Genomic DNA, 60,948 nt, shown 5'->3' with positions numbered 1-60,948 from the left:
AGGTTTCATCAGTTAAGGTTTAAAGCAACAAAATGTGCACTGTGTGTTGTGCACATTGTGAGAAGCAGGATACTTGTGCCTTTCATGCAACATTTGTATATGGTAGAAAATATGCATAAGTGTGGAAAAAACTCTCCCAAACCCTTAGACTTTAGATATAAAACACAATCAAACAGTGATTGTCCAGCACAGTTGGAATGTTTTTTTTTTGCCGATCAATAAGCTTTATCAGTTAAATGTATAAAACATACAAAAATCAGATTCCCAATCCTGTATTTCATGCTTCAATTCACAAAACACTACAACCAGCATGAGGTTTTGTGAACTCAACATTTAATCTGATAGACCACCAGGGGGCAGCAACTATCCACCGGCAATTCCATTTCACATCACAGTTCATTTTTTCTGATACATTGCACTTTGCTCCTTTAACAGATCGTTCATGCATCTGACCTCCGATAACAAGCTTCTCTAGTCAAGGCACACATACATAAAGATTAACCTGGCTCCCACTCAGTAACCTGCATAATATATATATATATATATAACTCAAACACAGAACTTTAATTCACAAGCACTCTCTAATCCCCTCTTTGCTGTTGTATCGGCACAGTTGGTGGAGGCTGCAGACGTCGAGTAGCTCTTTGAAGCTGAACTGTGTATGGCACTGTGTCAGACACACGAAAAAGGCTGAAGGTGACTGCTGTGGCGGCAGTGGAGCTGTGAGATGTCGTCCATGTTAACCCCCCGTGCTCAGCTTCTTCTGTGTTTTGTAGAGGGCAGAAATACAGTTAAAATACATCATTCATTTACAGACATGGAAAAAAAAATATACGTTTAAACGTTAAGTCATACTTTCTTGGCGTCGTCCACACACTGCATGTAGGCTGAGGCGATTCCTGAGCAGGACAGAGTCTTTCCTGTGTTGTCCTTGTAGCATCTTAATATCTGACTCTGCAAGTCTCCGCACACGGGCTGGATGTCGAAACGACTGAGGGAGAAAGTAACAACACTGCCGTTGATCATCAATGCCAGGCTTGTTTTTGCACGCCATTGATTTGACACGCAGACTTACGCAAACCGGTTGTGAGTCTCTTCTTTACCCTTCTGGAAGCTCTCAGCAGTCACTTTGTAAAACTCTGTACACTGTCATGAACAGTAATAAAGACACCATGTGTTAAAATCCCAACTGCAGCATTATTAGCTGTACTTTTTCCTAGTCTACACATAGATTTTTCTGTCTCTCTGTGTACACAGCTCTGTGCATTGATCCTCTGATGGTGAGCTCACATGCTGCCTGTTCAATCATGCTTTGGATAGAACTGTTTCCATATAGGACTGTAGGGTGTGTTCACAATTTAGTTGTCTTGGTCAAAATTGAGGTAGAAAGGAACAATTTAGTCCTGTTTACACCAGCTTTTCAACATCAAACCAAACGATACAACACAGATTAGGTCACAACCTGACAGGAGAGCTTCTCAGATGTGCATTATGCACCCAAACATCCCCAAAACAAAGCTGCTTTTTGGGGTTAATCGAATGCTAACAACTCAAACGTGCATATCTGTAGCATCTGCATCATGTAGCTCTCAGCGTAAGTTCAGTCATGAAGACTATTCCACATCATCCACCTCTTATCTCTATCCCCTTCCCTCTTCACCATCCTCACACTCTCTTTCACTGCTCTGCACTCCCTCTAGTGACCTCCCACATAGTCAGGTGTTTAATAGATGGCACCTCCCTCACCAATCAGCTGTCGATCCGTCCCTCTCCTGCCCAATCATAGAGTAGCAAGAAATTTAAAAGCCTCTGTCTCTTCTCCAGCTGTCTCCTGATCGAATCCGGCAACCCTCCTCCACCCCAAGCACCTCCCGATCTATGCAGTTCAAGGTCTCCCCTCTCCTGCTCTCCTGCTTCTACACCACCACCAGGTCTAGACCCGGGGGGGGGTCTTCGGATCAGCGGCCTCTCCGCTCGAGCTTTCCCCGCTTTCGGATGTGGTCCTCACGACGGGGTCTAAGACGCCAATGCACATTCACAATTATTGTATAAATAAATTCTTTCTCATTCGGTTCTCTGAGTCTCTCATGATTGAAATGTTATGTGTGTCTAAATAAGACAACATAAGTGTTTTTAAGGCATCCTTCGTCTTTGCCTTCTGCATTTAAAATGTGAAAGCGCCGGAGTTCACTGGGATTAGAGATCCCCTGGCTGTTTGGAAGACTAACAGTGTCCTCACTTGTTAAATCAAACTGCTACAGCAACTTAAAATCTAATTTAAACCTGCCTCTGAGAGCACCCCGCACTGCTCCCCTGGAAATATCTTCAGTTAAACCAGGATTTAATGCAGAGAAGCACCCTCAGCAGAAGGAAAACTGTGTGTGAGTGTGTGTGTGGTTACTGACCTATGAAATAAGGCAGAACTGCAGCATCTCATGTTCAGACATGTTTTTAAGTCCTCCTTCTGATGTTTGATGTGGTCTTTAATTTACTTACCTTTGATTCGAGTTTGGCGATATGTTCCTTGTACAGAGTGTCTCGTTTCTTCAGCTCTTTCTCCTTCTCCTCCAGCTGATGAGCCTGTGTGAGTGCAACATTAGACGAGGACATTAGTGCGTATCTATAACCAGCCTCAAAGCCCAACTACACTGTGGTGTTTAATGACTTTTGGTTTGTGCAGAAAAACCCCAGGTGCTGAGCGGCTCAGGGTGAAGAGCAGAGCGGAATGAAAGAGTGAGACATGCATGTAAATAAATTCTCTCCCGTCTTACCTTCAGCTCCATCCACTGAAACATGAACAGGACAAGAAAGGAAAAAGAAGAAAAAAATAAGAGGAGGACAGAGTTTCATACTGACGTTTGAGAGATCCTGACTCGAACAAAAAAAATCATAGTGTGTGTTCTCATGCTTACATAAAGCTGCACCATGAGCCGCTCGTCTTTTGTCTTCATTCGCTCCATGGCGATGGAGTCCGTCAGCTTCTCCATGTACGCTGCTTTCTCCGCCTCCAGAGTCTTCCTCACCTGCTCATCCACCTGAGCCTGAGCAGCTGTCCGGGCCTCCACCTGAGCCTGAGCCCGCATCTCCTCTAGCCTTCACAATGATTCAAACACGTCAATTAATCAACAAAGGAGCTGGTTCCTGCTAAAATCTGTCTTGATGAGATGTATTTGAAGATCTTGTATCCTTACTGTCGCTGCAGCTCCTGCCTCTTCTGGTTGATGTCCTCCTCAAGACTTCTCTGCATCTCCTCCATGATCTGCTTTCTCAACTTTTCCTCCACCTCCTCAGCAGAAAGAGGCAAAGCTGCACGTGGACGCAAGAACAGAGTCAAATGCAGGTTTCAGATCGACAGTAACATGAAATATGGACCCAGACTTACTGGAAGCAGGCGGTGGCACTACGATGACATCCGGTATCTCATCCTGAATAACGGAAGGTGGAGATGGGATTAGGGTGGGCTCCTCAACACAGGGAGCTGGCTCAGGCGTAGGTGGTGCTGCAGGCTCCGAAAGGGTCACATTTTCAGGAGCATCAGCCGGAACAATTGCCAGCTCCACGCACTGACAGGGCTCGACATCTCCTTTAAAGGGGAGCTCGGGAGCAGGAGGTGGAGCTGCTGCCGCAGGCTCTGGAGCGAGAGATGGATCAGCTACGGCAGGCTCTGGAGCAGGAGGTGGTGTTTCTGCAACAGCCTCTGGTACAGGCAATGGTGGTTCTGCTTTAGCAGGTTCTGTAGCAAGTGATGGAGCTGCTGCAACAGGCTCTGAAGGAAGAGGTGGAGCTGACGCAATAGGGAGGTGAGGAGGAGCTGGAGGTGGAGCTAATGCTACAAGTTCTGGAGAAGGAGGTGGAGCTACTGCTACAGGCTCTGGAGCAGGAGGTGGGGCTACTACTACAGGCTCTGGAGCTGGAGGTGGAGCTACTACAACAGGCTCTGGAGCAGGAGGTGGAGCTACTACTACAGGCTCTGGAGCTGGAGGTGGAGCTAATGCTACAAGTTCTGGAGAAGGAGGTGGAGCTACTACTACAGGCTCTGGAGCAGGAGGTGGAGCTACTACTACAGGCTCTGGAGCAGGAGGCGGAGCTACTACTACAGGCTCTGGAGCAGGAGGTGGAGATTCTGCTACAGGAAGTAAAGCTACAGGCTCAGCATGGCAGGGTGGGGTTACTATGTCAACTGGTGTAGATTCAACTGAGGGTGGAGCTGTTTCCACTGGTGGAAGTGAAGGAGCTACAGATGGCATTTCCACAGCTGGCTCAATAGTTGGAGATGATGGAGGTTCACAAGGAAGAGGTGGAGGTTCAGAGGGGGCCACAGGGGCTGGAGAAGACTCAATGGGTGGAGGCAAGACTTCTGCTGTGGTTGGGGTTTGTGGCTCTACATTAGCTGTGACAATGGATTCAGAAGGAGGTACTTCAACTTGTGGAGATGGTGTGGATGGAGTTGGAGGTGGAGCTGAGATAGCGGGGTCGATCACAGGTGGAGGAGGTGATGATGCAGGCTCCACAGAGGCTGGAGGAAGGGAGTGAAACTTCACAGGTGGAGGGGGGATGAGCTTTACAGGAGGAGCAGGTTCTACTGGTGCAGGTGTGGTTGGAGCTTCCTGAGGTGAAGCAGTGGGGATGAACGCAGAAGGTGTCAGAAGAGGCAGCAAGTGTTCAACAGAGGGAGCGGGGACCGGAGTGGACATCGGTGTTTGGGATTCAGGCGCGGGCGGAGGACGGACGACCTTCTGCGACTGTCTCATCCGGTAGATTACTCGGTCCGACAGCTGACGGAGAAAGAGAATCATGAGCTCCACTCAGACTCCACCTACTCTGTCTGTTTTTAAACATTTCTTTTTATTTTTTTGCAGTGGCATTTAAATAATGAGAGTAATTGATAAAAATGTTTTCCCCCTAAATAATTAACTCTTTAAATGTTATTATGTTTTTTAATCCGCAAATACATCATATGCTGGATTTGCAGATTAAAAAGCTAATTTTCTGCCCCTGTTTCAAACAAACAAACAATATGTTGATCAAATATAATGTCATTTATTTTTTTCTTATGTTATCTCATACATAACAAATTGATATTAATCATATTTTTATTTTATTTTACTTTTTATCTTTGCAAGCCTTATTCATTGAGCCTTATTCTATTTTTTTTTTACAGGGTAATCTCACTGACGGGGCGGGCAAAGACTTAATTGCGCATATAAATTGTTAATTGTAAAGGGTTAATGTGATTCTAAGGACTTTTCGCGGGGCACAGTGAGCATTATTTATACCATGTGGTCCATGACAACAACCGACCATGTTTTTTTTTTTCTATATTTAACCCACACCGCTGACTTTGTGTAGAATGACAACACATGTGAGGGACACTTCACTGCTGTATTAAAAATGAAAGAATGCCACCATTAATATGAAATAAAAACAGATCAGACATGCAGTCTGCAGACCACCACCCCCCACCCCACCTCCCTCTCAGTGTCTCGGAGGTTCCACTCACCCGAATGCCCTTCACAAAAGTAATGCCTCCACCCTCCTCTTCCTGAGAGAAGTGACTCGGGCTGTTTCCCCCCATCCACGCTGGCTGCTGCACCTACAGTCTGCACCCTGGACTGTGAGAACTATCAGTTTAATCCACAGAGTGGATGTTGCTCAGAGAAAGCCACTCCGAACAGCTGCTGCACGCTGCCCGGCCCACAACCGAGTCTCAACAGCGGCTTCTGCCATTGGACGGAGGCTGAACAACGGCTCTCTGGATTGGTCCACTGCCTGTGACAATCAGTCCAACGTGAGGGGAACATTGTGTCCCTAAAATTAAACATTTACACAGCTTCACTTGAGGAAAGTCAAGCGTGCAGGTCAGGTTGGTTTAACTTCCAATGACCAGCGCTGCAGCCATGATGTCTTTGTGCAGGTTTCTCTTTAATGTCAGGGAGCGTGGAGGGTTAACAGACACACACACACACACACCTGAGACAATGTGACACAGCAACTGTTTGGTCTGCATAAGTTCCCCCAACACGTTTTAGTACAGTTACAGTACAATATGCTCCTACTCATGTGCCGTCACCTATAAATAAATATCAGACAAAAGGAAGCGTTGCACCTTAACTTTGCATCTGTGAATGCTAATGAGGTACTAATGTTAAAGGATGCTCGGTCAGATCCTTCTATTTTGTTATTATCAGAAAAGTGCATGAAAAATCCAAAAATGGTTCTATAGTCAATCATCAGCATGATGCATCTCTGCTGATGAGTTCACAGTAATGACTGTAATGATTGTGATTTTAAACATATAGCTGAAGACGTGTGAGTTAAACTCAACACAGAGTGTGCAGAGAGGCGGGAGAGAATCTGTACCCAGAAACTATTTAGCATGTTTTAAAAACCAGTCAGAAGCTTTTTAACAAATGAAACCGTTAGAGCACAGCTACTTCCTGCAGCAGCTGGTGTGTTCTGTCCACATGTGACATGTTTTTCTAGACAAACTGTCCGGCCTATGAAAGATTCAAATAAAATGGCATACTGAAAAACGGTGACCCTGAGACCATGACGTTTGTTATTTCTGCTTTCAAACCATAAGAGACATGTGTACAAACGATCCCACTGACTCACAGTTCTAGGCATATGTTACATGATCAAAAGTGTTTCCTGGATGAGCAGCTTGGAAGGACTGATGAATAGCTAATGAGCATCAGGTGGGAGACATTGTCATCAAGTGTTGTTAATGCTGTGGAGAACCAAGAAACGCTGCGCCCCCTTCAGGCATGTGACTCCATGCCCGCATACGTCCACATGTTTACAGTTTTTAAAACTTGGCCCACATCTACTCTGGAAACCTTCGCAATATCTGTGGATGAGCTGAGAGTTACACAAGTGTTTAGCATGTAAATAGAACAGTATCTAGGTATGATTGTTATTAAGTGATTGGTCCTGAGAAGGTTCTCCTGCAGCCTCGCTGAATAACTGGCTGTTCACACACAGATAGTAGCTGTTAAAGCATCTGACATCAAACTAGTACAACAGGTTCAACTAACTACAGGCTCAACTAGTGCAGTTAACTAGTCTCTAAAACACACCGTCCCATCAGCAAACAGGAGAAAATAAAATGATGCACATGGTAAAGCGGACCTTCTCTCAGATCTACAGATTCATGCCAGCTGTGATGCTTTTACATCTGTATGTGTAAACACCCTGTTACACTTCCTGGGTCCTTCCATAGGATGATAACACTACTGACTACTATCACCCTTTAAACTGGTGTGTGTGTCTGTGAAGATCTGTGTGTGGACTTATGAAATCAAACCAAAATCCACTGTATAAAACCGCTGCACAATAATCAACCTAAAACAATCTGTTAAGTCCAAAGCAGCATCAGATCATCCATCTGCTTCATCAGTCCGTCTTCTTCTGCTTAGCGTCGGGTCCACGCAGAGCGGCCTGCACGCTGCTCCACACCTCCGTGTACAACAGAGTACCGAGGAAGACCACGCCCGTGCCCAGCCAGTGCCAGGTGGTGAAAGGATTCTGGAAGTAAATGATGGAGAAGATGAGGCTGAGGAACTTCCTCAGTGTCACCACCAGAGTAACAGTCAGCGAGGCGCACTCTGTAGTCAGGATGAAAACGCCACGGATGCACACGTATCTGAAGATACAGTTAAAAGTCTGCAACAAGGTTCTGAGAAAATGGACCGCTGAGTTCTTTTAGCATGATGAGCTTCACAGCAGGAACATCACTGTATTTTGAAAGGATACTGCGTGATGACGTTGACGAGCAAGTAGAGCCACATTATAGGCATGTGGAGTCCAATCACAGGGAGGGCTACTGGAGCTGCAAAGATAAAAAAAAACAAAAAAACAACGATGGTTATTGCTCTGATCAAACAGACGCCTTTCTAGACCAATCAATGGAACTCACTGCTCTGACTGAAGTGGATGCAGTGGTTGTAGATGTCTGTGGAGAGAAGCAGGAAGCCAGGCAGGGGCAGGCAGTGCTGTGAACAGTGGAGCAGAGTTTTCACCACCAGTTACATCTTTTTGCCTTCATAATAAATAAACCTTCAGTGAAGTTCTGTGGTAAAAAAAAAACTCACATTATAAAAGAGAGCCTCTTTGGAGTGTTTTCCAAACTGCTTGTAGAGGGTCTCCTGGAAAATGCCCATCCTCGCTGACATCAGCAGAGCAAAGGTCAGCATGCCGATGCCTAAAGGATCAGCTACATGTCAGCTTTACCTTCTACTGCAGTAAGTCTCATGTTAAAGACCCGCTGGCAAAGACATTAGACAAAAAACGTCCCCTGAGCTTTGATGCATGCACTCATTTCCTGTCTGCTTCAACTGCAAAGGTCAATGGGGAACAAAAATGCCCAAAAACTTGCCAGATACAGAACAAAATGAGCACTGAAACAGCAGCTACAATGATCTAAATGATGCATCATGTTACTCACCTATAAGCCAGTGCACAAAAGCATAGAAGCCTTGTTCTTCTGATCCCTCACTGGAAACGTTCTACAGAAAAAAAAGGGCAAATCAGTAATGCCTCACAGCACAAAACACGTTAAGATGACTCATTGTTAAACTGCACAGCAGAGGACTCACAACTTGTTTGGCAGACATTATGGTGCAGATGAAGATGCCAGCTGAAACTAAAGCTATAGACAAATATTTGCTGGTGGAATACCTGCAGAGGGAAGATGAAGCGATTAATAATCAATCTGTACTTATGTGACGCTTTATGTGTAACGTTTAGAGGAGGCAGGGATACCTTTTCTTCAGGATGATTATTCCCAGGATCATGTTAGCAATTAGCGACCCCTGCAGAGAAACAAAAACACAGATCAGCCAGATGTCTGACGGACTGAGGTCCACGGGAACATGACACATTTGTTACCAAACACTTACTGATCTGAAGATCATGTGTAACGGCATGGCGATGTTGAAGTTGAGAGCGTAGTTGTTGATCACACTGACGGTGAAGAACATGGTCACCATGATCACATAGTTACTGGGGGAAGAAAAAGTAGTTGATTTGGCATCAGGTCTCCAATCTACATACCCCCCTACGAACAGCATGTTCTGATGTAATCGGTTTTTACCTGATAGGGATCGCTGGTTTCTTTCTTCCAAAGTTTGCTTCAGTGATTAAACCTTCTAATGCAATAAATAAAAACTGAGCGAAGGTGACTATATTGCCACATCCTGGAAACTCTCTGAAGAAAACAACACAAAAAACAGATATTAAATTATTATTAACAGCAAATAATAATAATAACAACCAAGACAATTATATATTTGTCAGTGTGACAGTGCTGTGGAAGTTTATGCTATGTCTTCAGGTTCACACACACCAAAACAATAAGACATTCCACTTTTGACAACATGCTAATTGCTGCTTAAAAAAACACTTCCTGTTTGGTTAAAATAAAAAACATTAACGCACTTTAGGCGACATCTGTTAAAGCGTTTATGCAGTATGTTCGCCATACACTAAGACAGCACACGGTCTAAGTTTGTCACTGACCTTACAAGCAGCTCCAGAGACACCACATTGCTACAACATCCGACAAAAACAAGAACAATGGCAAACACGGTCCCCATGATGCTTTTACAGCCGAAACCCGATCGGTGGTAAACGTGTCACTAACTGAAGCGGATTACTGAACACTTCATGTTTGCAAACTGGCCGCGATTTGTGTTTTAAACGGGCTCTTCTGCTCCAACACAAACTCCGGTTCCAGTTGAACACGTCTGAATCTGAGTTTGCGCTCTTCCTCGTCACAGGGGGCTCATGGGAGATGTAGTTCGTGTACTGAAACACGGAAAAAGTGGTACTCAATTTAATTAATATGTTCAGTTTCTATCATGCTACCACACGTTTCATATACAGATAAAAAACAGCGAATGGAGGCGTTGATTTTGGTGAAATAATCGGAAAAATAAACAAAGTGCCAACCTCACGGCGCAATCACTGCGCAGCTGTGACGCCTATAGCACGCAAAAACTCGACAGCGCGTGCGCAGAACCACAGGCTTTAAGAAATGAAGAGGTGTCACTCTGTTGGAGATTGCGTGTACCAGAAAACCTGGCTTTAATAAAACCAGTACAGGCTGATTTTAATGTGTCAGAACTTCAATCTACTTTACTTTAATCAAGTATATTGTAAGTACGTTAGTAAGTTAAATTTCAACCATCAAGGTAATTTTTCTGCAATAGTGCACCGGTTTTAGTTCAAATTTAAAACAAAAACATCTCGCACATAGACGATCTTTGGTGAAATACGTGAATACGTGGCTCCGGGTGACGTCGCGAGCCGCTAGCTTTGCCTCCTCCACCGCCGCTTCCGCTGCTCCTGCTGTAGTATCAACAGTTTAGTTAGCCTGGTATTTACAGCAGTGTTTTAGAGTGGATTGATACATTCTCCAGTGGCCGCCATCATGATTTCACTCACGGATTCACAGAGTAAGGGCCTTTTGTTTTTTTTTTTTGTTTCTTTTTTTTGTGTTTGCTGTGATTATGTGTGAAACCGGGTCTTAGCAGGATGTACGAAGCTAACAGCTCACGCACGATTGGCTGAGAGTGTGTTTGACGTCACTGTGGAGGACTTTAAATGAGGGGTCAAGCTTGGGTCTCTTGAAATTTTACATAAACGCCTTATAATCAGTACCAGTCTGTCTTTAACAGCAGTGAATGTGAATGTGTTTCTTTAACTCTGCAGAAATTGGGATGGGGCTGACAGGGTTCGGTGTGTTTTTCCTCTTCTTTGGGATGATGCTGTTTTTTGATAAAGCTCTCCTTGCCATTGGAAATGTGAGTTGATTGCACATAAGAGACCATGTCAGAGTATGAAATTTCTCTCACACAACATGGAGGAAAAATAAACACAACGTTTACATTTCTGTGCAGATTCTCTTCGTCTCTGGCCTGTCCTTCGTCATCGGACTGGAGCGCACCTTCAGGTTTTTCTTCCAGAGACACAAACTAAAAGCCACCAGCTTCTTCCTGGGAGGAGTGTTTGTGGTTCTGATCGGCTGGCCGATCGTTGGAGTCGTCCTGGAGATCTATGGTTTCTTCCTCTTATTTAGGTCAGCAGAAACAGAACACCTATTTTCTCATCACCACAAAGCATTTGGTCTCACCTTGCTCTCGCTTTCTTTAACAGAGGATTCTTCCCAGTGGCGGTTGGATTCATCAGACGGGTTCCTGTGCTCGGATCTTTGCTCAGTTTACCTGGGATCAGTACTGTAAGTGTCACAGCAGCAGGAACGGGTGCAGTGCGGGACGGCTCTCATTTTGCCCCTGTGTCATTGTTGTTTGAATTGAAGTGTGTATGATCCATTGGAAGTGATTTAATTACAGTGAAAAGAACAACAAAGGATGGAAGTAGCGTTCTTTTGAGTTGATCTCAGAAGTACTTTCCCAGAGATGGTTGTTTTTTTTAATGAAATGTGAGGGCTGACAGTCGGACTCTCGTCTGAGAACAGAGTCTCTGTTGTCCTGAGTGCAGCCTCATGGGTTCACCCCCTTAAGTCTGTCTGTAGTCTGTGAGGCCTATGCAGTACTCTTGTCAGCCTCTTGTCAGCAGTGTCTTTCCCAAGCGGCAACCTTCGGGGCTCAAAGTTGAAGCCCATGCGGAAGTGTCAAAACTTGTAATTCATGCCACAACTGCTGGGGGCTGGCTCCAAAAGCGAGTAATTTCCCATAGACTCCCATGTTAAAATGGCCGACTTCACAGCAGAAAAAAACATGTTTACAGCCTGGTACAAAAAACCACTCTGGTCTCAGATGATAGGTTCTCTTCTAGTGTCAATTGTAGGGGGGGTGAATGTTTTTACAACTCACTCATTTCAATGGTATTCTGACTTAAAATTACGCATAATTATGGCCGTTGCCGCTTGAGTGACAGACAGTTGACGTATCACAACGTGAGTTTCCTGCTTCCACGATCGCCCGCCCCCCTAAACCCTGCTCGCCCTCTTTGTCCATATTTGGAGTTTTGGTGGACGTGACGCTGCCAACATGGCGGCGGTCATCAACGTCCCGGAACCTCCCACCGAGCCTCAGAACGGCTCTTCAGAAACAAACGGGTGACGTCACGGAAGCTCTGTCCATAGTTTTTACTGTCAATGGTCTTTACACACACACACACACACACACCAGATAACAGCTTCTCCAAACTTGTAAATAACTCTGCACTTTTCTCTCATTCTCTTTCAGCTTGTGGACAAAATTGGCGAGAGCAACACGATGGTATAACACGCATTCATCATAGCCTCTAATAGTGACTGTATATTCTCATCATTCCCAACTCTGAACTGTGAACACACAAGAGCACTGACTGTGGACTGATATTAAGAGGGAAACAGTTGTGTAGCTGTCCTGACACTGGGCAGCCTTACCAAGATTTTTTTTATGTTTAAGGCTGGAGGCAAGTCTCCGTTTTTGTACCATTCCAATCTGTTATTTATGGACGGCTAACCTGGAACCACTGGATTAACTCAGAGGAGGGTGATGCACATCTTCAGACCTGATGGTCACTGAGAATGTTTTTTTTTTTAAGGTTCCTCTGTGAGTTGTAAATGGAATTTTGTACTCTTGAAATAAAGTGTGTCTTTTATAAGTTAGTTTTTGTTTTTACTGCTGCAGTGACAGTGAATGTAAATAACGGCCACATTATGTTGTAGCTTTTCCGTCATACTCACTGACAAGCTGTCATCACATTGGCCTCAGCAGCGTCGTCATTAGGAGATGACCCTGTGAAGATGCAGAAGTTTGAACCTCGGTAACGTGTCTGTGATTAATATACAGAGACAGCTTTAACAAGTGTGTGTGTGATTATGTGTGAGGTCATGAATCCAGCTGTCACGTCACCTCTGACGCTGTTTTCTATATGGAGAAGGAAGCGTTATTTTGCAGACTGAGACAGCGGCGACAGAGGACGAAGCACTGAATACTCACTGCAGGAGAACTCAACGAATAAAATCAACAGTAAGTTATTATAACATTTCTTTAGGTAAATAAGTGTATAGATGTTTTTATTGTTATTATTATTTTAATATTTATATTATTTTATATTTTTTATATTATTACAGAGTTCAAGGATGTCCCCCATGCTCATGTTGCTTGTGTTGTCGTTGGTTTCTCACTGTTGGACTGCTCCACAGGTGAGTGAAAGCTGATTATTAGCATGATTTATTCAATTAAATTAAATTAAGAAACCTTTATTAGGTTACTTAAGGAAGCCCAGCAAAGAGTGCCATACACCAGTGAGCACACTGGAGGCTACACACAACAGTGACTAGGGAGGAGTTGGGATTGAACCACCAACCTTCCAGTTATTGGACAACCCTGCTATGCCACTGAGCCACTGGTGCCCCACAATGGCATGTTAATAATCATGTTAAAGACAAATTTATAATGAAGTGCATTATCTTGATCACTTTTGCAGAGGAGAAACTGGACTCCTCAGGCGATTTTATACCTGAAAGGAGCAAGTAAGGACACACAGCAGCAGATTCACACAGTTTGAATGTGTTTTATTCAGTCAGGAGACAACAGTGATGAAGGTTGATGTGTTACAGAGAGACACCGCTCAGAGCTGGAGCGCGCCAGCAGAGAGGAAGGAGCTGCTTTACAGTTAGGTGGGTGAAGTTTTTATCATCAGACTAACAAAAAAATGTGTTGTGCTGTGAAGCAGTGATCGTTTCTGTCCTGCTTCTCTGCAGTGACTCTGAACCAGAGCAGTGATGAACCACGGGCTTCGTTTATTCTTCTGGAGCTCCTGCAGCGAGCGCTGGAAGAAGGTAAAACACTGCAGGTCATCAGCACTCTGTCCACCATCCTGACACTTTTTAAGCTCTCTTTGTCTCTTGTCTGTTTTCTTAATCAGGTGGTGGAAATCTAGATGTTTACCCTGAGTATGAAGAGCTGAATGTGAACCTTTTGTGAAAGTTTTGTCTCCTTTTCTTTCCATGTGACTCAGCCGTGTGATTTTACTTCATATTAAAGATAATACATAAAAAAAAACAATTGTCTAGAAGCTGTTTCTTCTGTGAAATATGTTTAAATCTCAGCTCTCTGCTTCAGGCCACACTGATGTCATTGACCTGTTCACACCCTGCAGTGATTAACACCATCACCCTGTCCTCACTGGGGTCACTCAGAGAGTCATGTCTGGGTCAAACAAAGGTAAGCTGCTCCCAGAGAGAGAGAGAGGAGCCGAAGTTTTAATCCAGACTGACATATGAATCTAGAAATAAAGGTAAAATCTGCTACTATGGAAGATGATTGTTGTTGACTAAAGGTCAAATTTTAATAATTAAAATAAGTCATTTAATTATGTAAAAGGACATTCTTTGAAACCCAAGCAGTTATTTTTTTAAATTCTGTCAAAAAATTTGGGTCAGTGGTCAGGGTCTTATTCTTTCTGTATTTAGTCCTATTAAACTATGGCCAAAGCAGCATATTATAAATTAAAGAATTAAAAGAAATGTTTATTTTGTTAGATTTGGTCATATTATCTGCACCTCTCACATGGTGCATTTATCTTGACTGCCGTTTGCTCCGGCCTTTTTTTATATTATAATATTTCACTACACCTCCCGCCCTGCTGCTCTTACAAAGTGCATGCCCCTCTAACCACTGAATAACAGCAGCCATCTTGTTCGAGCAACAACAAATTGGCTTTATTACACATTTTAGCAGCAGAGTTCTTCCGGCGAGCACAAGTGCACAAACTAACACCTACAAGCTAAATCTGACAGGGTTAAACCATGTGAAGCTACAGAGGGCAGTGGACTTGGAGCTGCAGTAGGTGGAGCTGTTTAGTATTCAGTGATTGCTGCAGTGATGGCAGGACATGTGCCCCCCCTGCTGGTGAGTTTACACATCCCGCAGGTCCTTCTGGATGTCCCACAGTGTGTTGGCACTGGCCTGCAGCTGGGCCACCTCATCCTCTGTCAGAGTCATGTTGACCACGCTGGCAACACCTCCACTGTTCAACACGCAGGGCAGACTCAGGTACACCTCATCGCTGATGCCATACATGCCCTGGTGAACCACAGAACACAGTCCACAAACCAAGATGAAGACTAGAGCTGGACGCAGAGGTTAGAAAAAATGTATTCTATATAAATAATATAAAACTAAGTTACCTGCACCATGGTGGAGACAGGATGAATCCTGTTCATGTTCTTCATAAGACTTTCTGTCAAATCAGCTACACTCAGACCGATGGCCCAGTTGGTGTAACCCTTCAGTCTGATCACTTCGTAGGCACTGAGGGACACAACAAGGCTTGGTTAAGGTGGTAAAAATTAAACTCATACATCACAATAATACTCATAAAAGCAGGGTTTCCCCCAAATGAAAGAGGCAGACAGTGGGGAGAGTCTCAGCTGTCCCTGAATGGACACTATCTTGTGAATATGTGCAGACTGTGCAGGTGTTGATGTTTGTCCCTGAATGTCCTGCATCTCAGGCCCACCTGTTCACCACCATCTGGTGCGTCTCCTTCCAGTTCTCGTCATCATTGTCTGTACCGATGTCCGGGTTCAGTGTCTGCAGGTTGACTCCAGCCACATTTGTTCCACTCCACACCGGCACTGATGTACACACAGTGTGAGAAAATCAACCCTCATCCACATAAATACACCTCACACACAAGTTATCGCCTGCTCTATCACTGCTTTCTCTCTTTGGCTTTTCTCACCGCTGGTGTCTCCGTGCTCTCCCAGGATCCACCCATTGAAGCTGCTGGGGTGGATCCCCAGTTTGTCAGCCATCAGAAAGCGGAAGCGTGCGGAGTCCAGGTTGGTTCCGCTGCCGATGACGCGGTGCTGAGGAAGGCCGCTCAGTTTCCAGGTCACATAAGTCAGCACATCCACTGTTGCAGAGAGAAATGAACATTGTTACATGGTGGACACGGTATATCTTTATGTGTGAGGGTTGAACGAATTGAACGCTGGCACCTGGGTTGGAAACAACAATGATGATGCAGTCGGGACTGTATCTCACGATCTGAGGGATGATGTGCTTAAAGATGTTGACGTTTCTCTGGACCAGGTTCAGCCTGCTCTCACCCTCCTGCTGACGGACTCCAGCTGTCACCACGACGATGCGGGAGTTCGCTGTAACTGAGTAGTCTGAGAGAAGAGAAAGAAAATAGTTGGTCTGGATGCAGTGAATCAGATGCTTTTCAACTGTGTGGATCAAACACACAAGTCGCACACAAACTTGCCTTTGTCTGCGACTATTTTGGGAGTTTTGAGGAAGAGGCTGCCATGCTGCAGATCCATCATCTCTCCTTTCAGTTTGTCCTCCATCACATCCACCAGTGCCAGCTCATCGGTCAGCTCCTGCACACACGTCACAGACACAGCACACCCAATCAGCCCTTTAGCTAAAATTCAAAGTGCTCCCCTGTGATGTTAAATACACGTTTCCTCCTTAACATGGACAGTGAGGGGATAAGATCCACACCAGACACCAGGAGATCAGTAATCCCATGTCAGTCTCGGAGGATCCTGGGTATTACCCCATCCTGTGACACCAGCAGGCGTGAAGGTAATCTGTGCAGTCCCATGTGGAACTCCTTACCCTGAGCAGGATGCTGATAGCACAGGCCATGCCAACCTGGCCCACACCCACCACTGTCACTTTATTCCTGGGGGGCTCAGGGGGACCGCTGAACAGTGGAGTGATCAGCTTCTGGAGGATTGAAGCCATTCTCAGTGCTGAAAAAGAAAAAGGTATTGCTGATCAGGCTGTGGACAAATGTTTAATATTTCACACACACACACACACACACACAGATCCTACATGCAGCCTTTATAAATACTGCATAATGACACTTATCTCAGCAGCCTTCAACTCCTCTGACACCTACATCCATGGAAAGAGCTCATAAAAACACACCGACTGAGCTCAGTCCCACATATTCTCTCTCTGCTTGGGTTCACCTTGAAACGACAGCAGACATAAAAAACCCCAACAAACAGCAGCAATACTTGCATTGTTTGGCGAAGCTCCGAGCTGCAAGGTATAAATACCACCATGTAATCAGCATGGCAAACTGAATGGATACCTAAGGTGTGTTCCCTCAGAGCTCCGTATCCGTTGCATCCACAGCAGTCACCGTTTCTCTGATCCAGGCCGTGAAAAAAAAACAAAGCAGCAGGGATCCCGGTCAGGCTGCAGGCAGCAGCACAGAGCACATCTGACTGCAGGGCTGGACGGAGGAGCTGAGAGCTGCACAGAGCTCCTCTCCCTCCTCCCCGAAAAGGGGGACGGTGCACTATAATCGGATGCTAAACTTGACCGACTGACTGTTAAAGGAGTTACAGTAATCTCTTAACGCTGCTTCCATCTGCTCTACCTGCACTACAGATGAACATTAACCTTGTATGTAATAGGAGAAATTCATGTTGCCTGGATTATCCATGGGAAATTAATCTGAAGCAGACACTGAATAATGTGCAGATTACACATACATAGGTATGATTACAAACTATAACAACATGCTGTCCATTTCATTACCGCTGAGTGACACTAGATTAATAACAACAGAAAGCGTAGTGCATGCTAGACATGGAAACATGAGTGGGTAATAAGGTGGCTTAGCCTCCAAGGTCAGTGAGTGGACAGCAGTATTCATACTTCAGAAGAACTCAAATAAAGTGTACATTTAGGCCAACCCTGCAGACATCTGTGCAGCAAGCATTTGTGTGAACCAAAGAAGAAACGACCTGTTTGCAGATCCACAATAACACACATGATCTGACTTCACTACATAATTCCTCACACTTCACTTCATCCTTCAAACGAATTGGCATCACTCTGCAAACTCCACAGCAAACACCCCACCAGAGACCCACCCAAGCAGTGAAAAGAGGACAGATGCAGCTCTGCTGCCAGTACATGATACATAAAAAAAACAGTTTCATTCCAAATAACAGTTTGTAAATATGTATAAAAAAACCTCATGGCTGTTCACCTGTCTGTCTGAATGTTGAATCTCTTTGTTCTTCTAAGACTCAGCCTTGAGTGCAGTGCTGTGTGTCTGCTCCTCTTCCTGCTGCGCTGTCAGGCTGCAGCCTACTGGATTTAATTGATTAAGCCTCTCCATCCCAGACAAAGTCTCACTTTGCCTTTCCAACGGTCACCTCCGTGAGCCGGTAGAGAGTTCATCAACAGCACAGGTTTCCTTTTAAATCGTAAACAAAGAAAGATGAGTTTAAATTCCATAGCGAGAAAGGATAATTCATTTATCTGTGTCATTTGTGTGTGTGTGTGTGTGTGTGTTTGTGTGAATGACTAAAGCACCAAGCAGCCAAAACAAACCTGTCTAATCTAGCAGGAAAAGAAACTCTGCTGAGTACAGACAGCAGCGAGCCAGCAGGGGGCCTCAAAGTCTCACGAACCAGCTGCAGATTATAGGATGACAAAGACCAAGCCAGATGTCCTGCTAATTAGCTCACTATTAGCCTCACATTGAACACAATGGCTATTATTAGCACCCATGATAGCAGCCAGAAATTGCTAGTAAGTTCAAAAACCTTTTCTCCAAATGTTTTTAAATACACTTTCTTAGCATATTTTTTTTTTTTTTACCAAGAACTGGGCTACAGTAACACATTGTTGTACCATATGCTTCAGTCTCATGGGAAAACATCAATATTGCAGCTGGAGGATATAGAAAGAAAGCACATTTTCCTGATTTGAGGTGTGGAAATGTATCATAAGTGTTACTATATCTGCTATAAAGAGAGGAAACACACACAGGATGTGTGGCTATCACCTATTGTTTCTGTCAGACGGTGAAGCTGCTTTCATCCCTCTGTGTTCTGACTCTGTCCACTGCTGCCTGCTGACATCAGACGATGCACAATGTATACCTGCACAGTACAACTCTACTGTCTACACTTTTTTCCTAAACATGACTTTATTTGAGCCGGTGTGGTGGAAACAGCACACAACGCCTCCTTCCTGTGTGTTCAGATGTCAACACCAGATTAAAATCAGACGTCTGTAATCAAGTCTTTTCTCTGCGTTCGCTCACACGGGCTACTCAGTTGATTTCATCTTCGCTCTTTGCTCTGCAGCTTGAACACCTGGTCCACCTTTCTGCTGTGAACTGATTACTAGAATGACTCGATTACCCTTTTTCTGGTTTTATTTGACTGCTGCGGTCACAGCTTCATCTTCTCTTAGGATTTTGGACGACCGTTTGAACTGCAGTCAGCCGGTGAGGTTTTCATTTTCTACATATTAATGCAGAAAAGTAACTGAATGATGATGATATATAGCCAAAGGTTTGTTGATTAACCATGTGTTTTCACAGGGTCTTGACCAGTGCAAGATTAGTAAGTATTTAGTTTTATTTGAATCAGAGAAACGTGCTTGAAAACAGAATTTTTGTACAATATATTCTGTATTCTATATATTTATATAATATAGAAACTGTTTTGTAAACGTCAGATAACTGCTCAGACAGACCCATGGTCAAACCTAGACAGCAGGCTCCTACTGGCCCGGAGAGGGACTCAGTGCAGGTGGGGGTCAGGGTGGACAAACACGGGCACGCTCCAGTTCTTTATGTGAGATGGAAAATAAATGCAGATGGTGAGTTGTGTCATTAATAATCTGCATTTATGTGACCAAAGAAAAGAAAAGAAGCATCCAGCAGCTCTCTCTGCTCTGTCCACAGCTTCCTACAAAGTCCTGAATGGATCAAATATTAACATCATGGATGAAAGTACGAATCAAAGCGTTTGTGTGCAGTTTTCTTACAGTATCATAAGGTGGCAGTATCCAGACAATGAACAGGTGAGAGTCGTTCACTGAATCTTTATGAGCAGTTTAAAGGGGATGCTTGATGTGATTGTGGCCTAAGGCTGAGGGAAGCAGCAGCCTAACAGGAGCCTACAGTGGAGCTCCTTCATTTATCATGCAGAGAGTTTGAAATCAGCACCTTTATGGTATTTCTGATCCGGGTGGCTGTCATCGGCCTTCTTGCAGTCATCTTATCACCCCAAAGAAGTCCTCCGTACAGCATGGTGAAGAGGTCTGCTGCTGAGTTAATAGAAAACAAGATGAAACACGACAGTATGTGGTCATAAGGCCGGGTGTCCCTCCACACCAAACAAACTCCAAATGACCAGGATGGAGCAAAATGTGCAAAACACTTCAGTAAATAATAATAATTCAATAAAAGGACATAACAGTGAAGTCTGCCACATGTATGTCCACATACAGGAGCCTAATATACTGAGTAGTGCTGTGTTGGTTTAACATGGGGTTCAGGGCTACACTGTAAAGTGTAATAAGTTGACATTACTTAAAAAAAGTTTGGAAACCGATTGTTTAGTTTGGTGTACTATAAAATATCTGTTCAGATTACATAAAATATGTATGTGTTATGTAAGCACTACTCAAGTATGAGGAAACTGATGCCTCAGTCCCTGAATGGAGGATTTGCACCATGAGTGAAGGTGGTTGGGGGAGCAGTGAAATGTCTACAGATCTGAGAGCCTTGACTTATTTTCTTGGCCATCATCCTTAAGATATCTTTATGTAATGTGTTAACATGCGTTTGTGTGTAATGCAGGACAACAATGCAAGGGCTACATCAGGTGAGGATGGGGGGTTTACACAGGCACCCAGACCATGTATCGTTCTGATGTTAACACGTACACATGTATACCCTAACAGCCTCCCTCACTGACGGTGCAATGTTTCAGCTATTCACTGCACTGTAAAATGTAATAGGCTGACACTACGTCCCTGAATGGAGGGACCATGAATGAAAGTGGTTGGGAGAGTAAAGATATGTCTACAGAAAAAAAACAAAAAAACAATGACTATAATTACCTTTAATTTAATACTGTCTTGAACATAACATTTTACAGTTTAATTACTTTATGACCACACTTTTACAGTGTCACTCAACATGCCTAAAATGTCTTTACGAAATTTACCAACACCTGTGTGTCAATACTTCCCCAAACTGGAAGCATAAGATGCAAGACTGCAAGACTTAAAGATCCTCCTCAGTCTGCATAGCCACATAGATGGGGAGGAGGCCTTAGCTCAACCACCCAGACCTTCACCTGCCTTACTATTAGCACATATACATATATACACATATAAACACCCCCTAACAGCCCTCCTCGCTGATGGTGCAAATCATGACGTGTGTCTTGTGGATCTGTCTTCATCACTTACAGTTTTTCAGTTAAGGTTACTCGAGGCTGATGAGTTTAATACTTTCTACATTAGAACGTTTTATTAACTAAATGTGACTTAGTAGAGTCAACAAAGTAAACACATGAAGACCACTTGATATTTTTAAGTAATGACTACAATTACATTTTACAGTGTGTGATAAGTAATAAAAGCCATAATCCCATCAGTCACCCCTTACAGCTACTTTGTAGATTAAACGTTCGATGTTGGTGTCTTTTCTTTTCTCTTAGCGGACACTCTCTTTGGATGGAGTCACGGTGCAGCCTGAACATACATATACAGTGTCGGTTTGGAATTTGCCCGAACCTGACCTGGGACATTATAGGGTCAGCCAGAAATACACTGTTCCAGGTGAGTTTCTTTCAGGCATATCTGAGGGTGAGAGAGAGTTTGTTTTACAACAATTTTTAAGTTTACAGCATCACAAAATGTTTTTTATGCATTTTTCTTGAACATATGAATCAATTGATCAGCCAATTTCATGTTCTCTCTTTCTCTCTCTTGTAATATTTATGATCAGACTGTTTTGACGAGACAATCCAAAAAGCCCAGATGTGTGTGGAAAAAGGTGAATTACATGTTTATTGCTTCTCTTGTATTTTTTTATAATAAGTTCCCATTTAGGGCCGGGACCTGAAACATGAGCTGTTTGTGTGTTTGTTGTGTTATTTCAGGTAGTTTGTGGGATCCTCAGATGTCGGCTACTGTGACTGATAAGAAAGCTGTTGTGGTGGAGTTTAAAGCAGCACAGTACTCAGAGAGATACCAAGTTTCTATCCACAGCGGTGGTTTCCATTACACAAAGAACATCTCAAAGGTAGTTAGAACAGCTGTCATGTGTTCTCAGAGATCAGGGGAATATGACTACTTTATAACAAATTAAAAATAGAAATCATCACGTCTCGTTTAACAACACTCAATTGTTGAATTTTTTTTTGCACTTAAACAGGAGAACAGAACGACTCTGAATGTGACATTTGAGTTTAATTCATGCCTCCGGTGGGAAATGCTCTTTGTGGTGAGTTACATTTTGATCAAACTAATAATAAATTAATTGTAAATAAATGAGTTGTTGCTTGTTTTTCAAAGATCCAGCCATTTTTCATACGATGTGAAAACGACTGTAGGAGATTCAACAAAACCTTCAATCACAACAAGGACAGTAAGTATATGTTTTATGATGAAAACTGAAAGAATATGTTTTGTTTAAGTTAATTATTTGTACGTTTTCCTTCAATAGATTTTTCAGATTGTCAGTCACAGACTCTATTTGTGCTTGCCGCTGTGGCGCTGATTGTCTTGGGAGGTTTTCTGGCTTATTTACGGTGGAAAACATTTCATAAAGGTTTGCTTTCTTTCAAATGAGTTATTCACTACAACTTGAAGCTTGAATGGATAAATAATCGTTGTCTTTCTTCGTCTCTCAGGTCCTCAGGACACATCTTCATCTGCTGCCAAAGGTCAACTTGAAGTCTTTCAAGTCCAAGAGCGAAGACGCGTCCTCATCATCTACTCTCTTGACCACCCTTTATACAAAAACGTTGTTCTCAAACTTTGTGCCTTCCTCATGACCAAATGTGGAACAGAAGTGGTTCTGGATCTGCTGGACTCCACCAGACTGGGAGTGCTAGGAGGCATCCAGTGGCTGGACTGGCACAAGGAGCAAATAGAGAGCTCCTCGGATAAAATCCTGATCCTGTGTTCACGAGGGGTACAGGCCAAGTGGAGAGCCATGTGCAGTGACAAAAAGGTCTTCTTGAGAGAGGACTCCTGTTCTTCTGTGGGTGACATGCTCACACTGTCCCTCAGCCTCATTGTCCCCCATTTTATCTGCTCCGGGTCATATAAGAAGTACATTGTGGCTTACTTTGATGACATTTGTTCTGAAGAAGACATCCCCGCACCTTTCAAGATTACAGTACGATACAAACTGATGAAACAGTTTGAGGAGGTCTTTTTTAGAATCCTGGACACAGAACAACACGAACCGGGCAGAGTGAAACAAATCGACGGGCTCTCGGGAGACAAGTACCACCAGTGCCCCTCAGGCAGAGCCCTGCACGACGCTATAGAGGCTTTCTGTGCATACCAGCGGAAGCATCCACGGTGGTTTGAAGATGAATTACTGGAGATCGCTGAGTTGGAAGTGGAGGAGACTTCCACAGATTTCACATCAAAAACAATATCTGTAAACTCAGTCACATATTCTGACTCCACCCAACTCATCAGTCAAGTGACGGCAGAAGACGTCACTGAGGATGTGAATAACATTATTCAAATGGAGTCAGCTATCAGATGTTAGATAAAAAACATTTTTTTTATCATCAGCTCTTGTTGCTGTGCGCTCTGCAGAATGTTGGCATGTTTTTTTTTTGTCAGAGACGATTCCAGAGAAGTCAGACTGCAGAGATCTGTGGTTGATGCTTGTAGGCTGTGTAAACAGTGTGTGGGTTAAAGTTCAGGCCTCTGGGCAAAGTTTGAAGCTTTTTTTTGTTAAACAGGAGAAGGTAAGCATTAAACTGTCTGAGGAGAAAGGTTTTTATATATAATGAAATGAATGTGAATATTTTGAAGCATGTGTGATTATGGCGTGCTTCCTGTTGTGTTGCTTTTGCCGTTCCTGCTTTAAATTTGAACATTTGTTGGTGTAATTGTTTGGTTTTGTTTAAGACCCCTGATGATTTAAATCAAATGTTTGAGTAATATCTGTTAGCTTCTTGTCTTGTTACCATGTGGTGTATCACATGCAGCCTTTAGCAGAGATCCATGCTCTGGAATCTGGGTGTCAGTTTGTGAGAGTGGCCCCAAAAAAGGGGGGTGGATAATGGGATTTTGTGCCAAAAAATCCTCACAATGGCTGAATGGAACTTGTAGTTGTGCTGTGGCAACGAAAAACACTACAGGGTGTGTTTCAGATCGGAAGCAGATATGATTTTAACTTCAAGGATTTTAGGTAAATTTGTTTCAATTCTCAGATTTTCTCAGCTTTTCAGCCACTGGTGTGAGTAAAATGACTTGCAGAGGTCACGCTGTTTGTCTGTGGTACAGTTTTTTTAGTGTTCCTTTGTTAACTAGAATTAGATTTGTGAGTTTTTGATACACCTCCATGCTGGTGTTAAAAGAAACTTCCAGATTAGTTTTTTTAAAATAGCAACACTTTCCTGAGGGGGGTGAAATGCAGCAAGAGGGGCGCCGGTGTGATTGATCTACAGTGGGAAACTATTGATTTCTTCAAGCTGATTAAAGGTACAGTGGACAGGCTGACTGCTTTAATCACTTCAAACATTCTTCAGGCTTTTTTGATCAAAACCAGAATGAGGATCCTGAAAAGAGTCTCTGCACTTGTGCTCAGAAGAGGAGTTACAACTTATCAGAATTCATGGAGCATAAAGGGTAAATGCACACCATGCTGTTAGACTGAAGATGATTATGTTTATGATGATAACCATGAAGATTGCCTCTTCTCTCAGATTGCCTGTTCAGAGTTCACCCATCAGTGTCACAGGCGTTGGCAGAGAACAAACCAGTGGTTGCACTGGAGAGCACTATTATCACACATGGCATGCCCTATCCACACAACCTGAAGTAACTCCACTGACCCTCACATGTCAACAAATACATACGATGAGAGCGTGTGTGTGATTTATTAACCGATTATTCCCCCCACAGCACCGCAAAGGAGGTGGAGGCCATTGTGCGGGCTGAAGGAGCCGCTCCAGCCACGGTGGCTGTGATTGAGGGGGAGGTCCATGTTGGGCTGTCGTCAGATGAGCTGGAGCAACTTGCCCGGAGCACAAACTCGCAGAAGGTGTCACGCCGTGATCTGCCCTTCATCATTAGTAAAGTGAGACACTTTGATGTTTAAATGCACATCCACACATGAAGGCTAGAGTGATGGGAGTAGAGAAGATTGAAGCAAGGCATCTGGACTTGTAGAGTTTTCTAGAAGACGTTTCGCTGCTCATCCAAGCAGCTTCATCAGTTCTAACTGTTTGGTGGGGAAACATGGTTTATATGTGGTTACAGACCTATGTGGGTGGGTCTGGGTAAAACTTAAAAAAACTTAAAAAACAATAGCACTAAATGTTTCCATACTTACCTGGGATGTTCTGGCTGACTGGGCCAGGTGTGTCTAACGACTGGCTAACGACTATGAAACTGCCGGAGGGGGACTGGTTGACAGCCCTTTGTTCTTGCTGTGAGTATGTGCAAACTTCCTGGGAATGGATGGAATCACTGCATTGTATGTGGTAGAAAGATGATGTCTGAGGCCACCACCTCTGTTAAGGGAAGGTTTTTCCAGCTTAACATAGATGGCTTCCTTGACTCCTCTTTCATACCACCTTTCCTCCCTGTCTAAAATGTGAACATTGTTGTCCTCAAAGGAGTGTCCTTTGTCTTTGAGGTGGAGGTGAACAGCTGAGTCTTGTCCTGAGGAGGTGGCTCTCCTGTGCTGAGCCATTCTTCTGTGGAGTGGTTGTTTAGTTTCTCCAATGTACAGATCAGAGCATTCCTCACTGCACTGGACTGCATATATCACATTGCTGTGTTTCTCCCTGGGAATCTTATCCTTCGGGTGAACCAGTCTCTGTCTCAGTGTTGTCATAGGTTTGAAATGGACCGGGATGTCATGGTTGTTGAAGATCCTGCGGAGTTTCTCTGATACTCCTGACACATATGGAATGGAGATGTTCTTTCTCCTCCGGTTGTTGTCCTTCTTGTTGTTGTTGGGGGGTCTTGTTTTTGTGGCTTTGATGAGTGCCCACTTCGGGTAGCCACATGTTTGCAGGGCCTTCCTGATGTGGTGTTGCTCCTTCTTCTTCCCCTCTGAGCTGGTGGGTACAGTTTGTGCTCTGTGCTGCAGGGTCCTGATGACTCCCAGTTTGTGCTCCAGTGGGTGGTGTGAATCAAACAACAGGTACTGGTCCGTGTGTGTGGGTTTCCTGTACACTTCCACATTGAGGCTCCTGTCCTCCTCAATATGTACTGTGCAGTCCAAGAAGGCCAGATTGTTGTCCTTGGTGTCCTCCCGAGTGAACTTGATGTTGTTATCCACTGCGTTGATGTGTTCTGTGAACCGTTCCACTTCGTTGGTCTTGATTTTGACCCAGGTGTCATCCACATATCTAAACCAGTGGGTGGGGGTGGTTCCAGGATAGGAACTCAGGGCTCTTCTCTCCACTTCTTCCATGTAGAGGTTGGCCACAATAGGAGACACCGGTGATCCCATCGCACAGCCGTGCTTCTGTCTGTAAAAGTTCCATTGTACTGGAAATAAGTGGTGGTCAGGCAGAGGTCCAGCAGGTCACAGATGTGGTCTGGCGTTAGGTTGGTTCTCTCCTTGAGTGTGCTGTCTTGTGTGAGGCACGTCTTTACCATCTCTGTGGCTTCTGATGTAGGGATGCAGGTGAACAAGGAGGTGACATCAAATGAGACCATGGTGTCGTCTGGGTCCATTTGGATCTTCTCCACCTTGTTCACAAAGTCCTGAGAGTTGTGGATGTGATGAGGTGTGTCACCTACCAGTGGTGTCAGGAGTTCAGCCAAGTGCTTGTATGTGACTAAGTTTGTGCTGCTGACGATGGGTCTGAGGGGGACTCCTTCCTTGTGTATCTTGGGGAGTCCATACAGGCGTGGAGTGGCTTCCCCAGGATACAGTCGAAAGTAGAAAGTAGAACTTGCGGTTGATGATTTGGTCCTTCTCCAGATGGGAGTGTCTTGATTTTGATTTTGAAATACTTTAATAATTCCATCAGCCACACACCAGTGAGTGCACTGCGGGTAAATGCGGGTAAAGTGCCTTGCCCAAGGACACACAACAATGACTATAGGGAGGAGTTGGGATCGAACCACTGACCTTGCGGTTATTGGACAACCCTGCTCTACCACTGAGCCACTGCTGCCCTCTTTGCCCACTTCAGCCAATATTGTTGTCAAAAGTCAAAGGTTAATATAACCAGGAATCACATTTTTGATGGTCATGACAAAACCTGACAAACATTATAATAAATGTGATGTTAACTAACCTAATGTGAGGAGGGGTGATGGGGATCACCTGGCATGGAATAAGACTGAAGCTACATTTAAAGACTCACAGATTTCATTAAAAAAGGGGAGGAGGAAAGAGAATTAAATGGGGTCAGTTGAGACATTAATAACTTCATTTTGAGGGGGGTGCACAGGCATAAGTGTAAATGTGTTTGACTTAGTGTTGCATATATATATATTTTTTTTATATTTGTGGTTTCCTCAGGGCCTCTCTGGAGGAACAACAGTGTCAGCGACTATGATTGCAGCCCACAGGGCTGGGATCCCTGTCTTTGTGACAGGCGGCATCGGAGGGGTTCACAGAGATGGAGAGAACAGTGAGCTAAAATACTCTTAACACATACTCATACTGAAACTTTAATAGAAATGGAACTCTATAAATGATTGGATACCAAATCTGTAAGCACATTAGCCTGATTCATAATTTGTGTTACTGATAATAACATAGTGTCACAATAACTCATTTCCAGACTGTAAGAGTTCTTTATTATTCCTTCAGGTCTGGACATCAGTGCAGACTTGACAGAGCTAGGCAGGACTCCCATTGCTGTGGTCTCTGCTGGGGTCAAGTCTATCCTGGACATCGGGCGCACCCTGGAGTACCTTGTAAGGAAATTGTATTTTGTAAATTGTTGGACAATAGCTCCCTTTGCATGTGACTCTGTCCACCTACGTCTGTCAGGTGAAGATGTGGTGTCGTCCTGGTATCCACCAGGCTTCAGGGTTTGTCAGAGGAGCGGACACAGGTGCAGGACGCAGAGCGGTTAAAAGTCCAAAACAGTCTTTTATTTAAAGCCAGGAGGGCAAAACAATACAAAGGGGAAGACACAGACTATATACAAAGGGACCAGGGAAGACAACGAGGCACAGGTGGCACACATGAGGGCAGGGCAGGTGATCACACAAGGAGGGCAAACACAGGAAGCAACACTCCAGACAATGCACAGGGGGGACAGGACTATCAAAGAAAAACAGAAAGCACAAGACAAGACACAAGAACTAAACAAAGACCCAGAACTACAGGAAAAATAACTACAACTAAACACAGATTAAACTGAAAAACCCAAAACAAGGAAATCCAAACCATAAACAAACACCAGGTCGTGGCACCAGGCTTCAGTCTCAGGTCATCTCAGGTCATTTTAAATGTCCAATATGTGCAGAACAAAGCTCCGTCAGATGCTATTAGATGCCAACTGGGGCAACAGCATGTGTGATGTAACCATGTTGGCTGCTTCTTCCAGTTCTTCCAAAACAAAAAAAAAACGCACGCTCACTAATTACTTCCTCTGTTTGTATCTATGATTAGGAGACACAGGGTGTCTGTGTAGCAACATATGGAGCATCCAAACATTTCCCAGCTTTCTTCTCTCCACAAAGTGGGTTTAACTCTGCGTACAATGTCTGCAACCCAGAAGAAGCTGCAAAACTCCTTGGTACACCAGCTTTATCATCTTAATACAGATTCCTTCAAATTCAATACAATGCACAAAAAGAGTGTCCTAGTTTATCTTCACTCCTTGTACCTCTCAGAGAGCACTTTGTCACTGGGTCTCCAAAGTGGTGTCCTGTTAGCGGTGCCCATCCCGGAGGAGCATGCGGCAGCAGGTCAGCAGATAGAGGAAGCCATACAGGCTGCAGTGACAGAGGCCAGGTAAATTAAATGGGCTTTTTCTTTTTTTGGTTGTGATTTTCCCCCCAAGCAGTGATGTCAGGGGATTTTTGTCTCTCATTCTTTTGTCGATTCCTTCAGTGTTAAAGGCATCACAGGAAGAGATGTGACTCCTTTCATTCTTCAAAAGGTCAACGAGCTGACTCAGGGAAAGTCCCTACAAGCCAGTATCCTTTTTTAAAAAAAAATCTCTATCGCACAGTGAACGAGGTCATAACAAATGCTTTAGGAAAATAAAAGTAAACAATACACGTTCATAGTCAGAATTATTTTGATGTGAAATGCACCTTAATGTCTTATGTTTCAAGACATTGCTCTCATTCATAACAATGCTAGAGTGGGCAGTCAAATAGCCTGCGCGCTGTCAAAACTGAAGACGAATGGGAGCAAAGATCGTCACATGCAAAAAACACCAGAGGACTCACGCTCAGATATTGTGAGTATAAACACATGCGATGGATTTTTTTTTTTAAAAAAAGTTCAATATATCTAATGTCATGTTTGTTTGTTTGGTCTGTTGCAGGTTGTTGTAGGAGGAATAAATGTGGATTTTATTGCCAAAGGAAAAACAAAAACCCTTCATGTAAGTTTTTTTTAACATTTATGAACAGTCCTGCAGAGGAGATGATGACGGATGTCACTAGTTACCCCGTTCACACTGGGGACAAAAAATGTGGCTTAAGCAGGATGCGGCCGCATCCTGATCAATCCAGATGTGTTTTTTTCTGAGTGTGAACACCTCGAATCCGGCTGTATCCAGTTTGATTTTAATCCAGCTAGATCCACCCACGAGAGGTGGCTCAATCCTACTCTAGCTGGAATGACTTTCTCCAGTGTGAACGGGGTCTCAGACTGCTTGTTGTCTCTTTCAGTTTGGACAGACTAACCCAGGAAGTGTGTGTCAGTCATTCGGCGGTGTCGGGCGGAACATTGCTGGTGTGTGTTTATTATCTCATTATCTGCATTTAGCAAGTTTCACTGCTGATTTTCTCACTCTCACTTCTTTGCTGCTTTCTCCCTAGACTCTCTGAGCAGGTTAGGCCAAAGGCCTCTTTTCATCTCAGCCACTGGTGATGATTCAAATGCTGACGCAGTGTTTAACTACTGTAAACATATGGTATGGGATTATCAGCAGCTGGTTTGTCATTAAACACAGTTGCACAGCTACTACACGTAATATTCTTTTCTCATATGTTGTTTTATAAGGACACCAGTGGTGTGGCCAGGCTGCAGCAGCAAAGCACAGCCACCTACTGCGCTGTTATAACGGACAGCGGAGAACTGAGCCTTGGACTGGGAGACATGGACATTCATCAGCAAATCACAGAGCAGTATGTAAGTCCTGCGTTTAGGTGTAATTTTGATCGAAATATGATTTATATGAAAAACAAAACTGAATATTTTTATTATTGTTTGGACATATATTACTGATTTTAAAATATATTCTTACTAATCTTACATTATTCTTGACTCTTTAATGTCCCTAAATAGGTGTCTCAATTTGAGAAGCAGCTTTCATCGGCCTCTCTCGTGTGTCTTGATGGAAACATCCCCGTCTCCACCATCAACTATGTTTGCTCTGTTGCCAAAGAGCACAATATCCATGGTAAAGCTTGGTAAAACCGTAGTGAACGATACATTGACTTATGCTTTTGAAGGTTTTTTACACACATGTCTGTCACAGTTTGGTATGAGCCAACAGATGCAGAAAAGGCTTGCAAGCCCTTCCTTTCAGACGCCTGGAAGTCTCTGTCATATTCATCTCCAAACCTGGCAGAGCTGTGCACCATGAACAAAACACTGGGCTTCACAACTCCTGCAGGTAAACTGTGTTCTTTTAATGCTTCAGCTGTGGAGTTTCACTTGTCCACACTCACAATCAACAGAGCTCATGTGAATAATAATGAAAGCGCGATGGTAGATGAGGATGTGGTTAATTTTTGTGGCAGTCCTTCCGAGCACTCTGGATGAGATACTTGATGTTGCTGTGGCTCTCTCACGCCCCCTTCTGGAGCATCTTCACTGCCTGGTAGTGACTCTTGGGGCTAATGGTGTGCTACTGTGTGGAGAGCACGACGCAGGATCCGTCAACCTGCGGCCAAGAAAACAGAACAAGGTGAAGCGTGCTTTTAAATAAACTGATCATGATGGTGATTATTATAACAGCATTACAGAGGATGTTTTTTTTCTTGATTTATTGCAGCAGAGGCAGCTGTGTGCTCTACACTACCCAGCACTGACTGTGACCCCAGAGGAGACGATGAATGTATCAGGAGCAGGAGATAGGTGCTAAAAATTTACTCAACCTACTTTCCTTTTACAATTTCAATTCCTCTCCTTGTACAGTTATATTCACTTCTCATTTTCCCACGACCTCCTTCTGTCCTTCCTCTCCTCACTCACATAATAATGTCTCAGCATTCACACGAAATACACTCATCGCCTCCATGTCTGTTTGCAGTCTTGCTGGTGCTTTGATGGCAGGGATTCTCCAGCACAAAGACACGGACAGCTGTGCTCAGATGGGGCTGCTGGCTGCAAAGATGTCCCTGGCATCACCTCATCCTATTGCCCCAGTGCTCACCATAGACTCTGTAGATCCCAACAAAGTCCAGACTCAGAACTGGCCAAAACCAGGCTTCATGTGGATACGATAAAACTTTATCATTAATGTTACGTTTGGACCCCAGTAAAACACCTGTGTGTCTCAGTAAATCATTTAAAAATGTTTCATTTTTTTTTTAAATTGTTCTAAAATACAAGATAGGTGATATCTAACTTGAACCTTTCTAGACTCTATGATTCCAAATCACTGTAAATAAAGGATGTAAGGCTACACATTCTTGTGTTGCTGTGATGTAATAAACTTTTTTGATATTTAAAATACCTAGGATGGAATTAAAACTATATTGGGGTGCACTATAGTATATATATATATATATATATATTTATATATATATATATATATATATATATATATATATATATATATATATATATATATATATATATATATATATATATATATATATATATATATATGTATACACTATTATTATTATTATTATTAGTAGTAGTTGCCTAGTAGTAGTTGCCTAGCAACGGCAATCAAATCAAACTAATAATGTCAACTTCAAGGTTTTTTCAAAAAATTATACTTTTTCAAATATTAGGTAATTTCGGTGTCATTTTTGACACTGATATTTTGTTTCAGGAATATGTGCAGTGAGAAATAACACATGACGCTTTATAATAATTTGACTGTTTTCTACACTGTTGGATTGATTAATTAATAAAATGTCTGAATCTACAAATCTCTATAGTAACAACAAACAAAAAAACACAAACAAAAAAAACAAATTAAGAGAAAAAAAGAAAAGGAATGTATTTTTATATTTATTTATTTTAACCCTCGGGCGTCATTGGGGACTTTTTTGTCCATTTGGGTAATTTTTGCCTCTTTACCTGGCCACCATTTTATCTGTGTTGGTGTATATGGCACAATTTTTTGTGCCATATACACACATATAAACAAAGACTCTCTCTAGACACATTTTAGAATTCCAATTTAAATTTTTCAAATACATCACCAGAACATGGTGAAACAAATTTACTACCCTTTTGTGTCATTAGGGGACAAAAAAGTCCACTTCCAAAAAACTGCTATAAAAAATTAACAGATTAATATTTTTTCTTACTTTTTTCTGCATAAATATGTTAAACAACTTCAGCCCTGCTCAAAACTACCAAACATTAAATCATTTTGAGGAATTTAACCCTTTAAATGCCAGTTTGATTACTTGATGTCACAAGTAATATCATAACTATAACAACATATAACCATGCATTTCTTGATGTAAGGGTTTCATTTTTGAAAAAAATAGTTAAATTTGACATTTTCTACTGTTCACCACTAAAATCAGCCATTAACCCATTATATTCCTATGCATAAAATCCTTGTGTTTTGCGGATGTGTTTTGGATTGTGTTCAGTAGGCTGTTTTAAGTGTGTGTGCATGTGTTTGTACATGTGTGTATTTTTTTGGAAGTGGACTTTTTTGTCCCCTAATGACACAAAAGGGTAGTAAATTTTAAAACTGCTGCTACACAAAAACTAATAATGCATTAAACTCAATATTTTGGCTAATCTTTGACCTATCCATGACAGATATAAAAATAATGCCTCAGCCACCTAACTTTTGTTTTGTGGAAAATAACTCATTTTTTGTGTTTTCTTCATAAAAACATTACTGTGACATCAAGTAATCAAACTGGCATTTAAAGGGTTAAATTCCTCAAAATGATTTAATGTTTGGTAGTTTTGAGCAGGGCTGAAGTTGTTTAACATATTTATGCAGAAAAAAGTAAGAAAAAATATTAATCTGTTAATTTTTTATAGCAGTTTTCTGGAAGTGGACTTTTTTGTCCCCTAATGACACAAAAGGGTAGTAAATTAAAGTGACGCCTGAGGGTTAAGACGAGAAAGCAAAAAACTTCATCTCCCACAAAGCAGCTGTCCTTCTGCGCAGACTCAGTGGCACCGAATACTTGCCCCACTCCCTCCTCCCTACTATAATGCTAGCTAAGATGGTGGTTTGAGCGTAAATTGTCTCCACAATACCAAGAAAAGAAAGGGGCAAAACATCTTTATAGCCTTTTAATTACAACAGAACAACACAGCTACTGCTATCTTAAGTAACTGTTTATAGAAATTTTGACATTTCAGATACATTGGCTCGCAGTCCCCGCCCAATTTGGTGTGACTCCCTTGGAGTGGAATTCTAAGCTAAATACGGACAGGGTAAGTAACGCTACGGTTAGCCAAGTTGCTAGCTGGGCTAGCCAGGTTCATTTTACCTTAATAAATAACGCACATTAGCGTCTATTGCGGCTTTACTGACTGAATATAGAGTATTCTCAAGCCTGCTGCGTCACTGTCCGCATAATTTTAATGACATCGGAGCACTGTCAGTTGTTAATTGTGCCAACAACTTGATTCCAGTTCAGTGTTAGCTTGTGTAGGCCGCGCTCGGCTCCAAAACCCTGTACATTCTGATGATAATGTAGCATGCTAGCTACGAATAGCGTTTAGCATAAGGCAGACTGTCACTTTATGTGTAGGAGAAATCCTAACGTCATGTCATACGTACTCTTTGAACTGTGGTCGTCATCGTTGTGTTAATATGCATCTTTGTTTGTTTTGGGTTCGTGATCAGATACACGGTGGTCTCCAGATACTTGGTGTTGGTCACACCGGCTTCTTTTACCATTTCGCGGCTAATGTTAGCTTAGCCCAGCGTTAGTCAAATAACATCTGTCATAACCTACGATCCAGGAGACAGAACAGCTAAAGTTACCAGCCTGGCTAACTAGGTATTCTGACTCCGTGCACGACTTTTACCGATGATGTGTGATAGTGAAACAGCTGATGCTCCTGTACATGTCAGTGTTTTAGCTTTAACGAGAGGTTTTCATTTTCTCTCTTAATTCTTCTTCACACCGTCGGCTTTTTAATCAATCTGGGTTTCTTAGAGAGTTCGCCTTTTGGTAGCGGCGTCGGCACGTAGGTAGCAGCCTGGCATTTTAATAGCTGACGTCTCATCTGTAAATAAACGCACTTTGTAATATTTCCTTAAACATTCATCATGACGTGTCAAGTACTGTGAACCCACGACAGACACCACAACATCCGCATTATCATTAAGCCGGCGTTGGTTCTGTTTTTTTTTTGGGCTTGTTTTAAACGCTTTTTATGGTCATTTGTATTCTGGTAGGTACATGTAGTGATAACGAATGCAGCTTAGCTACACGGACGTTACAATGTTCAGCATTTATCACATCTATAGATGTGAGACAATCGCAGTGCCCCAGGGACCAAGGTTAGATTCACATTTTAGCTCTCTAGCAGTAATAAAGGTTATATTATGTAGGAACACACCACCATATATAGACGTTTGAGAATGCATAAGATATTTTTTTTGCAGACATACACTTGTAACAGAATGCAGTTGTTATGCTGACAAATGTGTAATGTAATAATATAAATATATGCTATATGAATGAAAGATGTATATATTGCTGTGTTGCTCTGGTCAGTTAATTTTGTTACCACTTTGTCGTTAAGTATGTGTGGCAACAACAGTGTCGGTAGAAAGAAATTGCTCAGTTGATTTCCAGCTATTAAGTCTAACGCCTCACAATTGATATGTTTTTCATAGCCGTGTGCTCTGTGACCAGCTTCAGCACTCACCCTTGCTACGCCATAGGATGTCCCACAGCCCTGAAATGAAGGACGACCCCATGGAGTGCCCTCTGTGCATGGAGCCGCTGGAAATTGATGACGTCAACTTCTTTCCCTGCACCTGTGGCTACCAGATCTGCCGCTTCTGTTGGCATCGCATCCGCACAGATGAGAATGGCCTCTGCCCTGCCTGCAGAAAGGTAACGATCAGATGAAGGAGAGAAGTCCACAAATACAAAAAGTAGTTGGTTGCACAAAACATCATCTTTTATCAGTTTGTAACACAATTCTCTCTGTTTTTTTTGTGTGTAGCCGTATCCAGAGGACCCTGCTGTGTACAAGCCTTTATCACAGGAGGAGATCCAAAGGATAAAGAACGAAAAGAAGCAGAAACAGAATGAGAAGAAGCAGAAGGTGACAGAAAACCGCAAGCATTTGGCCAGCGTCAGAGTGGTCCAGAGAAACCTGGTGTTTGTGGTGGGGCTCTCACAGCGACTCGCCGACCCGGAAGTGAGTACTGTGTCAGCACTAACAAGCTCGGAGACTTCTGTTACCTGTGATACTGGGATGTTGTGGTGTTTTGGTTTGATTCAAATAAGGCAAAGTTTAGATCCACAGATCAGTGATTTCTAAGCAGAAGTGTAAATGAAATGAAATTTTTCGTTCTCTACCTACAGGTCCTAAAACGACCAGAGTATTTTGGGAGGTTTGGGAAAATCCATAAAGTGGTCATCAACAATAGCACATCTTATGCAGGTTCACAGGTGAGAGAGATGAATTACAGTTTTGTTTTTTTTTGTTCATCATCATGAATAGTTTTTATTTGATGATGAAAACTGTTCAGTCGCCCATTACAGCAACAGAGAGCTTATACATGTGAATTAGCAGCTGTTTAATCTATTTAATATTTGTTTACTTTAATTTTATTTCAGGGACCCAGTGCCAGTGCTTATGTCACTTATATCCGCTCTGAAGATGCTCTAAGAGCAATACAGTGTGTGAACAATGTGGTTGTTGATGGCAGAACACTCAAGGTAAGAAGTTACAGTTTTTTTTTTAATAATAGCAGTAGAAAGTTCATGTGATACTGATGATGATGTGATTTGTTGTCATCATATTCCCCACTGTTAATTAGATGCAAGCATAAGTTCATTATGCAAACGTTCTTACTGTTTACTTACTGTTTTATCACAGTATTTCTGTTTTTCTCTTACAGGCTTCTTTAGGCACAACAAAGTACTGCAGTTACTTCCTCAAAAGTATGCAGTGTCCCAAACCTGATTGTATGTATCTACATGAGTTGGGGGATGAAGCAGCTAGCTTTACTAAAGAGGAGATGCAGGTAAACATCAATGTTTTTTTTATCCCCCTCCATAAAGTTAGTCCATCTTGGCTTCATTGACAAATGTTGTCACTTGTTAGGCTGGGAAACATCAAGAGTATGAGCAGAAACTCCTCCAAGACCTCTATAAAATAAACCCTAGCTTTCTACAACCTCCAGCATGTGGAACAGAGAAGTCCAAGAGTAAATCCAACTCCACACAGAGGTTTGTTATTTTTGTTTTGTTTTCTCTTTTTACCTCCATGGTACAGCTTAAACATAATGTAATGCCTGCTTGTGGATTTCCCCCCCCTGCTTTTGCTACAGAACCAACAATAACAATGGTAAAGATGGGTGGCCAACGTTGTCAGGTCATAACAAACTGGCCAATGGGCTTTCAGAAGACCGGAAGTCTCCTCCGCTGCTAGACTATCTAGACCAAGAAGTTATCACTTCAGATGGGCTAGAAACAGAGCTGGGTCCTGGCCAGCGTACTGCCTTGTCCCCCTTCCCCTCCAACTGTGACAGTAACAGGTAATATACAGAAAAGTGCCTTAAAATTCTTGTTGATAATAAGAGTTTTGTTAATCTCATGTTCTGCCTACAGTCCCAGTGACAAACCTCCAGAGTCAATCAGTATGGTAAATGGAGAGACTTTACAACAGGTAAGACAACTGCAAGGAATCTGTATTGTCAGTTTTGTAAGTGTAAATGAAGCTAAATAATCCCCTAAACACTTGTTCTTCTCATTTTTTTAGATACCCACCAGTGACTCCCCCTCCCCTCCCCCAGGGTTAACCAAGCCCAGTCTGGTGGTGCCCATCAGCATGTCAGACCTCACAGCTCGTTCACCCTTTGAGGGTGCGGCAGCTGAGTCCCAGTCACTCTTTTCAGACAACAGTAACTTCAGACATCCTAACCCTCTCCCTGCTGGCCTGCCCCCATTCCCCAGCTCCCCTCGCGGCAGTTCAGACTGGCCCATGACCCCTGAACCACAAAGCCTCTTCACATCAGGTACCATTTATATTTTATATAAACAGTTGAAGTGTTGTGCTTCTCTAATGTTTAGATTTCATCTGGAGATGCTGTATTTTGAATTTTAGGTAATGTAATGTGGTGACCAACCTATTAAAGGTTAAGTGTATTAGAAGCAGATGGACCTTTTGTTTCATTAGATTTCAAGGATGCAATGCAGATTCAAGTCATGAGTTTGTGGTGACTTATCTCTTCTCTTCTCACAGACACAATACCAGTGTCTTCCTCCACAGACTGGCAAGCGGCCTTTGGCTTCGGCTCATCCAGTAAACAGCAGGATGATGACCTGGGTTTTGATCCTTTTGACGTCACCCGGAAGGCTTTGGCTGACCTGATAGAGAAGGAATTGTCAGTGCAAGATCAGAGCCCCTTGTCTCCAGGGCCCCTCTCTCAAGGTCCCAGCCTGCCACCTTCCAATCCTAACCCCAGCTCTTCCCACCACTTTCCCAGTGGCCTGCCACGCCTCCCCCAGCTCCACCACAGAGCCATGTTCAGTTCCTTCAGTTTTCCCGGCAGTCACAACAGCCAGGCCAGTCAGCAGCAGCCAGCCGCCAGACACCCGTGGATGGGCGTCCCCACACGAAATAACCTCACACACTTGAACCACTCAGCCAGTGCTGCCTCACACAGTAATTTCCTGGACCTGACTCTGCCCCCTCAGCACAACACAGGGCTGGGAGGGATCCCCATCTCAGGTACCAGACACCTAGGTCACTGTGGCACCTTTCTGTATCTCATAGAAGCAGTGCATGTTAAAACAGAGCTCAGATGTGCTACCTAATGAAGTTATTTAATATCATAACACATACGCTGCGTTTTGATACTTGTTTTGATCAGCTTTTATTGATTTTACACAATGGACAGCCAGAATGCTGGTAGATGCAGTTCTGCAGTTGGCCACTAGTCTGTGATCAAAGGATCTGATGAGCTGACACATCTGTTTTCCCTTTTCTCTCCCTCAGAAAACAGTGGCTCTATAGACGGCTTAAATGTGAAAGAGTGGCAGGATGGCCTGAGAGCTCTTCTGCCCAACATCAATATCAATTTTGGAGGCCTCCCAAACTCCTCTTCTTCTTCATCCTCCTCATCCTCCAACAGTGTTAATCACATCGGTGGGCCAACAGGACCAGCAGGCATCTCGCACAGCCTGAGCTGGGATGGCACAGCCAGTTGGATGGACCCTGCTATCATTACAGGTAAAAAATAATGTAACAAGTTACAATATTCTGGCTTCTTTTTCTCTTTTTTTTTGCAGTTAAAATAAATGTTTGATTAGTCCAAATTATATTCTGCTTAAACAAATTCAAGTTGGTCCTCAAAAAAAAACCCAAAATATGACTTTACAAAACAACAACAAATTGTGAGTCAAATTATTTTCTGTAGATCTGCTGATAATCAAATATGTTTGTGGCAAAATATCATGGTTATTATCTGTGGGGATTTTGGAAAACAGGGGAAGTTGTACCAGTTATGGACTTTATCACAAAATATAGCACACTTGTAGCATTACATTTGACACTTCCACTTTATGCAGCTTCCACACATTCTGCCTCTGACTCTTAATGATGACAGCAGTGTCACTGCCATTTTATTACAATGAAAAGTCTCTCCCCCTTGCCTTTATTTAACCCCCTTGTGTGTCACCCCCATCAGGCATCCCAGCCTCGGCAGGCAGCAGTTTAGACTGTCTCCAGGACGACAACCCACCACACTGGCTCAAGTCCCTGCAGGCGCTCACAGAGATGGACGGCCCTGCCAGCACAGTGGTGCCCACTCCCCAGCCCCTCCACAGCGGCCTCCTCGATGCCCACATCCCTCTCCATCACAGAGCCGCGGGCGGCTGGGCTCCCTACCTGCCTCCTCCCACAGCCAACCCCGCCAGCCAGTTCCACTCCCCTCCCCCCGGCTTCCAGACCGCCTTCAGACCCCCAGGACAGCCCGCCACAGAGCTGCTACAGAGTGCCGCTGTGGATCGCCACTGAACACAGACTACAGCAGACACCCATTCATTCATTCCCCCTTCACCACTTTATACCCACTCATCCTGTACCCCTGCTCCCCTCCCCAATGCAATACACACCAATCTGCAGAGTATGAAAAATTAACAAAGTAACAAACATGCTTTCTTCTTTTTCTCTTCCTCCTTCCTTTTTGTCGACTCTGAAGGCCTATTTGTTTTTGTTTGTGGCACACAAGTTATCAGTACCCTTTGTCTGCTGCCATCACCACTCCTTAGACCTAGTTCTGGGCGTAACATGGGATTCATCGTGTAGCTTACTGTTAACGGAGAGCACAAGAATCAGTATAGCATCGAGCACCCAGTGGTGACACAGCAGTTAACTCCACAAACTGGCAACAAGAAACAAATTAGCTGATGTGAGGTCTTTTTTTAAAGTAACTAATGATTAAGCATGAACAACATTTGTGTTTTTGAAAGTTGAAGTCATGATTAGTTTTCGAGGAATGAAGCAAGCTGTGAATCTGCTCTTTGAAGCTTTGTCCCAAAGACCCTCATCCTCCTCATTCTAACAGGAGACTGTGAAACGGTTAACCCATACAGCTATGTTGTGACTAAGGCAAGGTGAGAGAGAGACAAGGAGTTGGCACTTAGCTTTTTTGAGAATGGGTTTTAAAAAAAAAACAAAGAAAAGCTGAGATTTGGTTAGTAGAGTGAATGCAGATGACACAGGGGAGTTGAGTGTACAGGCTATGCATGGGCTCCCTGTTAGGTAGGGACACAAATGGCCTGCTTCAGAGGCCACTTGGCTCACGTTCTCTTCCTGCTGGAGGGAAAATTTTGCTGAACCTCTGTATCAGAGGATAGAGCACTGCCTAACCGCAGGGAGCCAGGGCTTTGAGAGATCGTGGCACACATCCTGAGCACTAGGGTTAGACTCTTACTCACAGTGCCACTGTGTGGTACCTACAATAGCTAGCCCTAACATGGACAGCCGCCACATAGATAGGACAATGACCGGACGGATGAGGATATGTCAAAAACATTAATGAGGGTAATAAAATGGTTAACAGATCCCTCTGTTCGACCCATGAGGGCTTAAACGAGGCCTTAAACTGGACTGATGAGAGAAAGGAGATGGAGTGATTGTAAAGGGGAGCGTCAGGTGAATGCTGAAAAATATGCAATTATGTATGTGACTTCAGCAACTGCATGTGTGTGTCACAGCGGAAGGTGCTGCAAGACAATACCAAGTACTGTAGTAGTGATACAAGGAGCGCTCAGCCTTTAGGATTTAAGATCAACCTCTCCGATCACCGCCTTTTTTCTTTTTGAAGTCTTAATTATGATCCGTGTTCGCTCTGTCTCTCTCTCTCCCCCCCCCACCCCCCCCCCCCTTCCTTGCTGTTCCCTTTGTAACAGTATTCACAAAAATGAACAAAATCATCCAGGAGAAACCAACACAGAGTCATACAGTGGGTTTTAACATGATGTTGCGAGAAAAAAAAATGAGGCGCTTAAAGGAAGTGAACTGTCCTCGGCAGGTCTGGAAAAAATGAACCTTAAATAAAACTGAAAACAGAGCTGGTGTTTGTCTGCTGTTGTCTTCAAACATATGGGCACCTTTTGAATAAGATGCTCACTCATACTACAACAAATAGCAGGTCTCTTGTTTCTTATTCTTATATCTTCCACTAGAGGGCAGTTTTCTTTCTGTCAGTGATCAAGCTCTGCAGTGAAACTTCAACCTGAGTACACAAGGTGACAGCATGACACAGACACTACAGATTTAAGTTGTAAATGCACAAGAATTAAATGTAATCAGTTTTCTTTTTGCTCCATGCTTGTACTTTTTAGCAGGGTACTTCTGCTGGTAGCAGTGTGTGTGTGTGTGTGTGTTGTGTATATATATGTATGTGTGTCTCACTGTCCTTCAGTTTGCAGTTCTGCACTCTCCTCGGCCAATGCAGCAGTACGTACCTGCAGCAGAGACGCTTCTTGTCGTCCTGTAGGACTTCTGACAGATGCGGGGAGGAGCACAGTGGATACAGAGTCTGCACTATTTCTACAGTTATTCCACTGAATCAGGTGCCTCTTTATGTCATTTAGATAATAGGTAATAGGTAATATGTGTTTATCCATCAATTTTACACACCATAATGTAGCCTATAATTAGCTTATGTTAGATGTTTGTGTTTGATTTCCCAACAATGCCACTAATTTGCTTACAAAGATGTCAGAGGGGGTCAATATAAAGAAAACAAATCCAAGCATTTTAGCCAAGAAAAGCATTCATGTGATCACACTGCTTTGAACAGCAATGCTCAGTGTGTGATTGTGAGCTATTATTAAACATTATACATCTCTAAATTAATGTTATGACTATTATAACTCTGGATTGTAATGCAAGAGGTTGTTCCATTTCTTGAGTTTCTCTGGGGTCGTGGAGAGTGAAGCTGGTCCTCACCTTTTTTATATCATGTACATATGGTCTTATAAATGACAGAATTTCTAATGAGAAAGCCTTTATAATAAGGACACTGCTACATTTTAGTTATTGTAATGTTTTTATTTTAGGTATTGTACATATGCAGGTGGTCACATAACATAAGCCGGGGTTAAGAAGGTTTTTTTGTAGTACGGACATATCATCCTGTCGCTGGAGCCAAGTTGGTCTGATCTAATATGGAAGCACCAATAAGAGGACAGGCAGCTGAGTCGAGTCCAAAAGACACGTCGATGGATTAGATCCAGTGATGACCGAGGTCAGTTCAGAGAGATCTGTCGGAGAAAGGAAGTCCAGAGGTAGATCAGGACCAGGAGTTATTGAAGCTAGTGATTCACCCCCAGCAGTCATTAGGAGAACTTGTTAGATGTGTTAGATTATATCACTGTTAATGGAAAATAAACAACCATTGAAAGGTGCAGGAATACCTGGCTCAACAGGACTATGACATTTTGTCAGTGTGGCCACAGTGCTATAAAAAAAGCAGGAGTTGTTGTTGTCATATTTTTCTTCTATTAATGATGAATAATGAGCTGATCTGGCCTTTTTTTATATGCTGTTCAACTATCCTTGGTGGAATTCTTTCTAATTTTGCCAACAGATTGGTTCAGCTGCAGCCCCTGCTGTTAGTGGACATGTGGGTGAAACAGACACTCCAGGATGGTCCATGCCAACCCCCCCCCCTCCCCTCCTCTCCCCTCCACCTCCCCCAGTCCTCCGGCTTCTGTGCTCCAGGTGCTGAGGAGGCACCAGCAGAGGAAGGTGAGTGTGTAAATAATGCAGGCAGGCAGCAGATTCAGGGGCTGTGACAATGAGTCAGCAGCAACACAGAGGAGGGAGCTCTGCCGAGAGTCTTCCCGGACCAACAAACACTCATGCAGACCTGCCCGCGCTGAAACATAATGGAGGGGATCTAAGTGATGATGCATGCCTGACAAAATCAAGAATAGCATCAACTACAGAAAATAACTCCAGTGTTGGAGAATTCTCTCTGCTCTAGAAGAGCTGGCTCAGAAATGGTCCAAAACAGTAGACTTAATGATTACTTTATTGATTTGGAAAACTGCATATTCATTATCTAAAGGGGAAGAAAGGGAGGATGATTAAGCAGACCATGTTTTAGCCTTTTAAATACAGTATTATTATTTCATTTATTGGCACATTTACAGCTCTAAGGGAATCTGAGTATTGTATTAGCTGAGCATCTGCAAATGTACAAACTGCAGTTTTGACTATGGTCAGGTGTAACATGAGTACCAAGCAGAAAAAGCCCAGATTGTTCACTCTTCAACAGAACTGTCCTCTGCGGGGGTTCGGTTTGTTAAACTGCTGAAACCTTGCTTTCCTTGAGGACTGCAGCTACAGTATGAGGGCATGTGCAGAGGGCACAGTAGCTGCAGTGTCTGCTGTTAATAGCAAGTCTTCTGTTCTGAAAGGCACAAATAGATTATGACAATGCTCTATCTATCTATCTATCTATCTATCTATCTATCTATCTATCTATCTATCTATCTATCTATCTATCTATCTATCTATCTATCTATCTATCTATCTATGAACTGCAGATATTACACCAAATACTAAAGCAGAAACTGTGATGGATGTGTTCTGAAGTGACTCTGTAACATTATTATGCTGCTGGAGGAGGAGAGTGAGAATTGCCATTTGAATGTTTCCCTCAGATCCTTCCCTTCACTTTGAAAAAAACAAAAGTAACACAGCTAAAGATATGACTTTGGGTCTTCCTCTAAATGCCATTTTGTGCTGGTACATTAAAACCTGCAGTGCGCAACGTTTGTTTGTCTCCCCCGTCTGGCAGTGTCTACACAAACATCACTGATGTGTGTTTAATATGACTGCACCTGTACAGAAAGATCCCCACTCTTTAACTCTACTTATGTCCAAAAAAGGGCTGGAAAAATGTTGAGCAGTGGAGTTAATTACATTAGTTAGAAATGTTGTGCATACTTCCAGTACATTCTGCTGTACCGGCTTGCTGTGTCACACAGTGTTCACCATGGGATTACTGTGCCTCCACTCGGCAATGGCGAGGTCTGTGTGGAAGACATTAGTGCTTACTTCCTGTGCAAGTAGTCATGGGTGCTTGTCATGTAAATGTCATCATCAGCGGTTGAACACGAGCCTCCGTGCAGACTTGTGCGTATTGTCGTGCAACTCATAGCAGGAGCTGGAAAAGCCAAACTGCTGTTAAGATGAATGACGGACTTTATGGCAAACCAGCAGTTGCCGTAATTCCAAACTCGAGAAATGTGACTGTGATTAATCCACACCATGTTGAACAGACAGTAGAGGAATCTGAGCATACGTGAGTTTTCATATGACAACATTATAACCGTGTATGATGTATATATTTATAATTTCCTGGCTGCCTGCATGTGAAACCTGCAGGGACTGCTCTCAGCAGAAAGCACTCCCTCCATTTGTCAGTCTTCGACAGGGCCTCTCAGCCAGCACTGCAAAAAAAGACAACTTTTATTTAGTCTCATAAGAGAGCAGAGCAGAAGGCGCTCATCAGTTGATTGGTCAGATTAAAAACAATTCCTTAAGAATTGTTTTAGCCTCTTACGTGAGATTTGTATTTACCTCTAAAGACATGGACATGTTGTGCTTTAGTGGATTACTCATTTGTGCAGATAACTGAATTTTAAGGCTGTTTAAAAACCAAAAGTAAAGGAATTATGACAGAAAGGTCAGTTCCTAAATTGGCATTATTGGAGGAGACTCACACATTTGAACAGGATATTTTTTGCAGTGTGCACAACTCAGCTGACCCATACTAGCCTTTACTGTAAATGTGTCCTGGCCAGGAAAACTGACATGCTCCTCCATCATTGTGCAGGGTGTAATGGCTCTGCTGTATATCGGGTCTGTATGCAGTCCAACATGTCCTTCCTCGTGTAACCTCTTTGCTTTTTCTGTCCGATGTATGCCACATAAGCTTTAGATGTCTGAATAAACAGAAATTTGATAAACAATACCTGATCAGTAGACGATGTTTTTCCGGCGTGACTGGTCCTGTTCTGGTTGGGCTGTCTTATCACTTTCACCAGGGCCCGGTTTGGGTAGCCACATGTTCTGAGAGCTGTGTTTTTTTTTGCTTCTTAGTTTCCCCCTGTCTTTGTGGGTATTGTTTGAGCCTGGTGTTGTAGGGTCCTGATGACCCCCTGCTTATGTTCCAGTGGGTGGTGTGAGTCAAAACGTAGATAGTGGTCCGTATGGGTTGGTTTCCTGTAAACAGTAAATAGCTCTAATTGTCTCCATACTTACCTGTGTTGGTCTGACTGACTGTGTGAGTGTCTAATGACTGGCTAACAACTATCCTCTGAGGGGTGAAATCAATCCAGATTCACGTTGTTCAGACTCAGAAAAAAACTGCATATATCCATATACGGCCCGAATCCGGATTGATTTCCCCAGTGTGAACAGGGTCAAAGAGAGTACAAGGGGAGCTGAGGTGGCCCATTGTTCTTGCTGAGCACATGTGACTTTGGAGTGAATGAACGGATGGAAGCACTGCATTGTATGAGGTAGGTTAGATGTTAAACTCTTGGATATTACATGACTTGCACTTCTTATTGATCTCTTATAGGACTACAATTTGGAGTATACTTAGGCTTACTGGATCACTTGAAGTTCTGCAGTTCAGTATGAGGTATGAAAGCACAGACATCTGTGCTGACCGCTTGCTTCCATTTTTTGACCTCCACAATAAAATCAAAAACCCAATGTGAAATAAAATTTAGCAACATATTACATTAACATTGGTGTTGGATAGTAAATGGGTAAATTACAGTATTTTAGTTAATTAGTGCTTAAGGCACATAAAAATGAACCTTCGTCTGTATGATTTATTTCTTCCACTCTCTCAATTTGTCATGTAAGCGCTTGCTTTTCTAAACATTTCTGCTTTATAAGCCCACCCTGAAGAAGAATCTGTTAGAATCTGTTATCAGTGCTCCAGTCTGGAAATGTCCTTGTGGTATCGGGCGATGTGGATCTCGGTTTACATGCTTCTCCTGCCTGGTGTGCAGTGTCAGCGTGCTTGTCTGGGGGAGAAAATTCAAAACTTAACATCAACGAACCTAACGCTGTGACCTTCCTGCTTCAATTACATCACCACACAGCGCTGAAGGAGGCTGACAAATACAAAACCACAAAAGCATATCACCATGAGACCTGAGGGCCCTGCTGAGACACACGCAACCTGAGCATCAGCTGTGCATGCTGACTGAAGTCTCACAAAAGTCACTGCAGTGCTGAAAGGGTGTTTAGAAGATGGAACCTTCAGAGTCAGTGGTGGAGAAAACTGCAGTTCTTTGAGAAATTGTCTGGGAAAATGACATTAGCGTCCGTGCCGTCATGTCATACTTCGGTCTGAGGGGTTTGGTACTCAAGGAGGTCCATCAGGGCATGGTCTTACTTCAGGAGGGCTGCTCATCTTACATTCAGGGTCTCAGTGTTGTCTATTTTCACTGATAATGCAGCTGACTTTATAATGTCCAGAAACCAAAATATTAAAAAAAACTCTCCGTGTAGTCACCCAGAGAGTCGAACCAGAGCTGTTTATCTGTTCATCCGAATATTTTTCTGCGCCACCATGATTGGTGTTGCTATTGTAATACCAATACTGCAGACCAAGACTGCAGGATTATGAACGAGCACATTAGAAGGATTGAGATGGTTTGGACATGTGCAGAGGAGGGATAGTGGTTGTATTGGTAATATAGTGATGCTGAAAGTGGAGCAGTCAGGCAAGAGGTCAAGAAAAGGCCAAGGAGAAGATGTATGGATGTGCTAAAGGAGGACATGAAGTTAGTTAGTGTGAGATAAGAGGATGAGGATACCGGTACCTAAAAGTGCACAGTAGACTGGTGTCTGCAGGACTGCAGCTTTTGGTACTTTATTTGGCTTCACTCAGCCCTGGATGTTGTTTGTTAAACTTAATAAAGTGATGAATATAAATTAGTGGGCCTCCACCTTCTCTGGATTGCATTGTTTTAGTCATGTAGGGCCGTGAAGGGCCCAAGATAAAGAGACGTGTTTAACTGGCCGGAGTTTCACAGAGACCATTTGTGGACTTCCACAAGGACGAGGAAATTACGGACATGCCCTTAATTATTAAACAAGTGTGTCAGCAGCCTGGCCTGATGGAGGTAATGCAAAGAGGAAGTGGGCCAGAGAAAGGGCCTCAGGGATTGGGGGAGTATAAGAGGGGATGGTGGGCTTGGACCTGGGGGTGGGGTGGTGTTAGGCCCAAGGGCTTTGACTCAAGCATGGAGGATCCAATAATGCTGTCAAAGCTATTTTGCACATTGTTAACATTCAGAACCCATTCGAAGCTGTTAGAGGAAGACGACTGGATGCAGGCCTCTCAGTGGTGTTTACAGAGCTTTAAAGTCAACGCCAGAGGACACCTGTGATTTGATACGGAGTAATCATATGATACTGTGCATGCACAGCTGATTGGACTGCAACAGAAAGGCCCCTGAGAAACAGTTTGGATGACATCAACAGGAATGGCAAGACATATTTTGTACAAGGGATATGGGATGAGTGTTTGTCTTCAAAGATCGATCGGGGAATATTGAGAAGCCTGACTCAGGCGAACTTTTGATCCTTAGTGTGTGTGTGTGTGTAAAAGAAACAAAATAAAAGGCAGTGAAGTGACCAGCACATGCAGCCACAGTGCATTTGCATGTAGGCTTGGCTGTATGTACTCATACCTTGATAAGAACAGCTGACGAACGACTTTTCATTCAAGCAGACATGCTCAGGCAGTAGTAAGATACCGGAGAGCATTAGAGAGTGGAGGAGGAGGAGGAGGAGGAGGAGGAGGCTCAGTGAAGGCCTACTGCACCGCTGACCGACAGCACCTCAATTTAGTCCAACATGCTGATCAGAGATTACCAGGACACTGGCTTAAACCAACACTGTTTCAATTACAGGGTTCTCCTTTGCGTGTGGAGGCTGACATCTAGGTACCTTTGTTGATCTGTGACTGCAAGCAAACATCCAACAGAGAGAGAGAAAGAGAGAGAGAGTGTGTGCAAACCTTCTGAAGGATAAGGCTAATGATTCTTCTACTGTCCTAAAAACAACTCAGTGAACCACTCTGGCTGACATACAGAACACACCACTGATGATTTTGAGCAGGTTCTGCACCTATAGATTGAAAACAAATAGATGAACCTCTATGACTCTATTGGTTTAACAAAGAAAATTACTGCAGTTTGCATTAACATTTGACCAAATTAAGTTCTGCCAACAACTTATATTGTGTTTTCATCCACAGTCAATGGTATGTTTTCATTATTAGTTTGATTGCCGTTGCTAGGCAACCAAACTCTTATTCTTCACCCTCTTTCTTCTTCTTCTTTTTTATTCTTCCATACGTTTTTTGGCGCAGCGTATCTTCAGCATACATTGACCGATTCCAGCCATTCAACTATCAAAATGTTCATCTCACAGAGGACATCCCGGGTCAACTTCAAGTTTTTTTTTCAAAACATTATAGTTTTCCTAATATTAGGCAATTTCGGTGTCATTTTTAACATGGGAGTCTATGAGAGAGCCCTTCAACGACGGTCATCTGCCAAATGTATCTCCTCCTACAAATTTCAAGATACAGACTCCATCTTAGTCTTAAAACGCTCATTAGATGCTGCTCTATCAAACTTGTATTCAGAATGTTCTCATTCTGAATCGTTTCCACACACCAGGCCCTCAAAGTTGGAGTGGTTTTTGAGGTCTCCTCTGCTGTTACCATGGTGACAGGCTGACACACAGAGGCATACAAAGCTCTGGATTGCTCTGATTCTCCAGCAATTCAGAGCAATCCTTCACATCAGCGTTCAGAGCAATGCTTCAGCTGCAGCAATCAAACTTGCATTTTCTTCACGAAATGCCCTTTTCTAGTCTTTTACATAATATTCAGAATTATCAATGCAAGTTTTTAAGTTGATTACCCATAAAATTAAGTGGCTTTGATGGGTTCTTGTGTGGTTGTTCAGTGTTATATATCTAATTTGTATAACTGTGTTACAGAAATTTGTAAGTTGCTTATTCTTAATTGGGAACCATACAATAAAGTTACCAAACCAAGTTTATCAAATCAAGTTCAAATGACATGCAATATTCCATTAATCCATCTTCCAGTGTTGTTACGTCAGGTCAATTTGTCATAGTAAAGTTTGACAGGTCAGATCTGACGGACCTTATAAATAGAGACTAAATCAGTGTTTGTAGTGGGCTGTAAAATTGATCCTATTAAGATGGAGGTCAAAGGAGATTCACTCACATCTTAAATCAGTCACAACTAGTTCATTCCCTGAACTGCATTTTCTGTTTTGTCTCCATTTCTCAGCCCCTTGGTTGAAAGCAAGCGGCAACCTTCGTTGCGTCAAAGTGTCAAAACTTGTAATTCACACCGCAACAGCTGGGGGCTGGCTCCAAAAGCGAGTAATTTACCATAGACTCCCATGTTAAAATGGCCGACTTCACAGCAGAAAAAAACATGTTTACAGCCTGGTACAAAAAACCACTCTGGTCTCAGATGATAGGTTCTCTTCTAGTGTCAATTGTACAGGGGGTGAATTTTTTTACAACTCACTCGTTTCAATTGTATTCGGACTTAAAATTACGCCTAATTATGGGCATTGCCGCTTGAGCGACAGACAGTTGACGTATCACAACGTGAGTTTCCTGCTTCCACGATCGCCCGCCCCCCTAAACCCCGCTCGTGCTCCCCCTCTTTGTCCATATTCGGAGTTTTAGTTGACGTGACGCTGCCAACATGGCGTCGGTCATCACGTCCCGGAACCTCCCACCGAGCCTCAAAACGGCTTTTCAGAATCAAACGGGTGACGTCACGGAAGCTCTGTCCATAGTTTTTACTGTCAATGGTTGAAAGTAGTTAAAACAGATAGGCGACTCTCCAAGCTACCAGCTCTTGTGGGGCAGCGGGCACCTAAAAAGGTCCAAAAGGTGGCGGGTGACAGGGTCAGAGACAGTCGAGGCTCATTGATGGATGGTTGATCACACAGGGGATAAAAAAAGGTCTGTCAGATCACATGTGAAAATATCACCAGGAAGTGGACCATGGTCCAATAGTCGATGGTGTTTGTATGTGTCTGTGTGTTGTTTACATGGCTACACAGAAAGGCGTTGACAGGTAATGTTGTAATTAAGAAGATAAAGGTGGGAAATGGTTTGAAAATCTTTAACCTTTCTCTTTAGTTTCTGTTCCCATGTTGTTGTATATTAACCATCCTCTGTTTTTCGAATATGTTTGGCCAAAGAGTAGGTTATTGCAGTTTTAGGAAAATAAAAACTGGCTGTTAAAGGGTTAAAAAAATACACTCCATTCTATGTAGTAGTAGTATGTAGTATGTATGGAGGACAGGGATAAGTGAACCTAAGCTCCTCCTCCTGTTATAGTTGGACCTGTGAGTACCTGGTATGTATGTTTATTTAAGTGAATTATGTAACGTAGAAACCTAACAAAAGCGGTGTGAAAGCCTCTGCTGTGACTGAGCTGGATGATTCTTTCTGTTGTTACAGTCAAGTGGGGCTTTAGCAGCACTCAAGAGATAGAAAAGGAAGGGGAGAGCATGAGACATAGACAGAGAAAGAGAGAGTGTATGTGCAAGAGGAGTGGGACCAGCGCCAGCTCACCCCACCCTTACTGCTGCTGCTGCTGCTGCTGCCGCCGCCGCCGCCTGCAGAGTGAGGAGTGCTGCATTTCCTGAGGGCAATGCAGAGGAAGGAGGAAGAGGCTCACTTCTGTTCAGGTCACTGTACAGCAAACACAAACAGAGAAACCGAGAGGGACAGAGATACAAAGAGAGACAGATGGACAGAGAGAGATGAGCTGCAGCATTCAGCACGATGCCTCTGCTGCCCAATGTTCAGCTTCACACCATCAGAGTGCACAAGTGGGAATGAATCATATTCACACCCCAAAACTGCACCCACTTATTTCATGTTTCTGTGCTTGGTTTTTCCTCCGGGTTTGTCTGCTCTGCTTGTTTCTTAGGGTTACTGCCCTTGAAAGCTGTGTGCGTGTGTGTTTGACATTTAAGGACCTCTTCATCAGGAAACCATATTACAATTAGTAATGTACACATTTTCACACATTTTCTTACTCCAGCCTCTCAATCTGAGTAGCTGTTAGACAGAAAATTGGGACAGGATTTGCATATTTTTTTTCTTTTAACAGCTAATTAAAAAAAAACAAAAAATACTCAGATCTCTTTGTGAGGACTGGAGGTGTGTAACAACTCACAGGGAATGACAGAGGTAAGCGGCTGCCTCTTGGGACGGGAGGATTAGTGTGGAACCATTACCTTAGCCCCATGAATCACTGCTAATGGCTTCAGTGAGAGGATACTGTAGTACCTTGACTTCTGTAACACTGCACACTGCAGCATATTTCTGCAGTTAGTGCCAGAAAGAGAGAGAGAGAGAGAGAGAGGGAGAGAGAGCGAGAGGGAGGCCGTGACAACTCAGTGTACAAGATAGACCCGTGTATGAAAGTTTGCATCCCCCCCCAAAATCCCAGAGCCGAAATGAGCGTACACTAGCAGATCCTTAAAAATTTATTGAAGTTAATGTACGATGAAATCAAAGGTGATATAAGAAGAAGAAGGAGGAGAAGGAAAAAAAAAACAAATAACCCTTGCATAGATCACAGACCATGCCTTTGTCATCATGTGGAAAACTGAACACATTGTAGCATAATCCTTGGTAAACACAACATGACAGCAATGACAGCTTCATCAATAGATCATGGGCTTGCTTGTGGATGAAATGAAGAGCAGAAGGGTTCAACAGTCCTTTAGCACTTTGCTCCAAAAAGGCCCAGATTCCTTACCTGGCATTTAAATGTGCATTTCTGACAAAAAAAAAACAAAAAACAAAACAAACTCACAGCCATCACATGTTGTGATACAAACAAGAGCTTCTCATATGTCACCTTTGGCAAGTGAGGTACACAACATCCCAACATTCCATCCCTGTTCCTCCTCAGCAGTCCGGTATCAAGACTTTCCTTAAAACCAGTGAAATACAGAGGAGGTGTGTGTGTGTGAGAGTGTGTGTGTGTGTGTGTGTGTGTGTGTGAGAGAGTGTGTGTGTGTGGTACAGGCCCTGTTTAGACATGATGGACATGTTTCCTGCACCACAGCATCACTACAGCCGAGACTGAGATAAATATGTCACTTTGAAAGAGCATTTCAGTCCTAGAATAGAGATAAAGACTAAGAAACTAGCCCTTAATGTCCTTGCTAACATTCAAGCATGACCCAAACTTCACTTGCTGCCAGTGAGGACGGCTCTGATACACGCTGCTGTCATCTGAGTGATGAGGTCAGCGTTAAGGTGCTTTTAAGAAATCCAGCAGAGGACACAACTTCTCCACAGGGCCTTACAGGAATTCTTTGTACAGATGAAAGCAAGGGTTTCTTTTTCTTTCCTTTTTTTTGTTTTTGTTTTTTTTTGTTTTTTTTAGAATGATGCAACTGTATAATAGTTGAGCAGCAGTTTGAAAGGCAAAGCTCATGCAGTCTTCCATTGATCATGCAGTTTTTTGCTATCAGTAGGTTTTTGTAGAGATTACATTATAGCAGAAGATTTGGAACAATGTGAACATGGTGTTTGAATGAGTTTCCAAAAAGACAAACGGTGTGTGTGTGTGTGTGTGTGTGTGTGTAAGTGTGTGTTTTTAAATAAGAATACACTTCTTGTCCATATCATCTGATATATAGCAGTAGTTTCTTTAACATGGCTTCCTGGAGGAATATATTGTTTGGATATTCCAGTATAAGGCATGTTCTTTCCTAAAATCAGTCATGTTACAGTGCCACCAAAAACAAAGACGACAAAAGAAAAAAAAGAACACACATTGGAAATGTTCATAGTTTAGTAATTGTAGTATATAGTGGTTATTTTGCTCTATCTTACTGTAGCTAAATTGCAATGATTTTCTTAATTAGGTGAATATTTTCTTTTTTTTTTTTTTTAGACCTTCTTACTCTGCAGAAGCATAACATCTGACGGTAAGCTAAACAAATAGTTATGTAAAACAATTTAGGCACCTTCTCTGACTTTCTAACAGCTGATCAGTCGAGTGAACTGCAGATAGATTCTCTCTAAGTGCATTATGGGCTCTTCCTTTGGGACTCTTGCAGGTTCTGCTGAACCCGTTAGCAGCCTGACAGCAAAGCAACTCCAGCGTGCTTAATGGGGGACTGCCACTATTACAAAGTCTATATTTGGACACTCAGGCAGGTTTCTCTCAGCTTCTACGTTTTTGACCTGACTAAAACCCCCAGAACAAAGGACAGCAGGTTGGTACGTAAACAGTCCTGTTAAGTGATCGCAGTTTCTCTGACATTCAAAATAGATTTGTTTTTTGTTCCTGCTTTTACAAAAAAAAAAAAATAACAAAAAAAAAACCGGAAGCATCCATCTAAGAAACATGTTATTTGTTACTCTATTGCTGTTTAGATTTGCAATTTCCTGTTGGGTAGCTGAATGCATAGCACCATCCACTCACAGCCCTCACAGCATCGCCTAAGTGAGGGGATAACAGTTGTATTTTTTCTCACGTTACTACACGTGAAAAAACTGTAACCAAATGGAACAATTTCCTTATAGCTGCATTTATGAACACTACTCTAGTTTCCTTCTCTCTACATATATATATATATATAGTATTATATGATAAAAGGTACTGGGTATTATTGTGTCCTTCAAGATGAATGATATCGGGATACGTTACTGATATCTTCAGTAGTACAGTACAAAGATCGGCTCCAAATGAAATGTGCCCTAAATGAAAAACAAAACAGAAAACAGAAAGAACAAAGGCGCGCTTCAGCTTCAGATAACACAGTAACAACCTGTACTAGCACCACAAAGAACAGCCATTACACTAACAGAAACACTCATGACATTCAAGTAGCAAAGCAGTGGAGCTTTTTTTTTTGTCAGGGGAGTGCAATACTACAAAAAAAAAGAGCAGTACAGTACAAAAATCATTCTCATTGATGCACAGTAGCTGGAGATTTTCAAGTACAAGTTGTCACAATCTACCTGCAGTTTGCCTGTCGGAACAGAGATACTAAGAAAGAAGAGCAAAGCACAGTGGGACAAAAAACTCACAATAAAAAAAGCAACTGAATGAGACATTTGTGCAAAAAGATGCTGTGCGTTAAAATGCCCAGTAATATGACAGATTTTTTTTAAAACTAGATTACATTTTATTCTGCCATTTCCTACACAGGTGTTTTCCTGTGACACAACTCTGTGTTTCAAACAACACGTAAAACAGTCGACCTCATCGCGCTGGGAGAGTCGTGCAATCTCTACAAATGAACGTCCTGATTGTGCGCAGCTTTAAGTGGCAAAAAAGGAGCAGGGTTGTGGTACACTATTTGTCCTAAGTGCTTGTGTAAATGCTATGCTTTGGGACTCTCACATTCAATATTGCATGACTGCAGTTTACACTTAAGGTTCCATTTTGCATTATGGTAAAGGAAGCCCTGCATTGAAGCTTGCAGCTCTGCAGCAAGTTTGCAATGACCTCGCTGAGGTAGAGACCCTGAAAGGATGCATGATGCACAGAGAAACGCAACAACAGGCATGGCTTCAAATTAAGAGATTCCCTTTTTGAATTGGAATGGTAAACATGCAGAGTACAATACATTGCTGCTTAAGGGCATAATTAAGTGCGTGACGGCATGAAAACTGGGAGGATCATCTTTTTTTTTCTTCTTTTTTTTGTGTGACCACAATCACCTGCTGTTTTAACCTCGCTCATGTGGCGTTTAACATCATAACCAACAGTGCATTGACACCAAAAAACAGACGTTAACCAGTTCTGCTCTACCACACAACCACCACCGTACACAGAGGCACTTTCACTGGTCCTGTTGGTGAAAGGGTTAAAGGCACTAGCAACTAATGTTAGAACAATTTTCTGACATGTGACGTTTGATCCTTTTTTTTTTAGTGGATTTAAAACTAATATGTGTTAGAATTAGAAAATCAGATGTGGAGGCATGAATAAAAACATGTTAACGTTTCTTGTTCAAAGAAGGTCCATGCACTGCACTATTGACTAATACTGTAATCGGTGCTTATTATTATTATTATTATATGCATCTTTGATAATAGTTATTCAGTTTCTTTGTCTATTTTTAAGTTAGAAACTCTGCATCCTCAAGATGGGTTTGGATATATTTGATCACAATTCAGAAACATCCAGAATTTGATTTCCTTAGTTTCCCTGACAGTATAGGGCACTGCGGAGCGCCTGAATTGCAACAAGCTGAATACTCACGTCATGCATTAAATATACCAGGATACAAAAGTACCTTAGTCAATAGACCATAATGCAGGTTACTTTTTTTCATGCTATGATCTCATTTATGTACTGTTCCCTTAAGATTTAACATTCAATTTCTATACTTCTAAATGATTAGCATTTGAAATTAAAAACTCATCCAGTGCACTCAGTATGAAAACAGATGAGAGGAGGGCGAATGAAGGCAGATATCCAAAAGAACATCCTTTCCAGTAGGTGAGATATGTCTCGTGCATGCCGATATCAAAATGGAAAGTGTCTAATCATGCTCGTGTGAAGCTTCTTTTATCCTTGTGCTGTGTTGCATCTAAAGGGCATGGCATTGAATCACTTGGTGATAACACAATTATACAGCAACTGCTGGAAAACAGCAGCATTGCAGATGTCCGTGAAGCAAGTAGATCAACGTCTGTATACATCCAAACAACAGAGATCAGTCTTCCTCCTATAAGGTGCTTTACTCAGTAGTAGCTCCTTTTTTGTAGGGGGGGGGGGGGGGTGGTGAGGGGAGGAGGGGCGGGAGGTGGAGTGTTTTAGGTCTCCTAACTTCTTGGCTCTTAACACTTGGCTGCAGATGCTTGCGTGTCTGCAGTCGTCTCTGGTGCATTGTGCAACTTGATGAAATGTTATCAGTACTCCATGCATAAGATTTTTAATTATGGCGCTGCCGTCTGAGACAGTGTGTGCTCTGCATCTTCGAATGAGCCACGTGTTGTATCATTTTCTTTTGGATATATCAATATATATTTGTTGGATCAGAAGAATTAGTTATTCTATCTACCTGTCATATACTTTAACTTAGTTTTTTTCTGTTTCCTTTCTGTATAGCTGAGCATAGTTGTAGGCCTAATGCCAAAGAGCGCTTTGGGGTAGTAAATGAAGCATTCCTAAGTGATGGTCTACTCCACATATCACAGTCCCGTAGAGATCCTAAAGTTCCTAGCTAGTGTCTAAACATCTGTAAGCAGCTTGCTTTTATTTACACAGTTTTGGTTGGCTATAGTGCAATTGCCAGTTCTGAGGTTTGCCTCCCTAAAGTTGTCGATGCTATTGTTTATGTCTCCATCAATCTCCATGTACTCCGACTTGCTGACTGTCGATGAACTACGGCGGCTAGAGTTGGTTTCAGAGGGGATGTTGGGGTTGCTGACGTTGAGCAGCTGGGCCTGTTCTTCTCCCTCGGTCTCCCTGTGGTAGAAGTAGTTGAAGTTGGACACAATGACGGGTACTGGGAGTGCAATTGTCAACACTCCAGCGATGGCACACAGAGATCCTACTATCTTGCCCCCTATAGTGACTGGGACCATGTCCCCATAGCCCACAGTTGTCATAGACACAACAGCCCACCAGAATGCATCCGGGATGCTGCCAAAGTAGGATCCTTGCTCCTCTGCCTCAGCAAAGTACACAGCACTGGAGAACAAGATGACTCCAATGAACAGAAAGAAGATCAGCAATCCCAGCTCTCGCATGCTGGCCTTGAGGGTCTGCCCCAAAATCTGAAGTCCTTTGGAGTGTCGTGACAGCTTGAAGATCCTAAACACCCTGACCAGACGGATCACCCTGAGTATGGCCAGAGATGTTGCCTGCTCCCCCACACTCTCTTTTTCTGGGTCTTCAGCCAGCTCAGTACCGAGTGTGATGAAGTACGGGATGATAGCCACTATGTCGATTGTATTCATCATGTTCTTGAAGAAGGCCGGTTTGCTTGGACACGCCAGGAAGCGTACTATCAACTCAAAGGAGAACCAGATAATACAGAGAGTCTCAATGACAAAGAAGGGGTCAGAGAGGATATTTGGCTTATAGTATATAGTTGTGTTCCCCACCCTCTCTATTCGACCCATTGGGTCCTCTTTCAGCTGTGGTAAAGTCTCTAAACAAAATATGACTATTGAAATCAGGATTACCATCACAGACACGATGGCTATCCCTCTGGCTGTGCCTGAGCTTTCTGGGTGCTCGAAGAGGAGCCAGATCTGTCGCTGGAACTCCTTTTCAGGTAGAGGACGCTCTTCCTCTCTGATGAAACCTTCATCCTCACGAAATTTCTCCATCGCATCCACTCCCAGCTCGTAAAATTTTATTTCTTCCGAGAACATATCCAAAGGGACATTCACCGGTCGTCTCAGTCGTCCCCCAGACTGGTAGTAATACAAGATGGCATCGAAGCTGGGGCGGTTTCTGTCGAAGAAGTACTCATTTCTCAGGGGGTCAAAGTACCGCATCCGCTTTTTGGGGTTGCCCAGCAACGTCTCTGGAAACTGGGAGAGAGTTTTCAACTGTGTCTCAAAGCGAAGACCGGCAATGTTGATGACCACCCTCTCGCAGCATTCGTGGTCATTGTGGTCTGGGGGGTAGGCGTCCTGAGGGTGGCCTGGGACAGCCGAGGTCTCATCCATGTTATCTCCTGCTACAACGGTCATTTTGGGAAGAGGAGGAGGAGGTGGTGAAAGAGGAAGAGGTGGAGAAGGAGGAGGTACTGTGTTAGGATGTTGGTTAGTCTTACTGAGCAGGCATTCAGATTTAGGGGTGAAATTTTCCTCTCCTCAGCTTCCCACACCCCTTAAATTGTTGGAGACGTCCCCAGATGCGAAAGGGGCCGGTTGGATGTGTTGCCTCAGTGCGGCTCCACTGCGGTTCTCGCTGACTTGACCATTGCTGCTCTCCAGTGCATCTGCAGCTGTTGTTGCTGCTGCTGCCTCTGTCCCAGAGAGAGAGAGAGAGGGAGAGGGAGGGAAGGAGGGAGGGAGGGAAGAAATAATGGGATCAAACAGCCAAGATATTTGCTGGCTCAGCATTTTCTGCACTTTGTTTATTTATTTATTTACTTCTCTCAGGATCAATTAGTGCAGTTATCTAGTAGCAAAGGTAAAAATATCACACCTACAAAAGGAAAATAGTCTGATCTTTCTGAATATACTCAGAAGGGAGTTTTTGTGTTTACTGTCATATAATTGTGTGTTTGGTTTATCAAAGACATTTCGTGGTTCTGTGTCTTAAAGGAGCATTTATCCTACGCCAGTCTCACCAGTCTGAATTATGACGCATAGCATTTGATACTGATATCATTCTAACTCATGTTTCTACATCCATGTAGCCTAAAGGCTTGTGATGCGGGGAACTTGTGCACAAAATGATAAAAAACAGTTCATCAGCCATAGTGCGCACAACAAGAGAAGCTGCACATCTATTGTATAAGTCAAGAGTTCCGAGGCTTACCGTGGGTTGATCTTGAAAGTCCTGAATGCGTCTTATCCTCGAGTAAAATCATCCAACAGCAGGGGTACCAGTGGGTGTCATGTGGCAACTTTACATTGCACCTACTGTCTAATACAGAAAAAAAAACTAAAGGCTTGTGGTCCTCGTCGCCATCCAAACTGTGTCAGTAAGGTAAAAAAAAGGTGAGAATTAATATGAGTCTATAAGAAGGAGGAAGCCGGGGATGGAAAAAGGAGCGAAAGGAGAGGAATGCAGCTGCTTGTGCGGCAGCACGGCGGTGTGAGCAGCCTACGGTGTACCGCAGGAGAAAATCTTGCGTTGCAATTCGGGGGGAGATACATTAAGAGGCAATAAGCGAGCCCTTGACATTTCCAGACATCACTGCATCAGCAGAAATCTGCTGCTTTTTTGCCACTATAGACAAGATGACGGGCAGGATGTGTTTCAGCGCGGCGCGGAGAGCACGAAGAAAAACCAAATAAATCACAACAGAGAGCATGAGAGATAGTCAGGTGTAACAGCGATGTCCGGATGTTTTCTCAGCAATGTCAAGCATGTTTTGCTGTGAATTTTACATGCAAGTGCAGGGGAGGCGAGGGAGAAGAGAGGAGTGGAGTATGGAGGGGAGGGCAGCAGGGGAAGGAGGAGGAGGAGGAGGAGGAGGAGCTGGACGGTTTCGACGCAATGCAGACCGGCTCTACTAAAGCACGCCGCCAGAAGTTCTCCATACACCACAAAAACATGAGCGCTTGTGTGCCAGCACTGGCGCAATCAGACTGCAAGGAGAGACAAATCCTCCAAACGCGCTCTGGGTAACATCTGAGATCGTGGAACCAGGCTGCCACTGCTGGGTGGTGAGAGATTAACACATCATCACGGTTTATAGGGGTTAAACACGCATGAGAGAAGCTTGGAGAGGTCGACTGTGAAATTTAAATCAGTATTTATAACATTTGACTGAGACCTATAGATAAAATACACAGCAGTGTGGTTCACGCCTCCACATCCCTGAAAAAACATCACCTGAGATCTGGTGAGTTATGATACTAAATCATCACGGGCCTGTATCGACTCAGAGTGAAGTCATTGTTACTGTTTGGGACCATGAAGCAGATGTGAGGAAGACGTGAGGAAGACGTGAGGAATCTGGCGTCAGACTCTGCAGATATACATTCAGCACCACGGACAGCGCAGAGGACTGAAAGCAAGAATTCCCAGAAGAGACAAAGAGACAGATTATCCCAAAAAAACATCAAGTAATACATCAGTGATCAGATCTATGGATGAGTTAGGGCCTAAAAGCAGTGAAGGAGACCCCAAACAACTTTCTAACACACATTTAATGTAAAAAAAATCAGACTTTCCGCCTAATTTGTTAAAATGTGCCTCAAGCCATTTAAATACCCCTCCATTAATCACTATGACAGTGTATTAAGTTAATTGGTTTCATGGCAGGACAAACCGATGCCATTCAGCACCAAACGTAATAAAGTGTATTAATCTAATTGCTGTTTTTTCCATATATATATATATATATATATATGTATATATATATAGGCCACATATGTTTAGCCTAAGACCATGCATAATGAAAACTGACGAGTGGTCAACGTTCTTCTTTATAATTAATTTATATAAAAAAGGATTGAGTTACATACATGTTTAAATTAGAAAAATAAATATTTTATTACATTTATAATTCACAATGAATTCGTGTCATGCGGACGTTGCGTTATAAAATCTCTGAGCCACGTTGTTTACAGCGAGCTGCAATGCAATCTGAATGTTTGTAACAACACGGAGATAAGTTACGAGTACAACTTTGCTTTATAAGCTGCATGAGAGGAAACAAATGGGACTTACAAAAAAAAGCTGTATATACACAATGCCTTTTATACAAAGAAAGAAAGAAAGCGTGGTCATTTATAAAGCTTACACCAAAGAATGTTGTTATTTTCTACGGATGAAACACACAATGTCCATCATACGGCAGACTGCACCTTCTGCATTGTTTCTCCGCCGTGAAGTCTCTGTGAGCTACAGCACTGGCTATGCAAGAATAATCCGTGAGAAAAAAAATGATCCAGTATTTAAGGAGAAGAAGAGAATGCCACACTTGTGTCTTGTTGTGACTCGGCGAACAACAAGCTTCACTTAACGCTCTCCCTCCTGCAAGTAAGCAGAAAACAAAAGCCACTGTGTTACATGAGGAGGTGACAGGAAGAAGAAGCAGCAGACAGGCATGTGGTGGGCTTAGTGGACCATCACACGCGTCCAGAGACAAACACTGAGTCAAAGAGCGTGATCTGGAGGGCGCACGC

At 43.0% G+C, this 60,948-nt stretch overlaps 9 protein-coding genes across 13 annotated transcripts in view; 4 read left to right on the top strand and 5 right to left on the bottom strand.

The window, feature by feature from the left end:
* Nucleotides 1-311: 311 nt before the first annotated feature.
* LOC114452471 (vegetative cell wall protein gp1-like) lies at nt 312-5,701 on the bottom strand. Of its 2 annotated transcripts, XM_028431797.1 has the most exons (9): nt 5,501-5,701; nt 3,383-4,775; nt 3,192-3,306; nt 2,913-3,093; nt 2,772-2,786; nt 2,497-2,580; nt 1,076-1,146; nt 856-991; nt 312-763 (listed from the first exon to the last, which is right to left on the bottom strand). In XM_028431797.1, the coding sequence occupies exons 1-9, from the start codon at nt 5,573-5,575 to the stop codon at nt 740-742; spliced, it is 2,094 nt and encodes a 697-aa protein (XP_028287598.1). In that variant the 5' UTR covers nt 5,576-5,701; the 3' UTR covers nt 312-739. The 2 variants fall into 2 exon arrangements, with proteins under 2 accessions (XP_028287598.1, XP_028287599.1); XM_028431798.1 differs by lacking the exon at nt 2,772-2,786.
* A 204-nt stretch (nt 5,702-5,905) lies between these two features.
* Nucleotides 5,906-9,746, bottom strand: slc35b4 (solute carrier family 35 member B4). Its single transcript, XM_028429912.1, has 10 exons — nt 9,520-9,746; nt 9,095-9,208; nt 8,901-9,003; nt 8,764-8,813; nt 8,598-8,679; nt 8,447-8,507; nt 8,094-8,203; nt 7,919-7,994; nt 7,756-7,831; nt 5,906-7,645 (listed from the first exon to the last, which is right to left on the bottom strand). The coding sequence occupies exons 1-10, from the start codon at nt 9,594-9,596 to the stop codon at nt 7,396-7,398; spliced, it is 999 nt and encodes a 332-aa protein (XP_028285713.1). The 5' UTR covers nt 9,597-9,746; the 3' UTR covers nt 5,906-7,395.
* A 573-nt stretch (nt 9,747-10,319) lies between these two features.
* golt1bb (golgi transport 1Bb) lies at nt 10,320-12,615 on the top strand. The gene is made up of 5 exons (XM_028429913.1): nt 10,320-10,457; nt 10,714-10,805; nt 10,902-11,080; nt 11,158-11,239; nt 12,213-12,615. The coding sequence occupies exons 1-5, from the start codon at nt 10,433-10,435 to the stop codon at nt 12,249-12,251; spliced, it is 417 nt and encodes a 138-aa protein (XP_028285714.1). The 5' UTR covers nt 10,320-10,432; the 3' UTR covers nt 12,252-12,615.
* A 1,026-nt stretch (nt 12,616-13,641) lies between these two features.
* On the bottom strand, nt 13,642-18,083 carry ldhbb (lactate dehydrogenase Bb). Its single transcript, XM_028429911.1, has 8 exons — nt 17,989-18,083; nt 16,593-16,729; nt 16,234-16,351; nt 15,965-16,138; nt 15,706-15,879; nt 15,481-15,598; nt 15,149-15,272; nt 13,642-15,044 (listed from the first exon to the last, which is right to left on the bottom strand). Exons 2-8 carry the CDS (start codon nt 16,719-16,721, stop codon nt 14,877-14,879), a joined length of 1,005 nt encoding a protein of 334 aa, XP_028285712.1. The 5' UTR covers nt 16,722-16,729; nt 17,989-18,083; the 3' UTR covers nt 13,642-14,876.
* Nucleotides 18,084-19,031: 948 nt separating this feature from the next.
* On the top strand, nt 19,032-23,541 carry LOC114451709 (interleukin-17 receptor A). The gene is made up of 11 exons (XM_028430505.1): nt 19,032-19,239; nt 19,336-19,357; nt 19,485-19,616; nt 19,702-19,820; nt 21,470-21,590; nt 21,760-21,807; nt 21,914-22,056; nt 22,189-22,257; nt 22,329-22,401; nt 22,480-22,584; nt 22,667-23,541. The coding sequence occupies exons 1-11, from the start codon at nt 19,141-19,143 to the stop codon at nt 23,539-23,541; spliced, it is 1,806 nt and encodes a 601-aa protein (XP_028286306.1). The 5' UTR covers nt 19,032-19,140.
* Nucleotides 23,542-23,557: 16 nt separating this feature from the next.
* On the top strand, nt 23,558-31,849 carry LOC114451368 (pseudouridine-metabolizing bifunctional protein C1861.05). Of its 2 annotated transcripts, none has more exons than XM_028429908.1 (19): nt 23,558-23,746; nt 24,533-24,632; nt 24,710-24,824; nt 24,909-25,083; nt 27,493-27,604; nt 27,787-27,893; nt 28,597-28,723; nt 28,821-28,941; nt 29,041-29,126; nt 29,268-29,395; nt 29,483-29,542; nt 29,832-29,895; nt 29,982-30,076; nt 30,166-30,294; nt 30,451-30,565; nt 30,644-30,781; nt 30,909-31,075; nt 31,163-31,245; nt 31,421-31,849. In XM_028429908.1, the coding sequence occupies exons 1-19, from the start codon at nt 23,660-23,662 to the stop codon at nt 31,614-31,616; spliced, it is 2,205 nt and encodes a 734-aa protein (XP_028285709.1). In that variant the 5' UTR covers nt 23,558-23,659; the 3' UTR covers nt 31,617-31,849. The 2 variants fall into 2 exon arrangements, with proteins under 2 accessions (XP_028285709.1, XP_028285710.1); XM_028429909.1 differs by lacking the exon at nt 23,558-23,746 and adding an exon at nt 23,754-24,192.
* Nucleotides 31,850-33,531: 1,682 nt separating this feature from the next.
* On the top strand, nt 33,532-39,676 carry cnot4a (CCR4-NOT transcription complex, subunit 4a). The gene is made up of 13 exons (XM_028431568.1): nt 33,532-33,759; nt 35,177-35,399; nt 35,512-35,709; nt 35,877-35,963; nt 36,132-36,233; nt 36,416-36,541; nt 36,622-36,746; nt 36,848-37,054; nt 37,128-37,185; nt 37,279-37,534; nt 37,762-38,250; nt 38,518-38,751; nt 39,209-39,676. The coding sequence occupies exons 2-13, from the start codon at nt 35,226-35,228 to the stop codon at nt 39,535-39,537; spliced, it is 2,385 nt and encodes a 794-aa protein (XP_028287369.1). The 5' UTR covers nt 33,532-33,759; nt 35,177-35,225; the 3' UTR covers nt 39,538-39,676.
* Nucleotides 39,677-52,002: 12,326 nt separating this feature from the next.
* On the bottom strand, nt 52,003-57,859 carry LOC114451827 (potassium voltage-gated channel subfamily A member 1-like). The gene has a single exon (XM_028430744.1). It carries the CDS (start codon nt 57,829-57,831, stop codon nt 56,356-56,358), a length of 1,476 nt encoding a protein of 491 aa, XP_028286545.1. The 5' UTR covers nt 57,832-57,859; the 3' UTR covers nt 52,003-56,355.
* A 132-nt stretch (nt 57,860-57,991) lies between these two features.
* Nucleotides 57,992-60,948, bottom strand: part of LOC114451828 (shaker-related potassium channel tsha2-like) — a 5,938-nt gene continuing 2,981 nt past the window's right edge. Inside the window, exon 2 of one of the 3 annotated variants that reach the window (XM_028430749.1) lies at nt 57,992-58,109. The gene's annotated coding sequence lies outside the window, so the exon portion shown is untranslated. Of the gene's footprint in view, nt 58,110-58,681; nt 58,786-60,487; nt 60,797-60,948 lie in introns of those variants that run through there. The other 2 variants (XM_028430748.1, XM_028430747.1) reach the window with 2 other exon arrangements.

The sequence above is a fragment of the Parambassis ranga genome, chromosome 19, assembly GCF_900634625.1.
Source record: "Parambassis ranga chromosome 19, fParRan2.1, whole genome shotgun sequence".
NCBI lineage: Eukaryota > Metazoa > Chordata > Actinopteri > Ambassidae > Parambassis > Parambassis ranga.
The sequence above is the reverse complement of the archived record's forward strand: the minus strand, read 5'-3'. Positions and strand labels throughout refer to the sequence as shown.

Coding starts and splice junctions, on each gene's coding strand:
- cnot4a (XM_028431568.1), top strand. CDS start 35,226: ATGTCCCACAGCCCTGAAATGAAGGACGACCCCATGGAGTGCCCTCTG. Junction 36,747..36,847: donor AAATCCAACTCCACACAGAG/GTTTGTTATTTT, acceptor CTTTTGCTACAG/AACCAACAATAACAATGGTA. Junction 38,251..38,517: donor GGGAGGGATCCCCATCTCAG/GTACCAGACACC, acceptor TCTCTCCCTCAG/AAAACAGTGGCTCTATAGAC.
- LOC114451709 (XM_028430505.1), top strand. CDS start 19,141: ATGACTCGATTACCCTTTTTCTGGTTTTATTTGACTGCTGCGGTCACA. Junction 19,617..19,701: donor ATGGAAAATAAATGCAGATG/GTGAGTTGTGTC, acceptor CTCTGTCCACAG/CTTCCTACAAAGTCCTGAAT. Junction 22,057..22,188: donor ACACAAAGAACATCTCAAAG/GTAGTTAGAACA, acceptor GCACTTAAACAG/GAGAACAGAACGACTCTGAA.
- LOC114452471 (XM_028431797.1), bottom strand. CDS start 5,575: ATGGGGGGAAACAGCCCGAGTCACTTCTCTCAGGAAGAGGAGGGTGGA. Junction 3,094..3,191: donor AGGCAGGAGCTGCAGCGACA/GTAAGGATACAA, acceptor ATCATTGTGAAG/GCTAGAGGAGATGCGGGCTC. Junction 764..855: donor GTGTGGACGACGCCAAGAAA/GTATGACTTAAC, acceptor TACAAAACACAG/AAGAAGCTGAGCACGGGGGG.
- golt1bb (XM_028429913.1), top strand. CDS start 10,433: ATGATTTCACTCACGGATTCACAGA. Junction 10,458..10,713: donor TTCACTCACGGATTCACAGA/GTAAGGGCCTTT, acceptor TTAACTCTGCAG/AAATTGGGATGGGGCTGACA. Junction 10,806..10,901: donor CTCTCCTTGCCATTGGAAAT/GTGAGTTGATTG, acceptor ATTTCTGTGCAG/ATTCTCTTCGTCTCTGGCCT.
- LOC114451368 (XM_028429908.1), top strand. CDS start 23,660: ATGCTTGTAGGCTGTGTAAACAGTGTGTGGGTTAAAGTTCAGGCCTCT. Junction 23,747..24,532: donor TTTTTGTTAAACAGGAGAAG/GTAAGCATTAAA, acceptor AACATTCTTCAG/GCTTTTTTGATCAAAACCAG. Junction 25,084..27,492: donor TGCCCTTCATCATTAGTAAA/GTGAGACACTTT, acceptor TGGTTTCCTCAG/GGCCTCTCTGGAGGAACAAC.
- slc35b4 (XM_028429912.1), bottom strand. CDS start 9,596: ATGGGGACCGTGTTTGCCATTGTTCTTGTTTTTGTCGGATGTTGTAGC. Junction 7,995..8,093: donor AAGAGGCTCTCTTTTATAAT/GTGAGTTTTTTT, acceptor CACTGTTCACAG/CACTGCCTGCCCCTGCCTGG. Junction 7,832..7,918: donor CATCCACTTCAGTCAGAGCA/GTGAGTTCCATT, acceptor TTATCTTTGCAG/CTCCAGTAGCCCTCCCTGTG.
- ldhbb (XM_028429911.1), bottom strand. CDS start 16,721: ATGGCTTCAATCCTCCAGAAGCTGATCACTCCACTGTTCAGCGGTCCC. Junction 16,139..16,233: donor CAAAATAGTCGCAGACAAAG/GCAAGTTTGTGT, acceptor CTCTTCTCTCAG/ACTACTCAGTTACAGCGAAC. Junction 15,599..15,705: donor AGAGCACGGAGACACCAGCG/GTGAGAAAAGCC, acceptor TGTGTACATCAG/TGCCGGTGTGGAGTGGAACA.
- LOC114451827 (XM_028430744.1), bottom strand. CDS start 57,831: ATGACCGTTGTAGCAGGAGATAACATGGATGAGACCTCGGCTGTCCCA.